Source organism: Aegilops tauschii, chromosome 2 (assembly GCF_002575655.3).
Source record: "Aegilops tauschii subsp. strangulata cultivar AL8/78 chromosome 2, Aet v6.0, whole genome shotgun sequence".
NCBI lineage: Eukaryota > Viridiplantae > Streptophyta > Magnoliopsida > Poales > Poaceae > Aegilops > Aegilops tauschii.
Genome location: NC_053036.3, coordinates 319,226,737 through 319,298,825, shown reverse-complemented (window position 1 = coordinate 319,298,825; position 72,089 = coordinate 319,226,737). Strand labels below are relative to the sequence as shown.

General features: G+C 48.0%; 1 non-coding gene and 1 pseudogene across 1 annotated transcript; one reads left to right on the top strand and one right to left on the bottom strand.

Moving 5' to 3' along the window:
- Window positions 1–28,147: 28,147 nt before the first annotated feature.
- On the bottom strand, window positions 28,148–28,286 carry LOC120975112 (small nucleolar RNA Z247). The gene has a single exon (XR_005770950.1). It is a non-coding gene; the product is annotated as a small nucleolar RNA Z247 (small nucleolar RNA).
- A 1,131-nt stretch (window positions 28,287–29,417) lies between these two features.
- LOC109759305 (uncharacterized) lies at window positions 29,418–61,809 on the top strand (annotated as a pseudogene).
- The last annotated feature ends 10,280 nt before the right edge of the window (window positions 61,810–72,089 follow it).

Sequence of the window (72,089 nt, the reverse complement as noted above, 5' to 3'; positions counted from 1 at the left end):
GTATCATCATTAACCCAACAAAATTAATTATAAGTATCACGGTGATGAGATTCAAATGATAATCCAGGTACTAGATACTCAAGTTGTCCATAACCGGGGACACGGCTAATCATGATCCCTTTGAGCCTGGGTGGTGGACCTTATACAAACAGACAACACTGGGTTCTCCAGGTGCCTCAATCCACCCAGATGTGAGTTTTAGTTGCCACCTTAAGTTGAACCATTAATAAACATCTCACATCTGTCATGGATACCACTCAAACCCAATCCACGTCTACGAGCATAGCATGGCAATAATAAAAGCAACGTAGAAGTAACTCCCAAGGGTTTGATAAAGTAAAACAGGTAATAGGTACTACCACAACTACTTCCCAGTACCCACAGTTTAATTAGATCCTAATCATGCAAGTGTTTGAGGCAAATAGATCTAATGCAATAAAACTGGGTATGAACGGGGTATGATCAAAGTGTTACTTGCCTTGCTGATGATCCGCAAAACCTAACGAGTCGAAGTAACAAGCGGCACACTCCGGGTACTCTATCGCAAACAAACAAGCATACAATCAGTACTCATCTAATGCACAGGAAAAACTCGAATGAAAGATCCAACCAGAAAGTTCAACTTAAGAACTCCGGTTTGCAAAAAGAATCAACTCGAAAGAAGCAACGAAAGTCAAACGGCGAAAGAAAGAAACTTCGTTTGCTAATCTGGATCTAGGTCAAATATTACTGTTGCAAAAACTTGTTTGAGTAGGTTAAATGGAAAGAGAATTTCGAGACGAAACTCTAGGCGCTTGAATCGCCTGATTCCGATAAACGAGCGAGAAGTTAAATAGAATCGAAGATTCGATCAGAAATCGAATCTGAGAAAATAACGAGAAAATCCGACGAAAAAGAAAAATGGACGAACGGTTAAATAATGGTCGTTCGTTTATAGAGAAAAACCGACGAACGCGTTCGTTAAAACGAACGGTTCGGTAAACGCTCGCAAAATAATAAAACCGAAAAAAACCGATCTAGGGTTTTATTTTTTTTTAAACGAAGGGTTTTTTTAAACGAAAACCGGCAACGACGAAACGGGGCAGCGGCAGTACCTCGTCGGGGCTCCGGCGAGGGCTCCGGCGGGGGCTCCGGCTCGGGCGCGGGGCTCGGGGCTCGGGGGGCGGGGTGCGGCGAGGCGAGGGGCGGCGGCTCCCGGCGCCGGCGGCGCGTTCTAAGGCGGCGGCGGCGCGGCGAGATGCGGGCGGCGGCGGCGGCTGTGAGAGGAAAGAGAGACGGGGGCCTATATATATAGGAGGGGGGTCCGAACTTGGGGAAGGGGGCGCCGGGCGGCGGCCTAGCCGGCCGGGACTCGGGCGGCGATCCCGTCTCCGAGACGGAGACGACGGGGCGGCGGGGCTGGGCCGTCGGATGGGCCTTTCGCCCAGTCGGCGCGCGAGCGCAGTTTTTTTTTAAATAAGTTCCGCGGAAAAATAATACGTAGAAAAATAAATAAAAATCAGAAAAATATGAAATAAATTTTCCCCGTCTAGTTGGAAAATCTAGAATAGGGTGAACTTTTTTTAAATCAAAATAAGTATTTTGAAAACATGCAATATTTTTAATGCAATAAAAATTGCAAATAAATTCCAAATAATGATTTTAACATTTTTCCTCCAGTATTTCAATTGTTTTGGAGAAGTCATGTTTTCTCCTCTCGTTTATTTAAAATGAAATATTTTTCCGGAGAGAAAATAATTAAAACCAAAATCCTCGTCTTATTATTTGATAAAAATCAAATATGAAAATTTAAGAAAAATCCCCAACTCTCTCCGAGGGTCCTTGAGTTGCTTAGGATTTATCGAGGATTTGTCAAAATGCAATAAAACATGATATGCAATGATGATCTACGTATAACATTCCAAATTGAAAATTTGGGATGTTACAAACCTACCCCCCTTAAGATGAATCTCGCCCTCGAGATTCGGGTTGGCTAGAAAACAGGTGGGAGTGGTCTTTCCGTAGATCTTCCTCTCGCTCCCAGGTGGCTTCATCCTCCGTGTGGTGACTCCACTGAACTTTGCAAAACTTGATAACCTTGCTGCGGGTAACTCGGCTGGCATACTCGAGAATCTTAACTGGCTTCTCCTCATAGGTCAAATCACTTTCCAACTGTATCGCTTCCAGTGGCACAGTATCTCTCAGTGGTATCTCAGCCATCTCTGCGTGGCACTTCTTCAACTGCGAAACGTGAAATACATCATGTACTCCAGACAATCCTTCGGGCAATTCCAACTTGTAGGCAACTTCTCCCATACGTTCCAACACTCTGTATGGTCCGATAAAACGGGGTGCTAACTTTCCCTTAACTCCAAAGCGCTTCACTCCTCGAAGGGGTGATACTCGAAGATACACTCTGTCTCCGACTTCGTGAACTGTCTCCTTTTGTTTAGAATCAGCATAACTCTTCTGTCTGGACTGGGCTACCTTGAGCCTATCGCGAATCATCCTCACTTTCTATTCAGACTCCTTAATCAAATCTGGTCCAAACAACTGACGGTCTCCAACTTCATCCCACAACAACGGTGTTCTACACCTCCTTCCGTACAAGGCTTCGAAAGGGGCCATCTTTAAACTGGTTTGATAACTGTTGTTATATGAAAACTCCGCATATGGCAAATTGTCGTCCCAACTAGATCCATAATCTAGTGCACATGCTCTCAACATGTCCTCCAAAATCTGGTTGACTCTCTCGGTCTGTCCATCTGTCTGCGGGTGAAATGCTGTACTAAATTCCAGCCTGGTTCCCAATGTTTCATGTAACTGCTTCCAAAACTTCGAGGTAAATTGGGTTCCTCTGTCTGATACAATGGTCCTCGGAACTCCATGCAAACATACTATCCTGGTCATGTATATCTTTGCCAACTTAGCACTAGTGTAAGTGGTCTTCACTGGAATGAAATGAGCCACTTTCGTCAAACGATCGACTACAACCCATATCGAGTCATAGCCTGAACGAGTCCTGGGTAATCCTGTGATAAAATCCATGCCTATTTTATCCCACTTCCATTCGGGTATAGGCAATGGCTGTAGCAATCCTGCTGGCTTCTGATGCTCTGCCTTCACTCTCTGACATACATCACAAACTACTACATACTCCGCAATATCCTTCTTCATTCCGGTCCACCAGAAAGTATTCTTCAAATCCAAATACATCTTGGTATTTCCTGGGTGAATCGAGTACGGTGAGTCATGGGCTTAGCAATCCTTGAGAAATTCTCGATGAATCTCCAGTAGTATCCTGCAAGTCCAAGAAAACTCCGGATTTCTCCAACTGTCGCGGGTGATTCCCAACTTGTCACTGTGTCAACCTTGGCAGGGTCTACTGCTATTCCTTCTCCAGAAATAACATGTCCAAGGAATCCAACTTCCTTCAGCCAAAACTCACATTTGCTGAACTTGGCATATAACCGATGTTCTCTGAGCTTCTCAAGTACCAATCGTAAATGCTCCTCATGCTCTTCTTCATCCTTGGAAAAGATTAAAATATCATCAATGAACACCACGACGAACTTATCCAAAAACTCCATAAACACTTTGTTCATCAGGTTCATGAAATAGGCAGGTGCGTTAGTCAGTCCAAATGACATAACGGTATACTCATACAATCCATATCTGGTGGTAAATGCCGTCTTGGGTATATCCTGCTCTCGAATCTTTAACTGATGGTATCCTGATCGTAGATCGATCTTGGAAAATACTTTAGCTCCTTGCAAGCGGTCAAACAAATCATTGATCATCGGCAGTGGGTACTTGTTTTTGATGGTCACTTCATTCAATCCTCGGTAATCAACAACCATCCTCAGCGATCCATCTTTCTTCTCCACTAGAAGTACTGGTGATCCCCAAGGTGACGAACTTGGGCGAATATAGCCTTTATCCAGTAACTCCTTGATCTGCTTCTTAATTTCCTCCAAATCCTTTGCGGGCATCCTGTACGGTCTCTTAGATATTGGCCCTGTGCCTGGCAAAAGTTCAGTCAAAAACTCAATGTCTCTATCTGGTGGCATGCCTGGCAACTCTTCTGGAAATACATCCGGATAATCCTTCACCACTGGTACTTCCTCCTGTACAACTCCTGATAAGGAATTCACTTGAGTCCTCTTCGGCATATGCCGGGATACATACTTGATCCTTTTTCCTTCTGGGGTGGTAAGCAAAATCGTCTTGCTGGCACAATCGATGTTTCCTCCATACAACGATAGCCAATCCATTCCCAAAATCACATCCAAACCTTGCGATTCCAAAATAATGAGGTCTGAGGGGAAAACATGCCTACCAATGGCCAACGGTATCTGAAAACATCCTTGGGTGGCCATATACTCTGCTCCTGGCGAGGTTACTAACATAGGGGTTTTGAGAACTTGGGTGGACATCTTAAACTTGTTTACGAATCCCCTTGATATGTATGAATGCGATGCACCAGTATCGAAAAGAATGGTTGCAGTAAATGACTTAACCAAAAACTTACCTATTACTGCATCAGGCTGAGCTTCAACCTCCTCCACGCTCACGTGGTTCACATGTCCTTTGTTGAACGGGTTCGGCTTCTTCCCAGAGCTTCCATTGCCATTTCCATTTTGGGCTTCGGGACAATCAGTGGCATAATGTCCCGTCTTTTGGCACTTGAAACAAGTAATGTGACTTAGATCTCTCTTGGTTGGGGTAGATGGGTTGGTGCGGTTCTGTCTGTTTCCTCCTCCATTCCCATTACCACTCTTGGAGCCATTATGGTTGTGCGAACTACCTCCTCCATGGGTATGTTGAAACTGTCCTCCCGGCTTCGGGGTAAAACGGGGCTTCTGCTGGGCTCCAGAATTGTACTTCCCTTGTCCATACTTCCTCTTACGGTTTTCAATCTGCTGTTGCTTCCCTTCAATCATGAGAGCTCTATCTACCAGCTCCTGGTAGTTGTTGAAGGTTGCTACCATCAACTGCATACTCAGTTCATCATTCAATCCTTCCAAAAACTTCTCCTGCTTGGCTGCATCTGTAGCAACGTCATCTGGTGCATAACGTGCTAACTTACTGAAATCCTCCACATACTGGCCTACGGTACGTCCTCCTTGGCGTAGGATGCGAAACTCACGCTTCTTCATAGCCATAGATCCTGCTGAAACATGAGCTGTACGGAAAGCTTGCTGAAACTGGTCCCATGTGACAGTGTCAATAGGGTGCGTGGCTGTATAATTCTCCCACCATGATGCTGCGGGTCCATCAAGCTGATGTGCGGCAAAACGCACTCTTTCCGCATCTGTGCATCCTGCAGTGGTCAACTCCCTTCCAACTTTGCGGAGCCAATCATCTGCAACAATCGGCTCGGTGCTACTGGAAAACACCGGCGGGTTTAGCCTTAAGAAACGGGCTAAGTGATCAACAGGTGGTGGTGGCGGTGGGTTGTTGTTGTTGTTGTTGCCTTGGTTATGAACTAACACTTGCATCAGGGCATTCTGTTGCTGAATCAACTGGGTGATCTCTGGCGGAAAAACAAATCCGGTGTCGCGTCTCGGAGGCATCTGATGGGTTTAGAAAAGATGAGAGTTAAGAGTAGAATGAGGTCTAGAGAGAAAACACTACCCATATGCTCATGAGACAAATTCAATCAATATCACTCAATCAATCCAAACAAGGCAAAACAATCGATCTAACTAGCGTTACAAAGTGCTTGAACTATACTATTAAATGGGGGAAAACTACTACTGATATGGTGGTCTACTAGAAATTCTGATCCGTTGAAGACTCCATGATGTCAGCTCTAGCTTCATCAATCCATTCGTCTTCACTTGGTTCCGAGTCGGTGTCGTCGATGATGATGTAGTTATCCGGACAAGTGCATTCGTCGACTTCTGCTTTTGGCACTGGATTTCCCACGAATGCTCCAATCTTATTCTCCAGGTCGTCAATCTTCCCTACTAGTGCGTTAATTTCCTCCAAGTAATCTTCGCGTGTAGCCTTGAGTTCTTCTTGGAGTTCCTTGATCTTCGTTAATGCCTTCTTCAGTTCTTCCTTGTCCGTGCACATCTGGTTCTCCTGGCGTCGGATATGTTGGTTCTGCTCCTGGATGAAAGCTGCAATTGATCCATCCTTCTTGGTCTTGATCATCTCCCATTGCGCGTCTCAACGTCCACAAATCTGATAAATTGTATCCTTAAGCTTCTGGTGGTAGACTTCTCCAATGCGTCCCATGGCGATGTGTGCAGCCATGCTCTTCCCTAAACTCCAAGTTGGTGCTTCGAAAACCAATCTCATGGGTTCCGTAATTGGCACAAACGTCCTTCCTGGAATGATAACTTGAATCTTCCAGCTCTCCTCTTCAGGTAATGTGGCGTTGTAGGTTCCGGTGATGCTTGGTATTCCTATGTTCAAGTACTTGGTGACTTCCTTCAAGTGTCGACCAAACGGCGTGTCTTCATCTGGTTGCATGAACTTGCTCCTTGCATTCGCCATTCCTAAAAGAGTAGAAAGTGGAGAGGGGTCAGAAATGAGAAGAGAGAAGTTTTCTAGGGCTTAAGCTTAGTGGTCGTGTCCTATAGTCAGCGTGTGCTCTGATACCAACTTTGTAGCGACCAGACCTCAAATGGCCTGTGCTGCTGTGCACTAGTGTCATCCCTGGATCAGTAATGCTGACACGCACAGTACAAATGGAGGATTTATAACAGAGTAGCAATCACACACTTATTACATCGAATAACTCCGAAGAGATTAAGTATGATAAGCATGGCTTAAGGCCATCTAATAACGATAACAGCGGAAGACTTGGAAGATAAGTGAGTCCATCACTCCAGCGGCATCACTGAGTATAAGACCACGACCTAAAGCACCTTACTCGTCGTCTGAAAAGTCTGCAACATGAAACGTTGCAGCCCGAAAACGGGTCAGCACATAGGATATGCTGGCAATGTAACACATAGAGAATAATGAACAATGATAATGCTATACTATATGCATATATGGTTGGTGGAAAGCTCTATGGTTACAGTTTTGCGAAAAGCCAATTTTATCCTACTTCAAAAGGAACAAATTTTATTTAACTATCATGGTGGTTGAAACATTGAGAAGGTACCTCCAACTCAATCCCAATTAAGTATCATCATTAACCCAACAAAATTAATTATAAGTATCACGGTGATGAGATTCAAATGATAATCCAGGTACTAGATACTCAAGTTGTCCATAACCGGGGACACGGCTAATCATGATCCCTTTGAGCCTGGGTGGCGGACCTTATACAAACAGACAACACTGGGTTCTCCAGGTGCCTCAATCCACCCAGATGTGAGTTTTAGTTGCCACCTTAAGTTGAACCATTAATAAACATCTCACATCTGTCATGGATATCACTCAAACCCAATCCACGTCTACGAGCATAGCATGGCAATAATAAAAGCAACGTAGAAGTAACTCCCAAGGGTTTGATAAAGTAAAACAGGTAATAGGTACTACCTCAACTACTTCCCAGTACCCACAGTTTAATTAGATCCTAATCATGCAAGTGTTTGAGGCAAACAGATCTAATGCAATAAAACTGGGTATGAACGGGGTATGATCAAAGTGTTACTTGCCTTGCTGATGATCCGCAAAACCTAACGAGTCGAAGTAACAAGAGGCACACTCCGGGTACTCTATCGCAAACAAACAAGCATACAATCAGTACTCATCTAATGCACAGGAAAAACTCGAATGAAAGATCCAACCAGAAAGTTCAACTTAAGAACTCCGGTTTGCAAAAAGAATCAACTCGAAAGAAGCAACGAAAGTCAAACGGCGAAAGAAAGAAACTTCGTTTGCTAATCTGGATCTAGGTCAAATATTACTGTTGCAAAAACTTGTTTGAGTAGGTTAAACGGAAAGAGAATTTCGAGACGAAACTCTAGGCGCTTGAATCGCCTGATTCCGATAAACGAGCGAGAAGTTAAATAGAATCGAAGATTCGATCAGAAATCGAATCTGAGAAAATAACGAGAAAATCCGACGAAAAAGAAAAACGGACGAACGGTTAAATAACGGTCGTTCGTTTATAGAGAAAAACCGACGAACGCGTTCGTTAAAACGAACAGTTCGGTAAACGCTCGCAAAATAATAAAACCGAAAAAAACCGATCTAGGGTTTGTTTTTTTTTTAAACGAAGGGTTTTTTTAAACGAAAACCGGCAACGACGAAACGGGGCAGCGGCAGTACCTCGTCGGGGCTCCGGCGAGGGCTCCGGCGGGGGCTCCGGCTCGGGCGCGGGGCTCGGGGCTCGGGGGGGTGCGGCGAGGCGAGGGGCGGCGGCTCCCGGCGGCGGCGGCGCGACGAGATGCGGGCGGCGGCGGCGCTCGGCGGTGAGGGCGGCGGCGGCGGCTGTGAGAGGAAAGAGAGAGGGGGCTATATATATAGGAGGGAGGTCCGAACTTGGGGAAGGGGGCGCCGGGCGGCGGCGTAGCCGGCCGGGACTCGGGCGGCGATCCCGTCTCCGGGACGGAGACGACGGGGCGGCGGGGCTGGGCCTTTGGCCCAGTCGGCGCGCGGGCGCAGTTTTTTTTTTAAATAAGTTCCGCGGAAAATAATACGTAGAAAAATAAATAGAAAACAGAAAAATATGAAATAAATTTTCCCCGTCTAGTTAGAAAATCTAGAATAGGGTGAACATTTTTTAAATCAAAATAAATATTTTGAAAACATGCAATATTTTTAATGCAATAAAAATTGCAAATAAATTCCAAATAAATTCCAAATAATGATTTTAACATTTTTCCTCCAGTATTTCAATTGTTTTGGAGAAGTCATGTTTTCTCCTCTCGTTTATTTAAAATGAAATATTTTTCCGGAGAGAAAATAATTAAAACCAAAATCCTCGTCTTATTATTTGATAAAAATCAAATATGAAAATTTAAGAAAAATCCCCAACTCTCTCCGAGGGTCCTTGAGTTGCTTAGGATTTATCGAGGATTTGTCAAAATGCAATAAAACATGATATGCAATGATGATCTATGTATAACATTCCAAATTGAAAATTTGGGATGTTACAATAACTTACTTTTTGTGTGCTCGTACCGCTCATGAAATGGTAGGGGGTGGCCGATATTTTTCCATGCTAGATGTGTTATTCTCAAGATGAGTGTTTATTCACTTGTCATTGCACGAGAGTACGACAAAGGTATTAGGGATGCCCAGTCCTGAAATAAAAAATGAATTTACTTTATGTTGTCAAATAATAAATTCCTTGGAAAGTGTTGGTATGGACTGTACCCGTGGATATGGCTAGCCGTGGAATGTGAAAGTATGGTGGAAAAAGGAATAAACTTTATTTTTGTTTGGGAACCGCCTATGATATATCTAGCATGGAAAGTATTGGGAACTACTCGATCATTTTCGTTGACAGGAAAAGCCTGCCACCCAAAATGTTTTATCTCTATTTATTTTTCTTTGAGCTCTCGCACCTCTACAAATCCCTACTTCCCTCTACGAAGGGCCTTTCTATTTACTTTATGCAATTTTTATTTTTATTTGAGTCTCCATCTTCTCTTACAAAGTACCAACTAAGGGTCACTATGATTGTACTTGAGCATTGGATGTAGCTAATATGCGTGTGTGTTTCAAGAATTGATCAATGATTGAGCATAACGGGCTAGGGATAACTTGCTTTAGTATTGATATTTTCAAAGACATGGTTGCTTATTGATATGCTTGAGTATTGAAATCTTCATGTCAAAACTAGAACCATATAAAAGTCCATATGTCCATGCTACAAAAGAAAAGAATATGTGATGAACATGTTAGGCAGCATTCCACATGAAAAATTCTGTTTTTATCATTTACCTACTCGAGGACGAGTAGGAATTAAGCTTGGGGATGCTAATATGTCTCCAACATATCTATAATTTTTGCTTGTTTCATGTTGTTATATTATCATTCTTGGATGTTTTACAATCATTTTATAGCAACTTTATATCATTTTTTGGGACTAACCTATTGACATAGTGCCCAGTGCTAGTTGCTGTTTTTTGCTTGTTTTTTACTTCGCAGAATATCAGTACCAAATGGAGTCCAAACGCAGCGGAACTTTTTGGAGAATTTTTCTGGACCAGAAGACACCTGTTGGGCCACAGAAGTACTAGAGGGGGGCTCCGAGGGGAGCAAAACCCACCTAGGCGCGCCCTAGTGGGTTGTGCCCACCTCAGCCGCCTCCCGCACCGCCTCTTTGCTCTATAAATACCCCCAAAATCCAAAAACCCTAGGGGAGTGACGAAACACAATTCCAACCGCCGCAAGTTCCAGAACCACCAGATCCAATCTAGACACCATCACGGAGGGGTTCACAATCCTCATTGGTGCCTCTCCGATGATGCGTGAGTAGTTCATTGTAGACCTACGGGTCCGTAGTTAGTAGCTAGATGTCTTCCTCTCTCTCTTTTGATTCTCAATACAATGGTCTCTTGGGGATCTATTTGATGTAACTCTTTTTGCGGTGTGTTTGTTGGGATCCAATGAACTTTGAGTTTATGACCAGATCTATTTGTCCATGAAAGTTATTTGAGTTTCTTGATCTCTTATATGCATGATTATTTATAGCCTCGTATTTCTTCTTCGAATCTTTGGTTTAGTTAGGCCAACTAGATCGATTTTTCTTGCCATGGGAAGAGGTGCTTTGTGATGGGTTCAATTGTGCGGTGTTCTTTCCGAGTGACAGAAGGGGCAACAAGACACGTATTGATCGTTGCTATTAAGGATAACAAGATGGGGTCTATTCCTACATGAATAGATCTTGTCTACATCATGTCATCATTCTTATTGCATTACTCCGTTTTTTCGTGCACTTAATACACTAGATGCATGCTGGATAGCGGTCGATGTGTGGAGTAATAGTAGTAGATGCAGGCAGGAGTGAGTGTACTAATCTTGGACGTGATGCCTATATTATGATCATTGCCTGGATATCATCATAATTATTTGAAATTCTATCAATTGCCCAACAGTAATTTGTTTACCCGTCGTATGCTATTTTTCCCGAGAGAAGCCACTAGTGAAATCTACGGCCCCCGGGTCTATTCTTTATCATATTTGCTTTGAGATATATTTTTATTTTCTTTTGTTTTCAGATCTATTGTTCTAAAAACCCAAAAATGCCTTGTTGCACTTTTTATTTATTTATTTTATTTTGTTTTATCGCGAGATATATTTATGCAAAATCATACAAACCAATCTATCTTTTACCCGAGAGGGATTGACAACCCCTCTTATGCGTCGGGTTGCAAGTATTTGTTCTTTGTGTGTAGGTACCGTTTACATAGTGTTGCTTGGTTCTCCTACTGGTTCGATAACCTTGGTTTCATAACTGAGGGAAATACCTACCATAGTTGTGCTGCATCATCCCTTCCTCTTCGGGGAAATACTGACGCGGACACGTGCCATCACCCTTCCGATGATGTGTGAGTAGTTTACCACAGACCTACGGGTCCATAGCTAGTAGGTAGATGTCTTTCTCTCTCTCTCTCTCTCTCTCTCTCTCTCTCTCTCTCTTTCTCTATCTCTCTCTCTCTTTGATTTTCAATACAATGTTCTCCTCGATGTTCTTGGAGATCTATTTGATGCAATCTTCTTTTGCGGTGTGTTTGTTAGGATCCGATGAATTGTGGGTTTATGATCAGATTATTCATGAATTTGTTTGAGTCTTTTCTGAATTCTTATATGCATGATTATTATTGCTTTGTATTTCTCTCCGATCTAGCCGTTTGGTTTGGCCAACTAGATTGATTTATTTTGCAATGGGAGAGGTGCTTTGTAATGGGTTCAGTCTTGTGGTGATCTATATCCCAGTGACAGAAGAGGACAAGACACTTATTTGTATTGTTGTCATTAAGGGGAAAACGACGGGGTTTATTCATATTGGTTGGATTTACTCTGTCTACATCATGTCATCTTGCTTAAGGCATTACTCCGTTCTTTATCAACTTAATACTCTAGATGCAAGCTGGATAGCAGTCGATGTGTGGAGTAATAGTAGTAGATGCAGGCAGGAGTTGGTCTACTTGTCTCGGACATGATGCCTATATACATGATCATTGCCTTGAATATCGTCATAACTATGCGCTTTTCTATCAATTGCCCAACAGTAATTTGTTTACCCATTGTATGATTTTTGTTCGAGAGAGAAGCCTCTAGTGAAAACTATGGCCCCCGTGTCTAACTTTATCATATATAAAATCAAAAATACCTTGCTGCAATTTATTTACATATCTTTTATTTTGTGTTTTTATCTATCTACCATTATCTGACTTGATCCTTGCAATTAACCGCCGAGGGGATTGACAACCCCCTTGATCGTGTTGGGTGCATGTATTTGTTCTTTTGTGTGGAGGTGCTGTTCACGAGGTCTTGCGTGGTTCTCCTACTGGATTGATAACCTTGGTTCTTAATTGAGGTAAATACTTATCTCTATTGTACTGCATTGTCCTCTCCTCTTTGAGTAAAACCCAACGCAGCTCACAAGTAGCATCCTACGTGTGTTTATTGCTTTGGGTTGGAGTACAAAGTATGGACGATCTACCTTGAGATTGTTGTTCGTTCTATGAGCCCTACCCCTCGGTTTATATAGATACTGGGGGAGGGGAGTCTAAGTTTACAACATCCTAGTCGAGTACATATAAGAAATAGTGTCTTAGATTAATCTGGCTTCTTGGAGTACACGACAAGTCTTCGGGAGCCTTCCTTTGATACGTCATCGGCCGTCTAGTGTGGCCCACTTCTCAACCACATGGGGGTCCTCGATGAGGGAGTCCTGGACTAAGGGGTCCTCGGGCGTCTGGCCTGTTATCCATGGGCCGGACTGATGGGCTATGAAGACACGAAGACCGAAGACTATACCCGTGTCCGGATTGGACTCTACTTGGCGTGGAAGGCAAGCTGGGCGATTGATTATGAAGATTCCCTCTTATGTAACCGACATCGTGTAACCCTAGATCTCTCCGGTGTCTATATAAACCGGAGAGCATAGTCTGGATAGGACAGATTCATTACCATATACTCATAGGCTAGACTTCTAGGGTTTAGCCATTACGATCTCGTGGTAGATCAACTCTTGTAACACTCATATTCATCAAGATCAATCAAGCAGGAAGTAGGGTATTACCTCCATAGAGAGGGCCCGAACCTGGGTAAACATCGTGTCCCCCGTCTCCTGTTACCATCGATTCTAGACGCACAGTTCGGGACCCCCTACCCGAGATCCGCCGGTTTTGACACCGACATTGGTGCTTTCATTGAGAGTTCCACTGTGCCGTCGACGAAAGGATTCGATGGCCCCTTCTATCGTCAGTAATGACACCGTCTAGGGAGAAACTTTTCCCCCCGGACAAATCTTTGTGTTCGCCGGCTTCGTACTGCGGGCCAACTCGCTAGGCCATCTGGAGCAGATCGATAGCTACACCCCTGGCCATCAGGTCAGATTCGGAAGCCTGAACTACGTCGCGGACATCCGTGGAGACTTGATCTTCGACGGATTCAAGACTGCGGCAACCGCTCCCCTTCGCCCCGATAAACATGGCTTAAACCTGTCATCGGGCCGCATCCAGGAGATAGCTCCTGTAACAACTCTGGCCTTAGAGCCAGAGCAGATCAAGTCGTCCGAAGATGGGAAACTTAACCCCATCGTGGGGGATACCAACTCGGCGGCGGTGGAGCCGCATGCAGATTCCACTTCATATGATACTTGCATCAACGGAACCACGGACTTGTCTTCGATATCGAGTTCCGAACCCAGCGAGCCCGCGGATATCAAACTCAATCGGCTATCGATCTTCAAGTTCAGCGTCGCGGATATCTTCCAACACTCGCCCATGGGCGACCTACTAAATTCACTAAAAAAACCTATCCCTGGCAGACGGCTCGTCACCGAACTATGTTCGGTTCGGCCTTATGACGGACGATGGAGAATTTTGCTTCCCACCCGCCACCCACTCCATAGCCACCATCGACGAACCAACCAATACGCCTGACCCCCGCTCCGAAGACATCGGTGGTTTGGACGACGATGAGGGGCAAAACTAGAGCCTACTATCCGCTACACATGGGGCGACCACTTCCTGGTATGACGTATGTATGGTGGACACACCCAACGACGATCTCAACGATGACAAAGAGGATCCAGTCGAGGATAAGCCTCCTCGTACACAGTCCGAACACCGGCGCCCCCGGCGCCACTCTCAGTCACGTCACTCAAGGGAAAACAATATTAGCATCGAAGGTGATAGTACTCCGGACAACGAAGACCCTGTTCAGACAGGATCCGAACAGGAAGACCAGGAAAATGGGCAGGATAGCCCCGACGAACAGGCCACATACGGAGACTAAGAGGATAGTAATTATCTCCCACTCTCCAAGGAAGAAGAGAGCCTCGGCAACGAGGAATTCATCGTGCCCGAGGAACCTCTAGAACAGGAGAGCTTCAAACGACGGCTCATAGCCACAGCAAGGAGCCTAAGGAGGAAGCAGCTGCAGCTTCAAGTGAGCCAAGATTTGCTCAACGATAGATGGACCGAGGTCCTGGCCACCGAAGAATACGGCCTTAGCGTCCCAGACAAAAGCCACCACAACAGTAGGTGGCTCCCTCAATACAATGACAAAAGCTTTGGAGCCCACACCACCATCGAATAAGCCGGTAGGCCGACCACAGTTCGGTCCGGGCAAGGCAGCAGCCCCAGCAGAGCACCATACAAACCCATCCGGCCGTCCAAGCAAGAATAAAGAGGCTCGGGGGAACACTCGCGACATCCAACAAGAACCGGAGGGTAGAACCGGACACACAAAATCGACACACAGATCGCAGAGACATGCCCCAACCAGAATAACGGTTATCTATTCGGACACAACAGACCCGAGCACGCTCGGTCCGAAAACCGTAAGCGGAGCCCGCCGGATGTGATTCACAGTGTGGCCCAACATAGAGGTGCCGCACACCCTCTTTGCTTCACCAACAAGGTAATGGAGCATGAATTCCCAGACAGGTTTAAACCCATCAACATCGAATCATACGATGGAACAACAGATCCCGCAGTATGGATTGAGGACTTCCTCCTCCATATCCACTTGGCTCGTGGAGACGTACTTCATGCCATTAAATACCTGCCCGTCAAGCTCAAGCGGCCAGCACGGTACTGGCTAAACAGCTTGCCAGAAAATTCTATTGGCAGCTGGGAAGATCTGGAAGACGCCTTTCGTGACAAAAACTTCCAAGAAACATATGTCCGGCCACCAGAGGCCGATGACTTAAGTCATATTGTCCAACAGCCCGGCGAGTCAGCCAGGGAACTCTGGACTAGGTTCTTAGTCAAAAAGAACCAAATTGTCGACTGTCCGGACATGGAAGCCCTAGCGGCCTTCAAACTTAGCGTCCGGGATGAATGGCTAGCACGTCACCTCGGCCAGGAAGGACCCAAATCCATGACAGCCCTTACCGCTCTAATGACTCGCTTTTGTGCGGGAGAAGACAACTGGCTCGCTCGCAAAAGCAACAACGCCAGCGACCCGGGCACTTCCGAAATCCGAGACGGCAACGGCAAGCCACGAATAAACGAGCATAGCAGTCGCAGCAATAACGAAAGATTGCGTAACATAGCGGTCAATGCCGGATTTCACAATCCGAAACCCGCTCAATGGAAGAAGCCATTTAAGGCCAAACAGGACGGACCATCCGCCCTTGACAGGATATTGGACCAACCTTGTTAGATTCACGGCCACCTTGATAAGCCAGCTAATCACACCAACAGAAATTGTTGGGTCTTCAAGCAGGCAGGCAAGCTTAATGCTGAATACAAGGGAAGCAGGCCACCAAGCGATAAAGACGACGGCAAGGCTCGCCAGCCGAACACCGGGAGCCAGAAGCTGTTTCCCTCCAACGTTCGACCACTACCGGAGCGGAAATAGCAGTTCGGCTTCCGCCATCCACCCACTATGATGGCAGGATTTACACCACGCGTACATCACTACGTGCTCAAGATACCATGGGCAGCGGCGGAAGCACAATACGGACAACCCTGCAAGCATTCCCGTAACGCTTTTTATCCATTCTTCTTTACTTTTCTTTATCATAAACAGGTGACCGACAGGACTGCATATACAACGGACTCTGTCGGAGTTCGGATCCGCACACTTCCCAAAGGGTTACTTCAGATAAGGACTCCCCTCCCAGAGGACGGACGGCGCAGACGTGCGACAGGAGGTCCAAATTAGTTTTTGTAGACCGCACTCTCTATTTCGAGCCTGTACTATGCCTTTTTTCCTCCGTCCCTGACCCCGAGCATGTCAAATGGCGGGGTTGTGGATTTTTCCTTTTTTATATATGAATTTATCATTGGCTTATTACTCAACTCCCAGTAAACTTCATCCGAACTAATCTTCTATACTCTTTTTACAATGAGTACGGCCGCAACGGCGGTGTTACAAGACGCACCTCGGCATAACCGGCCAGGGGCTCGGCTTGGGAACAAATGAGTCGCCAGTAAAAGCCCGAACAGCTCTATAGCATACTTCGGTGTCGCAAGTTTGGCCTTATATGCATCAGCTCTGAATCATTGTCTTTAGTCAATAGTTGGGTTGCCCGGCTCCTGTGTTTGCTACCCTACGTTCCGCTCTATCGGCTAGGGTAGTAAAGGGAGAACTACTGCGATTGTGCCCTGGCTTTGACCGGATGAGCACCTCAGTAGAGAAAGCCGAAAACTGACTGTCATGATGCGGCGAGAGCTGGTCAACCACTTGACGACTTATCCGAATCTTTAGCGATTCCCCATGTCACACGAAGGGTCTTTTTCAGATCAAAACATGTAAGGCACAATATTACGATACGCCGCATACATACTAGGGGCTATGTCGTAGCCCCACCATAAAACTCCTATGGCTAAGTGAAAGTGTTAACGCCCTATAGTCCGATTGCCTGGTTCGCCGCATTATCACCTCCTTTATGGACCAAGACGTTGGATAAAGAGTGATTCAATGCTTTTCCGAACACCCCCTTATTTCCTACGAGGGGGCTGAAGCCGACGACTGGAAAACTTTCAAATTACATTAAAAACGGCCGCACAGGAGGAATACAAGCTTTCGAGCAAAAAATAGATTAACTACAAAGTTGTCTGTTACAACCCTTGTACACATCACTCGAATATTATGTCTTTCGAGCACTGACCCTCTATCAAGCGGGCGGCCTCTAGGACGTCTCCAAAATAATGCTCCGGTTCCGGACGGTCCTTGCCTTCGGGTGGACTCTTCGTCGCAATATTGGTGGCCTTCATCTTCCCCCAGAACGTCTTGACTCGGGCGAAGGCCATCCGTGCACCTTCAATGCACGCCGACCGCTTCATAGCGTCGATACGCGGCACCGTGTCAGCAAGCCGCTGCACCAGGCCGAAGTAACTATTTGGAACAGTTTCAGTCGGCCACAAATGGACTACGACGTTCTTCATGGCAGCGCCGGATATCCTATGCAGCTCGGCCCACTGGGACATCTGTTCATTCAGCAACAGAGGGCGCTTCGACGCGCCGAATTGCGACCAGAAAAGCTTCTCCGTTGCACACCCCTCTCGCGTGTGATAAAACTGCGCCGCATCGGAAGAACTCTTCGGCAAGTCTAAAAAGTTGTCCGGAGAACTCCATACTTGGTTAAGCTGAGCATAGTTCGGATCGCCGAACTTATCCTGTAGCAAAAAGGGCTTGCCAGCCACAATATCCCCAGCTTGCCGGATTTCCTCACGGGCTGCTCTGGATTCAAACCGCGCCTCTCTCGCCTCTCGTAAGGCCTTGTCAAGTTCAGCCGTTTTGGCTTCATTTTCCTTCTCAAGAAGTTTACAACGGCCAACTGCATTTTCTAACTCACGCGCCATGATGGACATGGCCTCCTTGTCCTGGCGCCGCGCGGCTTGTTCGGCCCTCAACTCGGCCGATGCCTTTTCGGCGGCCACATTACTAAAACGGGCCTGTTCCTTGGCCCGGGCTAGCTCCGCCCGCAGGGCTTCCAGGGCGGCAGCACCATCTGCATTCATGCATATTCCATATAAAACTCTTTTCAGAGTCAAGCTTAAATTACAAAGCACACTGGTGTAAGGAATGCCCACAAAACATACCTTGTGAGTCGTCAAGACGCCTGTTGATCAATGCAATGTCATCCTCCGCAGTATCCAGCTTTCGCTGCAATTCGGCCACTTCCGTACCACGGGAAGCGAGACAGTTTGCATTCCAAGTTAAAGCAAGGTCAGTACCTGAGTGTGTCTTTTCGATCCTCCGATCGCTTCTTGTGGAAGGCAATCCGAGTCTCAGGGGCTACTGCATATACAACAGGTGCATTCGGTCAATAATATTCCATTGACAAAATTACATCACAAACCTCAAAACCCCTTAGAAGGCTCATGAAGGCCTCATTCAACCCGCTCTTCGCGGAGAGAACCTTTTCGACCACCGTAACCATTAAGGCACGGTGCTCCTCTGAAACGGACGCCTGTCGCAGCATGTCCGTCAGCGTCTTCGGCACTCCTGGGTCTTCGGACACCGTTGCCGGAGCACGATATTCCTTTAAAGGAATCTGCTTAACTGCCTCCAGAATCATCTCCGGTTGTGAGCCGGACAGTTTGGGGCCGCCATTCTTGACCCCCAAACCCAGAATGACAGAGGCACCACCTTCGGGTAACTCCTTCCTCGTTTCATGTGCTACTTGCCGGTCGGGAGGGGCCCTCCGGGACGACACCTCAAGATTATCCGCCCTGTTGGGCGAGGAGGCTGGAGAAGGCGTGTCACTCTCCATCGTCTCTGGAAGAAGGTCCCCCGAGGAGGAGGACAATTGAGAAACACCAGGCGTTAACCTGCGAGGACGTGCACATATCGGAGAACTACTTCAGCAATAAGAAAAGAATGAGGTATGGTTAAAGTACCTCACTTCACTTATGGTCTGGCCGGAGGTTCGTCCTCATCATCAGGCTCCACATTGACATCGCTCGCCTGGCTCAAGCCGACCGATGATGGCATTTTTTCTTTCTTGGAAAGTTTCCCCTCCTGGCCTCCAGAGGCAGCCCGCTTCTTGCCATGGCAGGCATCTCCTTTGGGCTCAACGCTCTCACCCCCCTCTGCAGACACCCAGTACGGTGTCAGAATTAACATCCGCGTCAGCAGGGTGGACGCAGGATCTTCGGGAAGGGGCGTCGGACTCCAGATTAATACCGCTTTCTTTATCCAGTCCTGCGTAGGGGCGTAGTGCTCAGTATGTTGTCAAAAGATGTTGAAATAAAAGGTGTTGAATACTTACCGAAGTGTCCGGATGATTGCAATCGAGGCCAACATCTTTGGTGGTGTCCGGCTATTGCTCTCGCTCCCCGAAATATAATTTCCACGTTCCTTCGTGCGTCGTGCCGAAGAAGTGTTGAAGGGTCCGCCGCCCTTCTGGATTGAACTCCTACATACGGATAGGCCGCCGCTGACATGGCAGGATCCGGCGGACTAGCATTACTTGAACAATGTTCACAAGCTTGATGCCTCTCTCGGTAAGGCTTCAGATGCGACTTTGTAGAGTCTGCACCTCATTAATGGATCCCCAGTTCAATCCCTTGTTGATCCATGAAGCGAGTTGAATTGGAGGGCCGGGTCAGAAAGCAGGAGGTGCCATCCACTTGGAGCCCCATGGCTCGTTGACATAAAACCATCCCTGCTGCCATAGTTGGGAAGACTCGGCGAAAGATCCTTCAAACCAAACCGCGCTGGCAAGCTTGCTTATAGCAACGCTGCCGCACTCTGCCTGCTCCTCCTCTGTCACCTGCGGTCTCACATGAAAAGTCTTGAGCCACAAACCAAAGTGCGGAGGAGTCCGGAGGAAGGCTTCACACGTGACGATGAATGTCGAGATGAGAAGAATGGCGTCCGGGGCCAGATCGTGAAAGTCTAGCCCATAGTAGAACATGAGCCCCCAGACAACGGGGCTAAGTGCGAACCCTAGCCCATGAAGGAAGTGGGATACAAATACTACCCTCTCACCAGATTTGGGGGTGGGAATAATCTGCCCCTCAGCAGGAAGCCGATGAAGGATTTCTGGGGTCAGGTACCTCGCTACGCGGAGCTTCGCAATATCCTCCTCCGTGACGGAAGAGGCCACCAACCGGCCTGAACGGCTGGGCCCGGACATGATTGGGGCGGCTGATGATTGGAACTCGAGGGCTAAAACTCGAGAAGGCTGGGGTTGAGGAAGAAGCAAGTGCAGAAGAGAAAGATAAGTCTGGGTCCCTATATAAAGGCCCAGAATATCGAGCGTCCCATCCTGGGTCTCGAGACTTACCTATCCTCAAGGAGTTGTACTCGGGGGACGGTTGGGTTACCCATACCAACATTATTGAAAATCCCGTGAATAAGGGGACACGATCTCTGCTTTGACAAGACGTGCCAATAAAACCGCTTCCCGAGACGTGGGGCGATAGGATAGCCAATGGTTGGAAATAATAACCGGGCGGGCATGATGCAATATCTCAACGGTTGTCGACCGATTGGACTCGTGGAGTACTGTATTTTCTGCAATTATGTACACAGGTCCGAATACAATCATCACATCCGAAGACTATATCGGAGTTTGGAGGAAGGAGAACCCGCCTTGCAATGCCAAAGACAATCTGCGCGCCGGACTCCTCGTCATTGAAGCCAGGTTCAGGGGCTACTGAGGGAGTCCTGGACTAAGGGGTCCTCGGGCGTCCGGCCTGTTATCCATGGGCCGGACTGATGGGCTATGAAGACACGAAGACCGAAGACTATACCCGTGTACGGATTGGACTCTAGTTGGCATGGAAGGCAAGCTGGGCGATTGATTATGAAGATTCCCTCTTATGTAACCGACCTCGTGTAACCCTAGATCTCTCCGGTGTCTATATAAACCGGAGAGCATAGTCCGGATAGGACAGGTTCATTACCATATACTCATAGGCTAGACTTCTAGGGTTTAGCCATTACGATCTCGTGGTAGATCAACTCTTGTAACACTCATATTCATCAAGATCAATCAAGCAGGAAGTAGGGTATTACCTCCATAGAGAGGGCCCGAACCTGGGTAAACATCGTGTCCCCCGTCTCCTGTTACCATCGATTCTAGACGCACAGTTCGGGACCCCCTACCCGAGATCCGCCGGTTTTGACACCGACACTCGACCCAGCCCACAACGCTGGAAGACGACGTGGTGAGAGACCCCCTAGCTGGGACACAGTCAGCTGGGGCGGTCCTGGGGGACGAGAAAGGAAAATTCATTGTAGGAGGTTTCTGGATAATAGATTGGTGTGCGGGCGTTCTCATGACGGAAGCTTTGGCGCTTATATTCAGTCTATCCCTTGCGCAACGGGTGTGATGGAATTGACTTGTCATTAATTCTGATAATTTGGAGGTCATTGATATCATGAATAATGGAGGGCGGTCGACATGAGCGGCGACGAGAATTTTTGAGGATTGCTATTTTGTTGCTTGTGATTTTCCTATTTCTAGGTCCAAATATTGTAATACTCCCTCCTTTTTGGTTTATAGGGCTTATCTCAAAATTTTAGATTTCTCATTTTATAAGTCCCAATTTGATGGTTCCCTACCACATGTTTAGATTTCAAGGTGCATTAAATAAGAGAAAATTAACCAATGCATGGGCTACATGCATGCATGCATTGCAATTAATGCATTGGTAAACATAATTTTTTGAGGAAAACGAGTGCATTAATTGAGTGTTTTTGCAAACTACAAAAATTATTCCACCACTCACCATCTACCTTGGTTGATGGGATTTTTGAATTGAGCCCTATAAACTGGAAAGGAGGTAGTAGTGAAGCAAATAAGGTTTTTCTCATGAGCTTGCTAGGTTGGCTAGATTTTCTTGTACTATTGATTGGTTTGCAGAGCCTTTAAAAGAGATTGTAGCCTTCCTTGCAAATGATGTATTTGTTGTTTCGATTGAATAAAGCTTTTGCACGCTGTCAACTCAGACTTACTGCTTCATCTCTCCTCCTAAGCGAACATGCGACTAGGATTCCTACCTCCTGTCGGCGGAGCCGCTAATCTGCCTCGTCTTTTGTGGCCTTACGAACATGAAGGTATGGTGTTGGCGTACGACAATCTATGGGGCCAAGACAGACCCCTTTCCATTCGGTGAAGGGGAACGCAGCACACAAAGAGCGGCAAGAACCACGATCAACACACAGTGGATTTACCTAGGTTCGGGCCACAAAGATGAGTAACACCCTACTCCTGATTTTGGTGGATTTATGTGTGTCTCAGTCCTGTTTTACAAGAGTGCAACCCTTGCCAGCAAAGAGCTCGGGGGGTGCTACTGGTTAAACATGGATCGAATCCATCTAAATGATGCCATGGGCCTCCTTTTATAGCTTAAGGGGTCACCAGCAATGGCAGAAAGGTAACTACATGCCGACGATAGCCACAGTGCTATCATACCTAACCCTGATAGTGTAGGACAAATGCATTTAATGCATTGTTAGGTGTCTTGCTCTGCTGAATGCTGGGAAGGGGTCCTGCTCCACCTATACCGTCAGCCCAGCTACCTTTTATTTCCATGACACGCATATGGACGGGTGTCAATAAAGGCAATATTGATGTGGTGATTAACCACGCGGCCTAACATCCTCTACCTATCCACCTGCGCGCCTGCCACCTATTGGCAGATCTCCGTGCACTCACCACCTGTCAGCAGATTGCTGATGGGTAGGTGTGGGTGAAGCGGCAGGGAGCTTGGGGGTTGTTGGCAATGTGGAGAGTACGTTCCCAGGAAGGCCTGCTACCCGGAAATCCTGGTCTTGCTCAAGCCTTGAGCCTGGGATGATCTTTAATACTTCTTGATGACCCGCCTGAAGGTCTTTTTCAAAGTATTTATTCAGTGTGTCTTGAGTGTCTTGGGGTGGATCCATTTTGTGTCATATCCTTCCTGGCACAAAGGCTGCAACTTGCTAGTCCGTGGTCAAGGGTATGAACACCCACTGTTCACTACACCGACACGTGGTGGATCTCGACCCTTGTCGACGGGAGTTCTTTGATTTAGATGTCTTTTGAGTTTTGTTACGATTTGTGTCCTGCTGATGAAGATGTGAGAATGAAGGTTCCCTGAAGATGGAAAGGTTCTCCCCGCCTGGACACCGTCCCGGTGGTGCGGCTAGCATCGTCGGAGGGCGCGTGGAAGGCATGTCTCTGGTGGATCTCGCAGGATTCGGTAGGTGATTGTCTTCGGTGGATCTGCTTGGATCCGGTCTTCGTTTGTCAACATTCGTGTGTCTTCAGGTTGGATCCTTTCGATGTACGCTTCTCTTCATCGGCGACATTTGTTGTTCAGGTGTGTTGGTCCGATGGGGCCTTAGCATGACGACTTCTGGACTGTCTATTATAACTCTTGCCAAGTTATTTTTTTAGAGTACGCCAATGGCGTACCTTAGCTTTATAAAAGAGAGAGGTTTAATTACAAGATTTCCATCCAAAGTGCGAACACGAAGGACGGGGTACAACGCACACGACACCGACACCTATCTACCCTAGGCTAACTTCGCACAAAACGTTGTAGTCCTCCAACTCCCACCCCCGCCTACCTCCACTATGCAATCTCTTCCAGAATCTTGAAAGGTAGATTGCTTGCGTTCTTCTGCTCACTGATCCTGTTAAAGACTCTAGCGTTCCTTTGCTTGCAGAGTGCCCAAGCCATCACCGTCACCAGAGTGTCAAAACCTCTACGGCCAGGTCCTTTGAATCTCGTGCGCACTGCCAGCCACCAGTCCTTGAACACGTCAGACTCCACCGGGCCCTGCACCTCAACCGCAATGAGATTAAACACCTTGTGCCACACTTCCTGCGCATAAGTGCACTTCGCAAGGATGTGATCCACGTTGTCTTCTGCCTGCAAGCACGTGTAACAGGCTGATGGTTGATCCTGTAAACCATGTTATGGCAAGGGAGGGCGATGACAGTGGCTTGTCTTTGAAAGAATTGGTGGAAGCGTATGCCTCTTAGGCAGGGACGCATACGTGTTATATAGCATAAGATTACAGGGTTTGGCCGGTGGTTATTAGTCTTGACCTCTACTCCAAGTCATACACAAGATAAGGAGATAAAGATCAATCTAGCCTAACCACCGGCCTGGTTACAACAAGATACACACACACAATAATGTTACAAGTTGTCACGACCTTTACAAGCCTATCGTCTAACATCCTCCCTCAATCTCAACATGTCAAGGTTTAGATTGTTCTTGAAGGCTTGAAGCTGTCGGACTTGAAGTGGTTTAGTGAAACCATCGGCAACCTGATCTCCGGTTGGAATAAACTTTATCTCTAGTAACCTGCGAGCAACTCTTTCTCGAACAAAATGAAAATCAATCTCTATGTGTTTAGTCCTTGCATGAAACACATGATTTGCAGAGAGATATGTTGCTCCAAGGTTATCACACCACAAATATGACACATGTGGTCTATAAATACCCAACTCATCAAGCAATGTTTCAACCCACATTACCTCAGCTATTGCATTTGCCAATGACTTATATTCTGCTTCTGTACTGGAACGTGAGACAGTAGCTTGTTTCTTGGCAGTCCATGATATAAGATTAGATCCAAGAAAGACAGCAAAACCCCCTATTGACCTCCTATCATCTGGACACCCTGCCCAGTCTGCATCAGAAAAGGCTCTCACTGTTGTTGAGGGAGACTTGCATATTGTTAGTCCAATTCCAGCACTACCCTGAATATATCTCAATATTCTTTTTACAGCTGTCCAATGAGAAGAGGTAGGTGCATGCAGAAACTGACAAACCTTGTTGACAGAAAACGATATATCAGGTCTTGTCAGTGTTAGATATTGAAGTGCCCCAACTATGCTTCGATATCTGGTTCCCTCTTCTGGACTTAACAATTTTCCTTCATATAGTGATAGTTTTTCAATGGTTGACATAGGTGTGCTTGGCAGTTTACAATCCTTCATTCCCACACGCTCTAGTATGTCTAAGGCATACTTTTCTTGTGTGAGCAAGATGCCATCTTTTATCTTCTTTACTTCAATACCTAGGAAGTAATGAAGCTCTCCCAAATCTTTGAGCGCAAAGTCACTTTTTAAGTTTTTTAACAGTGCTGAAGTGGCTTCTTGTGATGAACTAGCTACAATTATGTCATCAACATAAATCAACATAAAAATGATCACCTTTCCTTTCCTGAAGAAGAACAGAGAAGTATCTCCTTTTGATGGACGAAAGCCAAGCTATTGCAGTTTCAAGCTCAGCCTTGAGTACCATGCTCTGGGTGCTTGTTTCAGACCATATAAAGCCTTGTCCAATTTACACACATGATGTGGTTTGGAGACATCCTCAAAACCAGGTGGCTGTCGCATATAGACCTCTTCCTCGAGAACGCCATGTAAGAACGCATTCTGTACATCCAATTGGCAAAGACTCCATCCCCTAGAAACAGCAATAGATAGAACAAGTCTAATAGTAGCAGCTTTTACAACTGGACTAAAAGTGTCCTCATAATCAATGCTGTAGCGTTGTTAAAAACCTTTAGCTACTAACCTAGCCTTGTACCTATCTATTGTTTCATCAGCTTTCTTTTTAATTTTATACACCCACTTGCAATCTATAATATTCCTCCCTGGCTTATAAGGAACTAGATGCCAAGTCTGATTTTTCATTAGTGCATCAAATTCACTATTCATAGCATTGTTCCATTTTTCATTGTGTAAAGCTTCTAGCACATTTTCTGGCTCACCAGTAGCAGCAAAGCCTGTAAACTTAAAGTTCTTGTTATACCTGACCGTCCCATCTTTGGGCACCAATGGGTTTGTAATACCTCATTGTGACCGAGTCACCCGTGTGGTTGTAGTATTGGGTTGAGTTGTTGCCGCAGAAGATCCAGCAGCATGCACATGAGATCCACCTCGTACCGTTGCAGGTGAATCCCCTTCAGCAGATGCGCTGTCCCCCGTCCTCGGATCCAATGCGCGAGGGGCAGAGGGGGGCGCCCCATGAGGAGGCGACACTTGGCCGGGGACCCGCAGGACGCTGTCGGCTTCATCATTGTGTCGCGCCGGGTGTCCCGCAGCCAGCCGACTCGTGCTAGCTGTTGCGTGGCGACAACTGCAGGTCGGCCCCGCGCGAGGCCCCGCCCGACCGCTCCGCTGCATCTGGTTGCGTGTCGTGCGCGGGTGGGCTGGCACCTGATGGCGTCAGAGGATCAGCCCCGGGATCCGCACCAGCAGCAGGAGGCCCGCCTGCACTGAATCACTCGGGATCAGCGCCGTCAGCCGGATCGTCCTCGTGTCCAGCGCTAGTGCAAATCTGGTTCTGCATAAAATCACACGGCGGAACAGCAATTTTTTGACTGCTCCCATTAGTAGCATCAGGATAACTATTAGCCAATTGATCATCTACACATTTTTCTCCCCCATGATCAGTTGGATTTAAAAGCTCCGGAGACAAAAGAAGGATTTCGGCCCGAAGGCGAGCACCGGCGTTTGGGTGCAAAGTGGCGAAGGGAAACACTGCCTCATCAAAGACTACATCTCTGGAGATATAAACTCGTCCGATGGATATGTCAAGACACTTAAACCCCTTGTGAAGATTACTGTAACCTAAAAAGACACACTGTTTCGAACGGAATTGGAGTTTATGGGCGTTGTGGACGTAAGTTCGGCCAACAAGCACACCCAAAGACACGTAGAGATGAGTAGTTGGGTTTCTCGTGGCATAACTTTTCAAGAGGTGTTTGAAAGTTGATGACTTTACTTGGTAGTCTATTGATGAGATAGGTAGCCGCAATGAAGGCCTCATCCCAAAATTTGAGAGGCATGCATGCTTGGGCTAGAAGAGAGAGTCCAACCTCGACAATATGTCGATGTTTACGTTTTGCTGACCCGTTTTACTGGTGTGCGTGGGGACAAGAAACATGATGAGATATGCCAACCTTAGTGAAAAAGGAATTTAGTTTCACATATTCTCCACCCCAGTCGGTTTGGAGGGCAAGAATTTTACGATCAAATTGTCTTTCAACAAGGTTTTGGAAGTCATGAAATTTTTGAAAAACTTCTGACTTATGTTTGATTAGGTAGATCCATGTGAACTTACTGAAATCATCGATGAAGCTCACATAGTATTTCTTTCTACCTATGGATTCAACTGCTGGTCCCCACACATCAGAAAAAATAAGTTCCAAAGGAAATTTTGACTCACTTATTGATTTTGGATAAGGCAACTGATGGCTTTTGCCTCGTTGACAGGAATCACAAACAAATTCATTAACTAACTTAACACATGGAAGCTTATTGTGGCTAATTATTTTGCTAACAATAGAAGATGAAGGATGCCCTAGGCGCCGGTGCCACCTATCCGAGGAGGGGGTGGCACTGAGCACATGCTTCTTGGCGCCTCGTTCCATGTGTTTGACAGGGTATACTCCTCTCCTACCCCTACCTTGCAGTAGAACTCTCTTCGATCCCGATCCTTTACAAAAAAAAGAATGATGGTGAATTTCAACAAATGTATCGTTGTCAATGGCAAGGCGGCTAGCAGAGATAAGACTCTTGTCTGCCTCGGGCACATGTAGGACATCATTAAGGAGAAGATCACGTTCAGGGGTAGAAATATGAGATTGACCAATATGGGATATAGTCATACCTGAACCACTCGCCGTGTGTATCTGATCTTCTCCAGTGTACCGGTCTCAAACCGTGAGCTTCTCTAGGTCACCTGTGATGTGGTTTGTAGCACCACTATCCAGGTACCAGTTGGTGTCGACTCCGTACTGAGGATCCGCCATGTTTGCCGAGCGCTCCTCTCCCCCTTGGTATGAGGATAACGCTTCCAGCATTTCCATGCCGGGTGCCCTATCTTGCCGCAGACCCGACAGGTCGGCTTGGCAGAGGGATTGTTGGAGTAGTTCCCACCGCCGCCACCGTTGCCGTTGTTGCGCCCGTTCCCATGGTTTGGTGGGTTGGGTGACTTGGGGAAGTTGCCACGGGCGCGGTCACCACCGCCGCCAGCCTGTTTGTTGGGGAAGTTCCGGCCGCGGTCACCACCGCCGTCGTTGTTCTTGTTGAAGCGGCCGCGAGTCGCGGCGTTTGCAGATGACTGAGAGGATCCGCCGCGCAGACTCATGCGAGTCTCGAAGCTCAGCAGCTGTGAGTACAGCTCCGGGACGGTGACTGGTTCGACCCTGGAGCACATGGCCGAGACCACCGGGTCGAACTCCTCATCGAGTCCAGCGAGGATGTGAGAAACGACATCTTCTTCATCAACCTTCTTCCCTGAAGCCATTAGTTCATCACACAAAGCTCTAATCTTACCAACGTAGGCCCTGTTTGGTTCAGCTTTTATCGGCGGATTCCGCTGCCGCGCAGCAGAATCCGAACCAAAGGGCGAACCCAGAAGAATCCGATTCCAGAAATCCGCTGCCAAAATCTGAACCAAAAGCGGAAGCAGCCCATGACCTGCTTTCCAAAATCTGATTCCCCTGCGGGCCAAAATCTGAAAAACCTGTATCAGCTGGTTTGCCAAATGACCTACATCTTTTTCAAATCAGATTTTCCACAGCTGTTTTTCCACAGCAGATTTTTCACAGCTGCTTTTAGAAATCCACAGCCGAACCAAACAGGGCCGTAATCAGTGATGCTATTGTTGCCCTTCTGGAGGTTCGCCAGCGCGATCCGGACGTTGATCGTCCTTGCACGCGTGTGTGAGGCGAGCATGCCTTGCACCCTGTTCCACAGCTCGGCTGCGGTGTGGCACGTAGCCACCTGAATTGCCATCTCACGCGGGAGCGAGGTCAGCAGATAGGAGAACACCTGCTGATCCTTCGCGTACCACGTGGAGAACTCCGGGTTGGGAGCTTTGGACTTGGTCTTGCCGTCGTTGCTGGTGACCTCAATGGTCTGGGGCGGCACCGCCTGCTCGGCGTCGAGGAACTCCGCCATCCGAGCCCCCCTGATCGCCGACAGGACGGTGGCGCGCCATAGGGCTTCGTTCCCTCTGGTAAGCTTCTCTGTTGCGGCGTGCACAAATGAAGAGGAGGGGAAGGAAGTGGAAGAGCTTGCCATGGATGATGTCGAGGCCTGCTCTGATTACCATGAAAGAATTGGTGGAAGCGTATGCATCTCTGGCAGGGACGCGTATGTGTTATATAGTATAAGATTACAGGGTTTGGCCGGTGGTTATTAGTCTTGACCTCTACTCCAAGTCATACACAAGATAAGGAGATAAAGATCAATCTAGCCTAACCATCGGCCTGGTTACAACAAGATACACGCACACAATAATTTTACAAGTTGTCACGACCTTTACAAGCCTATCGTCTAACAGTCTTCGGCTCGCATCAATGCTTATAGTCATTGCTAGGTGGTATACAGCTTGGGTTTGTTGTACCTATGACCGATGATGAATAAATCAGAAGTTTTTCTGATTTTTTAATAAAGATCATTTTTTTCAAAAAAGAAAAGAAAGATGCACTCCAGAGTCCAGACTTTCCCATCAATAAATTGACCATCTCCGACTCTATACAGAAGAACAGCTCGAGGCAGTGAAAACGGACGAGAGCCGAAGCAATTGTCGCATTCCTCCTCTTGTTCCGTCCCCAGCAAAAACTCCTCCGATATGCCGCCGGCGACGGCGCTGATGGACGATGTGGTCGTGGAGATCCTGCTCCGCCTCCCGCCCGACGAGCCCGGGTGCCTCGTCCGTGCCTGCCTCGTCTCCAAGCCCTGGCGCCGCCTCCTCACGGGTAACGCCTTCCTCCGCAGCTACCGCAAGTTCCACGCGGCACCGCCCATGCTGGGATTCCTCCACCGCCTCTACGACGAGGATCCCTGCGTCGCCCGATTCGTCCCCACCGCGAAGTCCTTCCGCCCGCCACGCAACCGCCGCTGCTGGTACGCACTCGATGCCCGCCACGGCCGAGCCCTCTTCTACGATTCAGAATCAGAACAGAAGCCCGCTGAGTTCGTCGTCTGGGACCCCGTCACGGACGGGCACCGGAGGATTCCCCTTCCCGAGACCCCCAAATCCTGGAACGCGGCGGTGCTCTGCGCCGTGGATGGCTGCGACCACCTCGACTGCCATGGCGACGACCCCTTCCTCGTGGCATTCGTGGGCACCTGTTAGACTAAGTATATATTAGAGATACGTGTTGTAATATAACTGGTATTTGTACGGTTCCCTTTTATAAATATATGACAGCCATACTCACCAAGGACATCGAGCATTGTTCCAAACCCTAATCTGTTTAACATGGTATCAGACTACGCGTTCGGTCCGCGCCGTGCTTCCGCTTCCTCTGCCGCCGCCGCATCGGCCTTCGCCGCCGCGCCGCCTCCATCAACCCTGGCGACGGAATCGCTGTTCATGGCGTCTACCCCGCTCGCCTGGGCCCGTCCGTCCGCATCGGGGTCGCGTCCTCCAGCGCCCCGATCGCCCGCGCCTTCGATCGCCCATGATGCCGCTCTGGCGTCGCACGCGTTTGATCCCGCGCAGCCATCCAGAAATCCATCGCTTGCGTACGGTGCTCCCATGCAGGATCGATGCGATCCATCCCTGGCGGCCGTCAACCCTGGCTACGGTGCCCCCATGCAGGATCGGGATCGCGTCCCCGCGCAGCTACCTTACGGCGCCGCTGCGAACTCTGCTGCGCCGCCGGCCTCAGGCCCTCGTGGCACTCCCGTCCAGATGCCGTACGGTGGGCCGTATCTAGCGCCGTCGTCGCCGTATGTCGCGCCGGCACCGTATGCTTCGTCCTCCGCAGTGCCCTACGAGGCGCCGTATGGCGCGCCCTACGCTGTCTCTGTGCCGCACGTCGCGTCGCTGCAGCCCTACGGCGTACCTCCTACGGCGCCCTACGGTCATCACCAACACTACCGTACGTCTCCGTCGGCCGATGCGCTGATTCCGTACAGTGCTCCTCCGACGTACGACTCGCAGCTCTCCGCATCGGTGGCTGAACCAGGACCTTTCCACTTCGCTCACCTGGTGACGGTGAAGCTCTCTGCTGACAACTACCTCCTGTGGCGCGCTCAGGTGTTGCCGCTGATGCGTAGTCACTACCTTGAGGGGTATGTCGATGGTACGCTGCCGTGTCCCCCGGCCATGGTTCCGGTGCCCTCGGCCGCTGGTGGCTCCGTCACGGTGTCCAACCCTGCTCATCGTCGGTGGATCGCTCAGGATCAAGCTATCCTGGGTGCCATTCAGTCCTCGCTCACACCCTCCGTGGCCGGCATGGTGGTCTTTGCCGTGACGTCGAGGGATGCATGGGCCATGCTCGACTCCAGCTTTTCCTCGCAGTCGCTGGCCCGTTCCTCTGCCATTCGTAACCAGCTGGGTGAGGTCAAGAAAAATGACCTCTCCGTCACGGCCTTCTTCAACAAGGTCAAAAGTTTGGCTGATACACTGTCGTCTATTGGGAAGCCTCTTCGTGATGAGGAGTTTACTTCGTTTATTCTCAATGGGCTTGATGAGGACTATGATTCTCTCGTTGAAAACATTAATGGACGTGACACACCGATGCCGCCTCGCGATCTCTATGCACGCCTTCTCAACACCGAACAGAGGCTCGCTGCTCGCTGCTCGCCGCTCCGTTGGCGTCTACACGGAGGGCCCTTCTGCGAACGCTGCTCTCCGCGGGGGCGCCCGCGGTGCCAAGCAGAAGGCGCCGCCGACCTCAGGCAACCAGCCCCGTCCGCCCGCTCCACCTCCGACGGCTGGCCGCAAGCGGCTCCACTGCGAGGCATGTGGTGGTGGGGTTGAGTGTCAACTCTGCGGCATCGAGGGGCACTTGGCGTCTCGCTGCCATCGTCGCTTTAAACGAGATTTTCTTGGCATTGGGAACAATGGGAAGGGCAATGAGAAGCAAGATGCTCTCGCTACACCGGATCCCGGGTTCACTCCTTCATACTCGGTGGATCCTGCCTGGTACATGGATACGGGCGCTACGGACCATTTGACGAGTCAGCTTGACAAGCTAGCCACTCGCCAGCCCTACACCGGTCACGATCAGGTCCGCACGGCCAATGGATCAGGTATGCCCATCTCACATGTTGGTCAGGCATCTCTTCTTTCACGTACCACTAAAACCTTGCATCTGTTTGATGTCCTTCGTGTTTCCTCAGTCACACGTAGTTTACTCTCGGTTCCTAAATTAACTCGTGACAACAATGTGTTTGTTGAGTTTCACCCTTTCCATTTTTTTGTTAAGGACCGGGACACGAGGGACGTTCTTCTTAGTGGTCGAGCTCGCGACGGCTTATACGCACTTGATGTGCCACGAGTCTCTCAAGGTTTCAGTGGTGTTCGGGTGTCGTCGTCGCAGTGGCACTCTCGCCTTGGCCACCCCGCTACTCCCATTGTGCGCCATGTGCTTCATCACCATCATCTTCCTGTTGAGTCGAGTAATAAGGAGTTTCTAGTGTGTGATGCTTGTCAACAAGGCAAGAGTCATCAGTTGCCTTTTTCTGTATCAAGTCGTGTTGTCACGGCTCCTCTTGAACTTGTGTTTTCAGACGTGTGGGGCTATGCCCAAACTTCTGTTAGTGGTCACAACTATTATGTCAGTTTCATCGATGCTTTCAGTCGCTTTACTTGGATTTATCTTATTAAGCGCAAATCTGATGTGTTTCATGTCAATTTCAAGCACATGTTGAACGATTGCTTAAGCACAAAATTATCCATGTTCAGTCAGACTGGGGGGTGAGTATCGTAACCTTAACACCTTCTTTCAGAAGCTTGGCATCTCACACCATGTGTCTTGTCCTCATACACATCAGCAGAATGGTGCAGCTGAGCGCAAACACCGTCACATAGTTGAAACTGGCCTGACACTTCTTGCACATGCCTCTGTCCCGTTTCGGTTCTGGAGCGATGCTTTTGTTACTGCCTGTTTTTTGATAAACAGGATTCCCACACGACGCCTTCACATGAAGTCTCCACTCGAAGTGTTGCTTAATGAAACTCCAGATTACTCCCTCCTCAAAGTGTTTGGCTGTGCGTGTTGGCCGCATCTTCGTCCGTACAATAAGCATAAACTTGAGTATCGATCTAAACAATGTGTGTTTCTTGGGTATAGTCCTCTCCACAAAGGTTACAAGTGTCTTCACATCCCGTCAAATCGTGTTTACATTTCTCGTGATGTTGTGTTCAATGAGACTGTCTTCCCGTTTTCCACGCTCACATCACCCACCGATATTCCCGTCACTGAGTTGCACTCTTTTCCAGTTTTGCCTGATCAATTTGTGGATGCTGCATATTCTCCTCTGTTGTTGCCTAACCATGGTGCAGGGACTAGACGAGGCGCTCGACTTGAGCTTCTGGATGATGATATGGCCACAACTGCGCCAGTTGCTGCTACGCCGGATGAGGCGCTCGACGAGGCTGCCTCCGCCACTACCCCGCTTGACCCCGACGTCGATCACGCGTGCATGCCCCATGCACGAGGATCCGACGGGGTGACCAAGTCGCCGGGGCCAGCGGTCTCGTTGTCGCCTGGGCCGGCCGAACCTGCGGAGCTGTCGGCCGGGCCGGCTGGACTCGCGGCGCTCTCCCCTGAGCCGGAGGCCTCGCAGGTCACCGAGTCTTCGTCGCCTGGTCCGTCGACGCCGATCACGCCCGGTCTGTCTTTGCCGACCCTGACCGTGCCACCGGATGCGCCTGTTGACTCGCCCGCCGGTGCGTCCTCCTCGCCGCTGATGGATAGTGGCTCCTCTGGTATGGCAGCTCCAGCGCCACCTCCGCCTGTCGTCCTGCGTCCCCATACTCGCAGCAAAAGTGGCATCTTCCAACCGAAGAAGCGCACTGACGGCACTGTCGCGTGGCTTGCGGCCTGTGTGGCACATGCTGAGGCTGGCCCTATGACTGAACCACGACATTTTCGAGCGGCGCTTGGCATCCCGCATTGGCGTGCTGCGATGGAGCAGGAGATTCATGCCCTTCAAAGAAACAACACTTGGCGTCTTGTTCCACCTCCATCTGGTGTTAATATCATTGACTCTAAATGGGTATTCAAGGTGAAGAAACATGCTGATGGCTCCATTGAGAGGTACAAGGCACGCCTGGTTGCCAAGGGGTTCAAACAACGGTATGACATTGATTATGAAGACACATTCAGTCCTGTTATTAAACCAACTACTATTCGTGTTCTTCTCTCTTTGGCTGTTACTCGCGGATGGTCGCTTCGACAGCTTGATGTTCAGAATGCCTTTCTCCATAGAGTTCTGGAAGAAGAGGTTTATATGCGTCAGCCGCCAGGTTTTGTCACGACCGGTTTTTCAATAAAATAATTATTGAGAGACCAATCCCTTTTACGGACCAGTGAGGAAGAATTCCTTCTCACTGGTAGACAATATCTTGGTCACAGAAGAAAAATACCAGGAGTACTAAATATAATACAAGGTTGAGCAGAGATTGCCCAACAATTTATTACATGCGCGCCGTTAAAAACAAAACGGCGGATAGGGTGGCAACTACTAACTCACGATAATAATGATGGTGGAAATATCACCGCGAAGCGAGTGATATGATTCCAGAAGACTACAGCTCTTCGAGCGTCGGAGTGAGGCTCGAGAAGACTTATTGCGGGTGGCGGAAGCGTATACAATACAAGTGACCAATATCCGGGATCGCGCAGGACTGACTGGGACTCCTCTAGGCGTCGGACGCACTATCAAACTCTTCATCCAAGAGATCGCCTTCGTCAACATCTGGCCAAATCAACAAGCCAGGTGAGTACTATGAAAGTACTCGCAAGACAGTTCGGACATAAGATATAACAAATGTAAACATGAAGCATATGAACAAGTTAACCAGTGCGATCAGACATAGAGATAATAAATACTGGGTGCCAAGCGAGGGTCTGAATGACGCCTCGAGCGGAAACTGCAGAATAGTAATACTGGTGCCAAACGAGTGTCTGAAAGACTCCTCGAGAGGAAAATGCGGATAATAATACAGGTGCCAAACGAGTGTCTGAAAGACTCCTCGAGAGGAAAATGCGGAATAATAATACGAGTGCCAAACGAGTGTCTGAAAGACTCCTCGAGAGGAAAATGCGGAATAATAATACGAGTGCCAAACGAGTGTCTGAAAGACTCCTCGAGAGGAAAATGCGGAATATTAATGCCACAGTCGGGCGTCGGGGCGACACCACATAAAGGGCTTATAACAGAAAGTAAGGACAGTGCATGCCGCAGTCGGACGTCTGAGCGACATCACATAAAGGGCTTATATTGAAAGTGAGAAACGAATACACGCCACAGTCGGACGTCTGCGCGACGTCACATAAAGGGCTTATATCACATCTCATTAATACAACAGTTCGGGAACATAAATTATCACAAGCATGAGACACAAAATAAAGTTAGTCCATCCACAGGAATAACAATAAATCTGAATTTTACCACTTGAGCTTGTTCACCGGGGACAAGTTTTTCACACAGATAGATATGGATATAATGTTCTCATTACTTGATCATGGATACGATGATTTGGAAAGAATTGACTCTGCAGAGTTTGTACTTAACCACAGCCAACGGATTTCAGTAGTCACGGGGACTAGTTCCGTCTACGGTGTTTTGGAAGAAACACGTCTAACCAGTACACACCCAATTCAACCATCCGAAGCCAGGGATCACCCTCGGCAACGTTCAAGAAAAACCTTGAGACGGGGAGGCTACAACCTCGCGTAGCATGGGATCAAATTTCTATACGCGCGCTTTAAGGGGGTGCCCCCCCTCTCGGTCCCAACCGGAAACACCCATGCCCCCTGACCGGATGACTGGCTTTAATCCTGGGCCAAGGTACCATCATCCCGGCCTCTCTGTTTGGTGTGTACACGGAAAGAGGTTACCAACTTACTAAACCGCATCCTGGCAATGAGACATGTGGTAGCACGAAAGGGGAAAGAACGGTAACACGGCTCCAACCATGTTAATGTCGGAAGAGTCGGATGACACAAGGCTGGTATGCTACAACAGTACCACCTTGCTGCCCTTCATGTCACCACATGATTAGGCCACCTCTCATCAGAGGTCACCGCAACTTTGGAACATGCGGGAAAAGAACGATAACGTGGCTCCAACCACGTTAACGTTGGGGAAAGTCGGATGACGCAAGGCTGGTATGCTACGACAGTACCACCTTGCTGCCTTTCATGTCACCACATGATTAGGCCACCTCTCATCAGAGGTCATCGCAACTTTTGGAACAACCGGGTTGTTGCCTTACAAGCAACGAGGTATTTACCGACACTCATATGCCACGCACAAACTCTCACGTGAACATGCAAAACATCTGCCATATCAAATGTTCAAAACATGCTTGCCTGATTCGGAGAAGTCGGAGTCTAACTCGGCGAAGTTCGCGGCTCCGTCACCTCTCCCGGAACCTACGGCAATCACGAAACGGGTACTAACGTGAAAACCAACACATACACAGAAAATTTTCCAAATATTTTTCAAATAAATCCCATAAAAAACTAGACAAAATTTGGAGATTGTCAGAAAAAGAATCACTCAAAAATTCCTTTTTATTAAAATTTTATAAAGGTTTCTGTCCAGGGACTTATCTGTAATGAAACAGAAAAGTTCCAGGGTTTTAACTGAGAAAACAGAAAACGCTTCGGCTGGGAATGCGCAAGCGCAAAGGAGGAAACGTATTCTGCCCGAAGGCGCCAACAGAAAACGGTTCACGAATAAAAGAACAGAGGCTGACATGCGGGGTCCACATGTCAGGTTTGAAAAGCTCGCCGGCGCCCGAAGACTGCGGTGGACGCCGGCGTCGAACCACGGCGAGATAGGAGGAACGGAGGGTACCAAGAGCTTCAGCGTCCTCTTCCGCGTCGGTGGGTGGTGGACTCGTCCAACGGGGAGCACTACGTCGGTGGCGACACTTTCTCCGGCGGACGGCGGTTCGGGTGAGGATGGGGAACTCCGGTGTAGGGCTGCAAGCTTCAAATTGAAGTGCGGGTCAGAAAGAGGGGTGCATGGTGAAGCTACTGGTAAGAGAATGGAGGCGGAGGGGCACACACGGGGGCGAATCGGGCTGGATCCCGTGGCGGGTCGCGGCGGCCGGAGTCGAGGAAGGAGACCTCCTCGGGGCTCTTCCAGTGGCTCGGCGTGCTCTAGGGGGAGTGCAGTGCTGGTGGGTGCTCGAGTTGAAGCTCGGGGCCTCTATTTATAGGCAGATCGACGGGGTGGCCGTGAACGGAGAATCTCCGGCGAGCGATTACGGCGGAGCAGTGGATTGGCAGGGGGTTTGAGCGGCCGGGCAGCATCAGTGGAGGTTACTGGACTCGTTTTTGCAGCTAAACGGGGTCGGTCTTGGCGTAATGGCGTCGGTCCACGGTGAGGTGACCGCATGGGCTCAACGGCGGCAGAGAGCGCGCTCCGCGCCCTACGGTTCACGACGAGAGCGGCAGCGCGTTCGGGGGAGTGGAAGGCCACGCGGCGAGCTCCGGTGGTTTGGGCGGCGCTGGGTGGCGTCGTCGGCGCCGTGTCTCCTGCTAGCGTCCGCAAAGCCGCCGCCGGCGTCGGTCACGGGGCGGCGCACCTTCTGCTGCTCGTCGTCGACGCCCGCAAGGCGCCAGGCGTTCATGCGGTGCAGGAACAAGAGGGCGGGGACGAGGAGCAAGGCGACGCGGTGGTACTGGCGAGATCGACGTCCGCTTCTGAAGAAAACGACAGCAGCCACTTGACTGAATCTCTGAAACTCTGAACTTGACAATGACCATGCACTGCAGGTGTTCGACAGGAGGTTTTGGCCATGAGATAAATTTTTCTGGAGCTGTAACTTGGTGAGATGACCACTCAATGCACCCAGAGGCTGCCTGATTTTACTTGGAATTTTTGGAGAAGGTTTTAAATGAATTTGACCAAATTTGACAAATCTGGTCCAAACTTGTAGCAAGTGTAGTTTGAAAATTTTGAACTGAAGACCAGTGGATCTTCATAGTTCTAGGTTGGGGTTTCAAAGGACTAGGAGGGAGAGTTGGTTTGGTGGCAAAAATCAAAACAGAAAAAGGGGTTCCTTTGTAAATCTCCAAGTGGTAGAATAGAGGACAAAAATTTGTTTGAATATAATTTGAATGGAAATAGATACATGGGGAGGTTCAACTTGCTGGATTTGGTGTAACACATGATCCAAAGGGAAGGAAGGGTTAGGAGAGATCATTTGCACTAGGGCCATGGCAAGGAGGAATTGTTGAAAGTGGCAAAGGACTTTCCAAAAGCCATAGTGCAAAATTCAAAAAGGTTTTCAAAAGTTACTTTTCCCAAATAAAAAACATTTTGTCTTGAGTCCAAATGAAAAGCAAGGTCTTCCAAGACCAAAGGCAGATCTTGGGTGAATCCAAATAAAACTTTTGCCATAAGGAAAAATATATGAGAGGGAGAGTTCTCTTGAAGAAAAATTTAAATCACTCCCCTCAAGTCAAATAAAATCTTTTTGAAAAATCCAAATAAAAACTTGGGTGTCACAACACCTACCCCCTTAGGAAAAATCTCGTCCTCGAGATTTCTGCTGACCCTCAAATAGATATGGATACTCTGCTCGAAGGAAATCCTCCCTTTCCCATGTAGCTTCATCCTCAGTGTGGTTGCTCCACTGAACCCTGAAAAACTTTGTCGTTTTCTGACGGGTCCTCCGTTCAGACTCTTCTAAAATCCTTACTGGCCTTTCTCTATAGGTGAGATCTGGTTGCATATCAATGTCCTCGTGAGGTACATGCTTTTCTGGGTTGCTCACACATTTTCTTAACTGTGAGACGTGGAACACGTCATGGACGTCTGACAGCTCCTTGGGTAGGTCTAGCTGGTAGGCTACCGTGCCTCTTCGTGCCTTTACACAAAATGGTCCAATAAATCTTGGGGCTAGCTTCCCCTTATTTTGAAATGTTGCAGACCCCTCATAGGAGATACTCGGAGGTATACGGAGTCACCGGGTTCAAAGCTGACCTCACGATGCTTCCGATCATAGTAGCTCTTTTGTCGGCTCTGCGCCGTCCTGAGTCTGTCCCTGATTTGTTTAACTTTCTCCTCGGCCTCTTTAAGCATATCTGGGCCGAAGATACGGTTGTCACCTGTTTCTGACCAATTCAGTGGGGTACGACACCTCCGTCCGTACAATGCTTCAAAGGGTGCCATTTGCAAGCTGGCTTGGTAACTGTTGTTGTAAGCAAATTCGGCATACGGTAAAATTTCTTCCCACTGGATCCATAGGTGAGCACACAGGCTCTTAGCATATCCTCTAGGATTTGATTTACACGTTCTGTCTGTCCATCAGTCTGAGGGTGGTATGCTGTACTAAACGCTAGTTGCGTGCCCAGAGCTTGTTGTAGGTGATCCCAAAATTTGGAGACGAATTGGGTGCCTCGGTCTGATATTATAGTCTTCGGGACTCCGTGCAAGCAAACTATACGGGAGAGATAAAGTTTTGCCAGTCTTTGCGTGGAGTAGGTAGTCTTCACGGGAATGAAATGAGCAACCTTGGTTAGTCGGTCTGTGATGACCCATATGGCGTCATTTCCGCGTTGTGATCGGGGTAATCCGACAATGAAGTCCATTCCTATTTCATCCCATTTCCACTCCGGTATCCTGTTAGGCTGGAGTAGCCCTGCTGGCTTTTGATGCTCGGCCTTGATGCGTTGACATGAGTCGCAACAAGCAATGAAGGTGGCTATATCTCTTTTCATACCGTGCCACCAAAATCTTTCCTGAATGTCCTTGTACATTTTGGTTCCTCCAGGATGGATCGAGTATGGAGCGGTGTGGCTTTCCGTCAAGATCTGTTGCTTGAGTTCCTCAATGTTAGGTACGCAAAGTCTGTCTCGGTACCACAATGTTCCGTCACTGTCCGTGACGAACTCTGAAGTCTTATTAAGATTCATTTTCTTCTTTATGCCTTCGATGCTGGGATGTCCCTGTTGAGCCTTCTTGATCTGTTCCACTAGGGTGGGTTGTATCTCCAGGTTCGATACGGTTCCCTCAGAGACTAGCATCATGTTGAGCCTAGTGAACTCTCGCTGAAACTCAGGCCTCAAATTTTGCGGACCATCACTGTCCGGGCTGGGGTTTCGACTAAGGGCATCGGCCACTACATTTGCTTTCCCTGGGTGGTAGTGAATACCGACGTCATAGTCTTTGACTAGTTCCAACCAGCGTCGTTGGCGTAAATTCAGCTCTGGCTGTGTGAAAATATATTTGAGGCTCTTATGGTCCGTATATATTTCACAGCGATTTCCCAACAGAAAGTGTCTCCACTCCTTGAGTGCATGTATAACTGCTGCTAGCTCCAAGTCATGTGTTGGGTAATTTTCCTCATGTTTTCGCAGCTGCCTGGAGGCATATGCGACAACTTTGCCATCCTGCATTAGCACGCATCCGAGACCTTTTCGGGACGCGTCACAATACACTTCAAAGCTCTTGTGTATGTCTGGCACAGTTAATACCGGTGCGGTCGTCAGCTTCTTCTTTAGTTCTTGGAAGCTCTGCTCGCATGCTTCCGTCCATACAAATTTCTTATCCTTCTTGAGTAACTGTGTTATAGGTTTTGCCACAGTGGAGAACCCTTCAATAAATCTCCTGTAATATCCGGCCATTCCTAGGAAACTCCGCACATCTGTGACATTGGCGGGCGGCTTCCAGTCCAGTATGGCCTTGACTTTTTCTGGGTCTACGGCCACGCCTTCCTGGTTCAATATATGGCCCAAGAAACCAATTTGTCTTAGCCAAAATTCGCACTTGCTAAATTTGGCGTATAACTGATGTTTCCTCAATTCTCCCAAAACAATTCTGAGGTGCTCAGCATGCTCTTCTGGTGTCCTTGAGTAAACTAGAATATCGTCAATGAATACCACCACAAATTTGTCCATGAATTTCATGAACACTTTGTTCATGAGGTGGACGAAATATGCGGGGGCGTTCGTTAGTCCAAAAGGCATCACTGTAAACTCGTATAACCCATATCTGGAAGTGAAAGCTATCTTGGGAATGTCTTCTGTCCGTACCTTCAGTTGATGGTATCCTGATCTCAAATCAATCTTTGAAAATACCTTGGCTTGTGCGAGCTGGTCGAACAAATCATTGATCCATGGCATCGGATATTTGTTTTTGATGGTGACCATATTGAGGGCTCGATAGTCTATGCACAGCCTCAGTGTCCCATCTTTCTTCTTAGCGAACAACACAGGCGAACCCCATGGTGAGGAGCTGGCTCGAATAAATCCTTTGTCCAATAATTCTTTTATCTGCTTCTTCAACTCCACCAATTCTGAGGGTGCCATCCTATAAGGCTTCTTATAGATGGGAGCGGTGCCAGGTGCTAGTTCAATGCTGAATTCGATCTCTCGGTCTGGTGGCATGCCTGGTAGTTCTTCAGGAAACACATCAGGGAACTCGCATACCACTGGGACTTTTCTTAATTCTGCAATGTCCATTTTGTTCAGTTTTGGTTGCTGTGATCGTGGCCTTTCTTGGGCGGAAACTCTTATAGTCTTGCCGTGATGGTGAGTGAGAATCACTGTCCGATTGAAACAGTCGATGAATCCTTTGTTGGTGGTCAACCAGTCCATCCCTAAAATGACATCCAGTCCTTTACTTTCCAACACGATGAGATTCGCGTGGAATTGTAGTCCTTCGAACTCAATGACCACTCCTTGGCAGTAACCCTGAGCGATTTGCTTATTTCCGGGGGACTTGATGATCATAGATTTTTCCAAGGGAAGTATCGGAAAACCATGTTGCGAAACAAAACTCTTCGAAACGAACGAATGGGAAGCTCCAAATCAAACAAAACCGTGGCAGGTACTGTGTTGACAGGGAACGTACCGAGCACGATGTCTGGGGCATTCTGCGCCTCTTCCCTGGTCACATGGTTCAGGTGACCCTTCCTGTGGTTGTTGCTGGGGTTGAAGTTGTTGCGCTTGGGGGCTGGATTGTTCCCACCATTGTTCGGCTTGGGTGCCGAGTCTCGTGGCTTCGGGCACTGTTTAGCATAATGCCCTTGTTGACCACAAGCATAGCAGGTGACCCCTGGACGGTATGTGAACTCCTTGTCTCTGGCATGAAATTTTCCGACGGGTCTTGGCTCAGTAGTCGTGGATCTCCTTGTGTCTGTCCTTGGGACCTCAGTCTTGCCTCGGTTGCTGCGGGCAAGAGTTGTCTTGTCCCTCTTTCGCTTGCGGATATCTTCCAGACTACGGCGCTCATTCTCCAAGGTGATGGCCTTGTCCACCAGCGTCTTAAAATCCGGAAAGGTGTGCACGATCAGTTGGCATCTTAACGCTGGTGCCAGGCCGTCCAGGAATTTTTCCATCTTCTTGCTTTCTGTCATGTGCTCGTCGTAGGCATAACGAGACAGCTGGGTGAACTGACCATTGTACTCGGTCACTGACATGCCTCTTTGCTTCAGGTCATCAAACTCTCTCTTCTTGATCTTTAGGATGCTCCTGGGGATGTGTGCCCCACGGAAGCCTTCCTTGAACTCTTCCCAGGTGATGTTGTGTTCCCTGGGATGCATGTGTAGGAAGTTTTCCCACCATGCTGCGGCTGCTCCAGTAAGGTAGTGCGGTGCATAAAGCACCTTCTCATGATCTGAGCACTGAGCAATAATCAGTTTCCTTTCAATCTCACGAAGCCAATCATCGGCTTCCAGCGGTCTGTCGGTGTGAGCAAAAGTTGAGGGGCGAGTCTTCTGTAATTCAGATAACTTGGAATGGGGTTGATAGGGTTCACGGTGGTTTCCCATGTTGATGACATGGTTCATCATCTCTTGGTGCTGTTGCTGGCTTTGCTCGAAGAGACGGCATACTTGTGACAGTGCCGCTTTGCTGTCTTGTTGGCTGGACTGACCCTGAGTGAAATTGTTGCTGGTCTGTGTCCCGTAAACCTCTTCTGGCTGATTGGGCATGGAGCGAGTCCACGGGCGAGACATTTTTCCAGTCTGGGGTATTATTTGCAAAACCCATGAGAAAAATTGTGTAGCACAAAAATCTCGCAAAGGCAAAAATAAAAAGGCTTCAAGGTTTTCAAAGAAACACGAATGATTTTTCATGGAGAAGAAGTGCTTAACATAAATCTTACATGCGAAAAGCAAACACAAGATACAACACTCAGGATGCGCGTACACAATCCTGACATGTTATTAAAAACTAGCGTACTACTCCGGAAGGCAGCAAACACACCAATACAAACTAGCACACAGATAAAACAACACATCATACAAGCAGGCATAACACGCGGCTACTCGGTGCTCTCAGTCGGAGATGGTGAAGATCTCCTTCCCCTTGCCGATGGCAAGGCTCAGCGGTCCAGGAGAATCAACCTCCTCCTCTCTAGCTGGCTCCTGGCGCGTGACGCTGCGCTGCGGTGATGGTGCGGGGGCGACTGGTGGTAGAGCGCGTGCGGCAGGCGGTGCGGCTCTGACTGGATTAGGAGCGATGACTCGGTCGAACTCCTCAGTGGTAGGCAGACGGCGAGCAGTGGCCAAAACGGCCGGTGCATATGAGGCTAAAGACGAGACGAATGTCAGAGGCGGCGCCGTGTGGAGAAGCTCCTTCCTGCTGGCAGGACCGCCCCGGACTAAGTCCATGCGGGCAGCCACAAGATCATCTACGAGGTTGTCGAAAGACTCCTCCAGAGCCTTGAGATACTCCACAACCTTCTCAATGGCTTCATCTCGTTCTCCCCGATGGCAGGCGAACGCATAGTGGCTGGTGTAAGGCACATGGCATGGGAGGTAGCGGTAGCGACGAGTCTTCATCGTAGGAAGGATGTCCCGAAGGCGAGCTATCGCCTCGCGGGAAGCCATCTGCATGGCATGCCTCTCTGTAGGCATGGCCCTTCCCGTAAAACGGAAGTGACGAGCAGCAGAACGTCCTCCCCTGAACTGCACCACGGCTTGGTGCATAGACACGTCGTCACTGAGCTTGTGCTGATAGAGCGTGAACTCCGGGCGAGCTGCTGGCCCGATCGCGAGCTTGGTGATGGAGACGAGGAGCTTGACAAACCCCTCGGGCACGTTGGTGAACACTCGATTCTCACAGCTGCTGCCAGCCATCTACAAAAGTAGGCAAAAATTCTGAGTAGTCATGTCATAAATTTATGATGACCAACAGAAAATAGCTACAATTGCAAAAAGCTGAAAAAGCACAAAAACGCTAATAACCGATTAGCGCTCGCACCTAGTGGCTTCCTACAGTCAGCCTGGCTCTGGTACCAAGCTTGTCACGACCGGTTTTTCAATAAAATAATTATTGAGAGACCAATCCCTTTTACGGACCAGTGAGGAAGAATTCCTTCTCACTGGTAGACAATATCTTGGTCACAGAAAAAAATACCAGGAGTACTAAATATAATACAAGGTTGAGCAGAGATTGCCCAACAATTTATTACATGCGCGCCGTTAAAAACAAAACGGCGGATAGGGTGGCAACTACTAACTCACGATAATAACGGTGGTGGAAATATCACCGCGAAGCGAGTGATATGATTCCAGAAGACTACAGCTCTTCGAGCGTCGGAGTGAGGCTCGAGAAGACTTATTGCGGGTGGCGGAAGCGTATACAATACAAGTGACCAATATCCGGGATCGCACAGGACTGACTGGGACTCCTCTAGGCGTCGGACGCGCTATCAAACTCTTCATCCAAGAGATCGCCTTCGTCAACATCTGGCCAAATCAACAAGCCAGGTGAGTACTATGAAAGTACTCGCAAGACAGTTCGGAAATAAGATATAACAAATGTAAACATGAAGCATATGAACAAGTTAACCAGTGCGATCAGACATAGAGATAATAAATACTGGGTGCCAAGCGAGGGTCCGAATGACGCCTCGAGCGGAAACTGCAGAATAGTAATACTGTTGTCAAACGAGTGTCTGAAAGACTCCTCGAGAGGAAAATGCGGAATAATAATACAGGTGCCAAACGAGTGTCTGAAAGACTCCTCGAGAGGAAAATGCGGAATAATAATACGAGTGCCAAACGAGTGTCTGAAAGACTCCTCGAGAGGAAAATGCGGAATAATAATACGAGTGCCAAACGAGTGTCTGAAAGACTCCTCGAGAGGAAAATGCGGAATATTAATGCCACAGTCGGGCGTCGGGGCGACACCACATAAAGGGCTTATAACAGAAAGTAAGGACACTGCATGCCGCAGTCGGACGTCTGAGCGACATCACATAAAGGGCTTATATTGAAAGTGAGAAACGAGTACACGCCACAGTCGGACGTCTGCGCGACGTCACATAAAGGGCTTATATCACATCTCATTAATACAACAGTTCGGGAACATAAATTATCACAAGCATGAGACACAAAATAAAGTTAGTCCATCCACAGGAATAACAATAAATCTGAATTTTACCACTTGAGCTTGTTCACCGGGGACAAGTTTTTCACACGGATAGATATGGATATAATGTTCTCATTACTTGATCATGGATACGATGATTTGGAAAGAATTGACTCTACAGAGTTTGTACTTAACCACAGCCAACGGATTTCAGTAGTCACGGGGACTAGTTCCGTCTACGGTGTTTTGGAAGAAACACGTCTAACCAGTACACACCCAATTCAACCATCCGAAGCCAGGGATCACCCTCAGCAACGTTCAAGAAAAACCTTGAGACGGGGAGGCTACAACCTCGCGTAGCATGGGATCAAATTTCTATACGCGCGCTTTAAGGGGGTGCCCCCCCTCTGAGTCCCAACCGGAAACACCCATGCCCCCTGACCGGATGACTGGCTTTAATCCTGGGCCAAGGTACCATCATCCCGGCCTCTCTGTTTGGTGTGTACACGGAAAGAGGTTACCAACTTACTAAACCGCATCCTGGCAATGAGACATGTGGTAGCACGGAAGGGGAAAGAACGGTAACACGGCTCCAACCATGTTAACGTCGGAAGAGTCGGATGACACAAGGCTGGTATGCTACAACAGTACCACCTTGCTGCCCTTCATGTCACCACATGATTAGGCCACCTCTCATCAGAGGTCACCGCAACTTTGGAACATGCGGGAAAAGAACGATAACGTGGCTCCAACCACGTTAACGTTGGGGAAAGTCGGATGACGCAAGGCTGGTATGCTACGACAGTACCACCTTGCTGCCTTTCATGTCACCACATGATTAGGCCACCTCTCATCAGAGGTCATCGCAACTTTTGGAACAACCGGGTTGTTGCCTTACAAGCAACGAGGTATTTACCGACACTCATATGCCACGCACAAACTCTCACGTGAACATGCAAAACATCTGCCATATCAAATGTTCAAAACATGCTTGCCTGGTTCGGAGAAGTCGCAGTCTAGCTCGGCGAAGTTCGCGGCCCCGTCACCTCTCCCGGAACCTACGGCAATCACGAAACGGGTACTAACGTGAAAACCAACACATACACAGAAACTTTTCCAAATATTTTTCAAATAAATCCCATAAAAAACTAGACAAAATTTGGAGATTGTCAGAAAAAGAATCACTCAAAAATTCCTTTTTATTAAAAAGTTATAAAGGTTTCTGTCCAGGGACTTATCTGTAATGAAACAGAAAAGTTCCAGGGTTTTAACTGAGAAAACAGAAAACGCTTCGGCTGGGAATGCGCAAGCGCAAAGGAGGAAACGTATTCTGCCCGAAGGCGCCAACAGAAAACGGTTCACGAATAAAAGAACAGAGGCTGACATGCGGGGTCCACATGTCAGGTTTGAAAAGCTCGCCGGCGCCCGAAGACTGCGGTGGACGCCGGCGTCGAACCACGGCGAGATAGGAGGAACGGAGGGTACCAAGAGCTTCAGCGTCCTCTTCCGCGTCGGTGGGTGGTGGACTCGTCCAACGGGGAGCACTACGTCGGCGGCGACACTTTCTCCGGCGGACGGCGGTTCGGGTGAGGATGGGGAACTCCGGTGTAGGGCTGCAAGCTTCAAATTGAAGTGCGGGTCAGAAAGAGGGGTGCATGGTGAAGCTACTGGTAAGAGAATGGAGGTGGAGGGGCACACACGGGGGCGAATCGGGCTGGATCCCGTGGCGGGTCGCGGCGGCCGGAGTCGAGGAAGGAGACCTCCTCGGGGCTCTTCCAGTGGCTCGGCGTGCTCTAGGGGGAGTGCAGTGCTGGTGGGTGCTCGAGTTGAAGCTCGGGGCCTCTATTTATAGGCAGATCGACGGGGTGGCCGTGAACGGAGAATCTCCGGGGAGCGATTACGGCGGAGCAGTGGATTGGCAGGGGGTTTGAGCGGCCGGGCAGCATCAGTAGAGGTTACTGGACTTGTTTTTGCAGCTAAACGGGGTCGGTCTTGGCGTAATGGCGTCGGTCCACGGTGAGGTGACCGCACGGGCTCAACGGCGGCAGAGAGCGCGCTCCGCGCCCTACGGTTCACGACGAGAGCGGCAGCGCGTTCGGGGGAGTGGAAGGCCACGCGGCGAGCTCCGGTGATTTGGGCGGCGTTGGGTGGCGTCGTCGGCGCCGTGTCTCCTGCTGGCGTCCGCAAAGCCGCCGCCGGCGTCGGTCACGGGGCGGCGCACCTTCTGCTGCTCGTCGCCGACGCCCGCAAGGCGCCAGGCGTTCGTGCGGTGCAGGAACAAGAGGGCGGGGACGAGGAGCAAGGCGACGCGGTGGCACTGGCGAGATCGACGTCCGCTTCTGAAGAAAACGACAGCAGCCACTTGACTGAATCTCTGAAACTCTGAACTTGACAATGACCATGCACTGCAGGTGTTCGACAGGAGGTTTTGGCCATGAGATAAATTTTTCTGGAGCTGTAACTTGGTGAGATGACCACTCAATGCACCCAGAGGCTGCCTGATTTTACTTGGAATTTTTGGAGAAGGTTTTAAATGAATTTGACCAAATTTGACAAATCTGGTCCAAACTTGTAGCAAGTGTAGTTTGGAAATTTTGAACTGAAGACCAGTGGATCTTCATAGTTCTAGGTTGGGGTTTCAAAGGACTAGGAGGGAGAGTTGGTTTGGTGGCAAAAATCAAAACAGAAAAAGGGGTTCCTTTATAAATCTCCAAGTGGTAGAATAGAGGACAGAAATTTGTTTGAATATAATTTGAATGGAAATAGATACATGGGGAGGTTCAACTTGCTGGATTTGGTGTAACACATGATCCAAAGGTGAGGGAAGGGTTAGGAGAGATCATTTGCACTAGGGCCATGGCAAGGAGGAATTGTTGAAAGTGGCAAAGGACTTTCCAAAAGCTATAGTGCAAAATTCGAAAAGGTTTTCAAAAGTTACTTTTCCCAAATGAAAAACATTTTGTCTTGAGTCCAAATGAAAAGCAAGGACTTCCAAGACCAAAGGCAGATCTTGGGTGAATCCAAATAAAACTTTTGCCATAAGGAAAAATATATGAGAGGGAGAGTTCTCTTGAAGAAAAATTTAAATCACTCCCCTCAAGTCAAATAAAATCTTTTTGAAAAATCCAAATAAAAACTTGGGTGTCACAGGTTTTGTTGACCCTGCTCAGCCACATTATTTATGTCGCCTTGTCAAAGCTCTCTACGGTTTGAAGCAGGCCCCGCGTGCATGGCATGCCCGTCTTGGCGCTGCTCTTCGTGCGCATGGGTTTGTTCCTTCTACAGCAGACACGTCTCTGTTTATTCTACAGCGACCTGAGGTGACTATGTACATTCTGGTATATGTTGATGACATCATCCTTGTCAGTTCGTCTGCTTCTGCTACAGATCGGCTTGTGTCCTCTCTTGGTGCTGAGTTTGCTGTTAAGGATCTTGGGAGACTGCATTATTTTCTGGGCCTAGAGGTTCTTCATTCTGATGGTGGCTTGACTCTTACTCAGAAGAAGTACTCTCAGGACTCCTGCGTCGTGCCGGTATGTTGCAGTGCAAGTCTGCTACGACTCCCATGTCTGCTACAAACAAACTGACAGCTCTTGCTGGTGACTTGCTTGCTCCTGAGGATGCCACGGAGTACCGCAACATTGTGGGTGGACTGCAGTACTTGCTCATTACTCGACCAGACATATCATTTGCAGTTAACCGTGTGTGCCAGTATCTTCATACACCACGTGATTCTCACTGGTCAGCTGTTAAGCGCATCTTGCGCTATGTTCGTCACACTGGTTCATATGGTCTCCATCTTCAGCCTGCGCGTTCTGGACTGATCTCAGCATTTTCTGATGCCGACTGGGCTGGTTGTCCTGATGATCGGCGATCCACGGGGGGACATGCTGTGTTCTTTGGGCCTAACTTGATCGCCTGGCAAGCTCGCAAGCAAGCTACGGTGTCTCGGAGTAGTACCGAAGCTGAGTACAAAGCTGTTGCTAATGCCATAGCTGAGATCATGTGGGTGCAGTCATTGCTTCGAGAGTTGAAGGTCTCCCCAACTCAGCCGCCTGTTCTTTGGTGTGATAACATCGGTGCAACATACCTTTCATCCAATCCAGTATTTCATGCCCGAACGAAGCACATCGAAGTTGACTATCATTTTGTGAGGGAACGTGTTGCTCAGAAGCTCCTTCAGATTAAGTTTGCTTCTTCGAAGGATCAGCTTGCTGATATTTTCACTAAACCCTTGCCCTTGCCTTCTTTTGAAGGATGTCGTCGCAATCTTAACCTTCTGAGTGTTTCAGGACATAGTTAAGATTGAGGGAGGGTGTTAGACTAAGTATATATTAGATATACGTGTTGTAATATAACTGGTATTTGTACGGTTCCCTCTTATAAATATATGACAGCCTTCTTAAGGAGGATCCCAGGCAGGAGGCCTGCGCCTCGTTCGATCTGTATCCCAGTTTGTGCTAGCCTTCTTAAGGCAAACTTGTTTAACTTATGTCTGTACTTAGATATTGTTGCTTCCGTTGACTCGTCTGTGATCGAGCACTTGTATTCGAGCCCTCGAGGCCCCTGGCTTGTATTATGATGCTTGTATGACTTAATTATGTTGTAGAGTTGTGTTGTGATATCTTCCCGTGAGTCCCTGATCTTGATCGTACACATTTGCTTGCATGATTAGTGTACGGTCAAATCGGGGGCGTCACAAGTTGGTATCAGAGCCGACTGCCTGTAGGAATCCCCCTTTCCACACTCCTTGGCCGAAGTCGAGTCTAGACATTACAAAACTTTTACTAACATGGCTGTGTGTCTTTCGGGCCCACGTCGCCATTGGGTGGTACTAGGATCTTTTACTCCTCGACCTTTACTCTGGGACTCTGAACTCTCTACTACTCGGGTTAAACGAATTTACTAACTCTAACACTAGGATCCCGTGACCGCATTCACCCCAAAGTTGGATAAGCCATAGTTATTTCTTAGAATAGTATTTTGAACAATTCTCACACTGTCATTTGACTCCGTTGAAACGTCTTTGCTTTCAGATGGAACCCACGAGGCAGGTCGTGTGTCACACGACGGCCATTGGTGCCTCGGGATCACCGGCTGTGCTAGCTGAGATGATGACCTATCTGGGTTATCGCTGGCACCCTGAGTACACCATCTACGAGGAGTACCAGGACTTTAACCAGGAGCAGTACCGTGCCATCGTCCACCTCTACTCGCGGGAGTATGACTCCACTACTGTGCTGCACACCGCACATGGTGTTGGTGTGACCATCGATATGGCTGTCCATGATGCTGCCTATGCTGCTCTGACACGTCTTCGTGGAGAGTATCGGGAGTTGGACACCTCCCCTTTCAAGCACATTGCTATCGCATCTGATGTTGGTGCGGAGGGATACTATACTGCTGCCTACTCCACTGTCACCCGAGAGCCCTTCTACCATCAGAACCTGGTTCTGCATGCTGATGGGCTGGATCGAGCTAACCGAGCTCTTCGCCACGAGATGTACACCACCCGTCAGCACCTTTACCGTGCTCTGACACTGCTGCACCCCTTTGTCCGATCTGGACAGCTACCGCGTACTGCGATCTACCCAGCCAGGACCGTGATGCCCCACGGTGTCGGTTGGCCAGAGGTGGGAGGCTACTCTCCCGCACTTGGTCCTCTTCTGCCACCTGAGCGTCGGGCTCTACACCTGAGTATCCGCGGCCCCCAGTCTGCTGACGTGGAGGGCTATCCGTTGCCTCACTACCAGCTGTCGGGCTACGATTACCTCCACAGTACCTCTTGGGACTGATGTAGGCTTGCTTGTAGTGTTAGATGCATTCGCCGCGAGCCTGTGTGCCGCCTATGTTGCTTTAGTCTATGTACTGAACTCTGTGTACTGAACTCTGTGTACTAAACCCTATGCATGACCCCTTTTGTAAGTTATGCCGACTACTATGTAGTAGCTATCGTGCTCCTTTCATTATGCATGTTTCATCATGAATGATTCTTGTCTTTGCAAATTTCTCAATGCTGAACTACCCCTGTTATATATTAGCAGGATGGTTAGACCAGGTGGTCGTGGTCGTGGTGGCAATGCCCCACCACCACCTGAGTACATGGCTGGTATGATCCAACAGTTTGAACTGAACCGCCAATTCATGGAAAATATGATGGCTCAGTTTCCTCGCCCCAATATGGACCAGCAACCAACCCCAGTAACTCTGCAGGATTTCATGCGCCTGAACCCAACTGTGTACCGCAGCTCAACTCAGCCTCTGGATGCTGATGACTGGCTCCGTGACATCACCTATGAGATGGAGTCTGCCAATGTAGCCCCTGCCAGCTATGTCAACTTTGCTTCCTTCTTTCTGAAGGGACCCGCAACTCAATGGTGGGACAGCCACAGGCGTACACTGCCATCTGGAACAATCATCACCTGGCCAGACTTCCAAGCTGCTTTCCGTGCCCACTTCATTCCTCAGGGAGTCATGGACCGGAAGAAGCGTGAGTTCCGCAACCTCACCCAAGGCAACAAAACTGTTGAAGCTTATCAGCGGGAGTTTCTGGACTTGTCTCGCTATGCTGAAGAGGACATTGCAACTGATGCACGCAGACAGGAGAAGTTCCGTGATGGCCTTCAAGCTGACATCAAGCTCACACTTCTAGTGCATGACTTTGCTGATTTCGCCACCTTGGTGAACAAGGCCAATAATGTCGAAACTGGTCTGCAGGAATACCAGAGCTCTCACAGGCGCAACCGTGACACGGGCTCATCTTCGGCCTCGCCCTCACAGAAGCATAAGATATGGATCCCGAACAGCATGTACCGTCCAAATGCATCTGCCCCAAGGCAGACCTATGCTGCACCTCGTCTGCCTCCACCACCATCTAGGCAGTCAAGACTTCCAGCTCCACCATCCCAAGCCCCTGTTCCCACTCCCAATAATGGCTTGTGCTTCAGGTGTGGTCAACCAGGGCACCGTGATAGAGAATGCAACCAGAACCAGAATCAACTGGCCCTTCCAGCAACTGGCTGTGGTAACAACCAGCCCCGCAACAACAATGCTAAGTCTTATGGTCGTGCTCATGCCAACCACGTTGATCTCAACGAAGCTCAAGACCAGCCTGCTACTGTGATGGGTACACTCCTCGTAAATTCAGTACCATCATCCGTTTTATTTGATACAGGTGCATCACATTCATTCATGTCAGAAGATTTTGCATTCATGCATGGCATTAGAAGCGAAGACATGAATGCTTCACTATTAGTACACACCCCTGCGGGCCAATGTCGAACCTCCATGATTTGCAACGACGTCCCCGTTGAAATCGAAGGACTGGAATTTCTTGTCTCTCCCATCGTACTGAAGTCCTGTAGCATTGATCTCATTCTGGGAATGAATTGGTTAAAAGCGCATACTGCTTCAATCGTTTGCACCACTAAGACCGTCCATCTGCTACACCCTTCAGATGAGATAGTTACTTACCAAGCCCATCTGGTGCAAAATGCCGAGGCAAGGCTCTATGCATTGAATGCATTGAATGCTGCACCACTCGAGGGTATTGAAAACATTCCCGTCGTGCGTGAATTCCTCGACGTCTTTCCTGAAGAACTTCCAGGGATTCCCCCTGCTAGAGCTGTCGAATTCATCATCGACTTGAAACCAGGCACCACTCCTATAGCCAAGCGACCCTACAAGATGCCACCGCATGAACTCCTTGAGCTTAAGGAGGAAATCGACAATTCTCTTCGCAAAGGATTCATTCGCCCAAGTTGCTCTCCTTGGGGAGCACCTTCTCTCTTTGTCAAGAAGAAGGATGGGACTAACCGATTGGTTCAAGACTACCGTCCTATAAACCAAGCTACCATTCAGAATAAATACCCTCTTCCTCGGATCAATGATCTGTATGATCAACTCGCGGGTTCGTCAGTGTTCTCTAAGCTCGACTTGAGGTTGGGTTACCACCAGATCCGTGTTCGCGAAGAGGATATCCCAAAGACCGCCTTCGTGACTCGATATGGTTCATACGAGTACACCGTCATGTCTCGGTTTAACCAATGCTCCAGCCACCTTCTCTCGTCTGATGAACTATATATTCATGGATTACCTCGACAAGTTCGTCGTGGTTTATCTGGATGATATCCTGGTATTTTCCAAGAACGAAGAAGAACATGCTGAACATCTTCGACTTGTGCTGGAAAAGCTACGAGAGCATCAACTATATGCCAAGTTCTCCAAATGTGAATTCTGGCTACCGGAAGTAACCTATCTTGGGCATGTCATATCTAAGGATGGTATTGCCGTCAACCCTGAACGAGTCCAGGCTATCCTTGATTGGACTCCTCCCAAGAACGTTAAGCAAGTCAGAAGTTTTCTCGGTCTCGCCAGCTATTGCCGTCGATTTGTCGAGAACTTCTCTAAGATCGCCAGGCCTCTGACTAACCTGTTACATAAGGGCGTCAAGTTCCAATGGACAGACAAATGTCAGGAAAGTTTCCAGGCACTCAAAGACAAGTTGGCTTCTGCCCCAGTTCTAGCTCCTCCTGATACTAAGAAGGACTTCGTCCTTTACTGCGACGCTTCCTGTCAAGGATTAGGCTGTGTCCTAATGCAAGACCGCAAAGTGATTGCTTATGCCTCTCGGCAATTGCGCCCTCACGAAGAGAACTACCCAGTTCACGACCTCGAACTTGCTGCTGTCATTCATGCGCTGAAGCAGTAGCGACATTACCTTCTCGGTAATCGTTGCGAGATCTTCACTGACCACCAAAGTCTGAAGTATCTGTTTACTCAGCCAGACCTGAACCTCCGTCAGCAGAGATGGATGGAGCTTGTTGCAGACTTTGACTTGGGTATTTCCTATACGCCAGGCAAGGCTAATGTAATGGCTGATGCCTTGAGCCGCAAGTCTTACTGCAACCACCTCCAGGTTCACAAAGTTCAGCCCTCGCTTGTTGAAGAATTCAGGAAGCTGAACCTCCATATTGTTCCTCCGGGTGCACTCGCTCCCCCTCCTAAGGAGTTTGGCAAGGTGAACCTCCACGTTGTTACCCAGGGTTCCCTCAATACCCTAGTTGCTAAACCAGACCTCGTGGATAGCATCAAAAGGCTACAGAAGTATGACTCTGAAGCCCACAAGATTAAGCGCTACCTCGCAGAAGGAAAGCCCTCATTCTTCACTATTGCTGAAGATGGCACCTTATACTTCAAGGGCCGCCTAGTGGTGCCATGTGCAGAGAAAAACCTGGATATGACACAGGAAGTTATGAAAGAAGCTCATGATACGCCTCTATGTATCCATCCTGGTAGTACAAAGATGTACCAAGACATCCGTCAGAGATTCTGGTGGTCTAATATGAAGCAAGACATTGCTCGTTATGTTGCTGAGTGTGACGTTTGCCGTCGTATCAAAGCAGAACATCAAAGGCCTGTTGGAACTCTGCAACCTATCTCTATTCCTGAATGGAAATGGGACCATGTTGAGATGGACTTCGTCACTGGATTTCCCAAATCACATAAAGGTAATGATGCTATTCTTGTCGTCATTGACCGGCTTTCCAAAGTTGCACATTTTCTGGCGGTCAAGGAAACGATCACTGCTAGTCAACTGGCAACGCTCTATATGTCCAGGATTGTTTCACTCCACGGTATTCCATTGGTTATCAGCTCAGATCGTGGCAGCTTATTCACTTCAAGATTCTGGGCAAGTTTCCAAGAAGCTATGGGAACTCATCTGTCATTTAGTACTGCATTTCATCCTCAGTCGCAGGGGCAGGTTGAACGCGTCAACCAAGTTCTCGAAGACATGCTTCGAGCTTGTGTTATTTCCTTCGGCAAGAAATGGGAGGAATCTCTCCCGTATACTGAGTTCTCTTATAATAATAGCTATCAAGCTAGTCTGAAGATGGCCCCCTTCGAAGTGTTATATGGACGAAAGTGCTGAACCCCTCTGAACTGGTCAGAAACTGGGGAACGTCCACTCTTCGGTCCGGATATTATCCAAGATGCCGAAGAACAAGTCTGCGTTATTCATGAGAATCTCAAGACTGCTCAGTCACGTCAGAAGAGTCAGTATGACCGTCATCATAAAGACATGGTCTATCAGCCTGGCGAAAAGGCTTATCTTCGAGTCACACCAATGAAGGGTGCTCACCGCTTCGGAATCAAGGGCAAACTAGCTCCTCGATATATTGGCCCATTCACTATTCTCGAAAGGCGTGGAAAAGTGGCATACCAACTGGAGCTTCCGCCGAACCTTTCTCAGGTTCACGATGTGTTCCATGTGTCACAGCTCCGCCGTTGCTTCAAGGACCCAATCCGAGCAGTGGATCATGAAGTGCTCGAATTGCAGCAAGACCTCTCCTATAAGGAGCATCCGGTCCGCATTCTCAACCAAGCTGAACGCCGCACACGTCAGAAGGCGATCAAGTTCCTCAAAGTCCAGTGGTCGCACCATTCTGAAGATGAAGCCACTTGGGAACGAGAGGATCGTCTGCGCGAAGAATACCCCGCATTTTTTCCTTCTACCTCCTAAATCTCGGGACGAGATTTCTTGTAGTGGAGGAGATTTGTAACGCCCGGATAATTAAGCTACAGTAATCCCACGCTAATGATGCCACGTCACCACGGTTACTGTTGTTAACCTCGCGATGATTTGAAACCTTTTCAAAATTTAAATTCAAATTAATGTCAATAATAAAAGTTTTCAAAAATTTAAACAAAAATGTTCGGTGGGTGCTAGATATTGCACTGATAATTATTGTGGAGAAAACATATTTTTATAAAATGCCTAAATAAATTAAATTGAAATAAAACAGAAAAGCAAATAAATAAAAGAAAAGAAATTACAAAAAAAAGAAAACAGAACAAACAAAAAAAAACAAAAAGGGGAGCCCCCCCACTGGACCCTGGCCCAACTGGGCCAACCCCCAGGCCCACCCGGCCGGCCCACCGACGCCCCTCTCACCTTATCCACTCCCCCCACCCACCATCGACACCTCCTCCCACTCCCACCGAAATATCCCCTCCTCCTCCGCCTCCCCCGATCTGGATCGGGAGGAGACCACCATCGCCGACCGCGCCAGTACGTCGCCGCCGCACGGAGCGCTGCCTCGCCGACCTGCCTTCGCCTCCTCGCCGGCCTGCACCTCGTCACCGCGTCGCCGTCGTCCTCGCCTCCTCCCCGCGCCCCGCTGCCAATCCCCCTACGGCCCCAGTGAGCCCCGCCTCGCTCCCTCCCTCTCCCTCGTGCGCTCGCGCCCGTCGCCGCGCTCCCCGCGTTCGGCCCGCGCCCGGGCCGCGCGTCGCCCTGCCCGGCGTGCCTACACACGCGCCGTGGCCGCGCCCTCTCCCCCGTGCGCCGCGCCCCTCCTCTCTCTCCCTCGCCCCCGCGCTCACCGCGCCCCGCGACCACCGCGGCCGCCCTGGCCACCGGCCTCGCCTCGCCGCACCCTCTGCGGGCGAGCGCCCGCCCCACGGCCCCCCTCCGTCGCCGTGCACACTCGCCGACCCGGGGCCCGAACGCGCTCACCGCACCCCCGCCCTCCTCCTCTCTACGCCATCTCGCCCGCCATCCACCATGGACACGAGCTCGACCCGCGGCCGCGTCGACCTCCCCTCGCGCCCTGGCGCCCGTGCCTCGTCCCGGCCGTCTGGTTCGGCCACGGCCAGTCCCCCCTCTGGTCCGCGGCCCCGCTCCGGCCAGCCCCGCCACTACCTCCACCCCCGCGCCGCCCGCGACCCTCCGCCGCCCTCCTGGCCGGCGTCGTGCGCGCCGGCGGCCTCATCCATGGCCACGGCCCCGCCCTGCCCTGGGCAGGCTACGGGCGCCCGTCGCCCACGCCCACCGCCATCGCCGCGCCGCACACGCGCGCCGCGCCCGCGCCCGCCTGTGGCCCCTGGGCCACTGCCAGGAGGGGCCTCGCCCCCCTGAGCCACTGCCCCCTGGGCCCGAACCCCGTGGCCCTATGACACATGGGGCCCAGCCCACAGAACGAAAAGAAAAGAAAAAATATAATAATAATAATAAATGATTTAAAAAAATAATAAATAAAATAATAATATAATAAAAATAAAAATAATAAATTAAATAATAAATATTTAAATAAAACAAATAATAAAAATAAATTTAATTAATTAATTAATTAACTAAATTAATTAAGTTAATTAATCCTGTTTAAATTAATCTAATTAAATAATTAATTAACTAAACAGTAGTTAATTAGGTAACAGCCCCTGACAGGTGGGACCCACCTGTCAGGTTGACCAGGTCAATGGTCAACGTTGACTGCTGACGTCAGCATGACATCATGCTGATGTCATAAATCCATTTTCGAATTAAATTAAATAATTAATTAAATTCCAGAAATTAATAAAATCTTTAGAAAATCATATCTTTTAATCCGTAACTCGGATTAAAATATTTTCAACATGAAAGTTGCTCAGAACGACGAGACGAATCCGGATACGCAGTCCGTTCATCCACCACACCTCCCTAACCTATCGAACTCGCAACTTTCCCCCTCCGGTCCATCTGTCCGAAAACGCAAAACATCGGGAATACTTTCCCGGATGTTCCCCCCCTTCGCCGGTACCACCTACTGTCGCGTTAGGACACACCTAGCACTGCTCATTGTCATGTCACGCATCGTCATGTTTATGTTTGCATTGTATTTACTGTTTCTTCCCCCTCTTCTAACCGGTAGACTACGAGACCGACACTGCTGCTGCCGAGTTCGACTACGGAGTTGACGACCCCTCCTACTTGCCAGAGCAACCAGGCAAGCCCCCCCCCTGATCACCAGATATCGCCTATTCTCCTCTATACTGCTTGCATTAGAGTAGTGTAGCATGTTACTGCTTTCCGTTAATCCTATATTGATGCATAGCCTATCCTTGCTACTACTGTTGTTACCTTTACCTGCAATCCTACATGCTTAGTATAGGATGTTAGTTTTCCATCAGTGGCCCTACATTCTTGTCTGTCTGCTGTGCTATACTATCGGGCCGTGATCACCTGGGCGGTGATCACGGATATATACTTATATACTATATACATGACACATGTGATGACTAAAGTCGGGTTGGCTCGTAGGAGTACCCGCAAGTGGATCTTTATGGCGGAGCGACAGGGCAGGTTGAGACCGCCTAGGTGAGAGGTGGGCCTGGCCCTGGTCGACGTTCGCGGTTACTTAACACGCTTAACGAGATCTTGGTATTTGATCTGAGTCTGACCATTTGGTCTATACGCACTAGCCATCTACGCGGGAGTAGTTATGGGTATCCCGGCGTCGTGGTATCAGCCGAAGCTCTTTTTGACGTCAGCGACGGAGCGGCGCGCGCCGGATTGGACTGGAACGCCACTAGGCTAGGTCTGCTTCCGGCCGCCCTCGCAACGTGCAGGTGTGCATAGGGCGATGGGCCCAGACCCCTGCGCGCATAGGGTTAGACCGGCGTGTTGACCTCTCGGTTGAGCCTAGGTGGGGCTGCGACGCGTTGATCTTACGAGGCCGGGCATGACCCATAAAAGTGTGTCTGGCCAAATGGGATCGAGCGTGTTGGGTTATGTGGTGCACCCCTGCAGGGAAGTTTATCTATTCGAATAGCCGTGTCCCTCGGTAAAAGGACGACCCGGAGTTGTACCTTGACCTTATGACAACTAGAACTGGATACTGAATAAAATACACCCTTCCAAGTGCCAGATACAACCCGGTGATCGCTCTCTAACAGGGCGACGAGGAGGGGATCGCCGGGTAGGATTATGCTATGCGATGCTACTTGGAGGACTTCAATCTACTCTCTTCTACATGCTGCAAGATGGAGATGACCAGAAGCTTAGTCTTCGACAGGACTAGCTATCCCCCTTTTATTCTGGCATTCTGCAGTTCAGTCCACTGATATGCCCCTTTACACATATACCCATGCATATGTAGTGTAGCTCCTTGCTTGCGAGTACTTTGGATAAGTACTCACGGTTGCTTCTCTCCCTCTTTTCCCCTTTTCCTTTCTATCTGGTTGTCGCAACCAGATGCTAGAGTCCAGGAGCCAGACGCCACCGTCGACGACGACTCCTACGACACTGGAGGTGCCTACTACTACGTGCAGGCCGCTGACGACGACCAGGAGTAGTTAGGAGGATCCCAGGCAGGAGGCCTGCGCCTCGTTCGATCTGTATCCCAGTTTGTGCTAGCCTTCTTAAGGCAAACTTGTTTAACTTATGTCTGTACTCAGATATTGTTGCTTCCGCTGACTCGTCTGTGATCGAGCACTTGTATTCGAGCCCTCGAGGCCCCTGGCTTGTATTATGATGCTTGTATAACTTAATTATGTTGTAGAGTTGTGTTGTGATATCTTCCCGCGAGTCCCTGATCTTGATCGTACACATTTGCGTGCATGATTAGTGTACGATCAAATCGGGGGCGTCACAATCTCCTGCGTCGTGCCGGTATGTTGCAGTGCAAGTCTGCTACGACTCCCATGTCTGCTACAGACAAACTGACAGCTCTTGCTGGTGACTTGCTTGCTCCTGAGGATGCCACAGAGTACCGCAGCATTGTGGGTGGACTGCAGTACTTGCTCATTACTCGACCAGACATATCATTTGCAGTTAACCGTGTGTGCCAGTATCTTCATACACCACGTGATTCTCACTGGTCAGCTGTTAAGCGCATCTTGCGCTATGTTCGTCACACTGGTTCATATGGTCTCCATCTTCAGCCTGCGCGTTCTGGACTGATCTCAGCATTTTCTGATGCCGACTGGGCTGGTTGTCCTGATGATCGGCGATCCACGGGGGGACATGCTGTGTTCTTTGGGCCTAACTTGATCGCCTGGCAAGCTCGCAAGCAAGCTACGGTGTCTCGGAGTAGTACCGAAGCTGAGTACAAAGCTGTTCCTAATGCCATAGCTGAGATCATGTGGGTGCAGTCATTGCTTCGAGAGTTGAAGGTCTCCCCAACTCAGCCGCCTGTTCTTTGGTGTGATAACATCGGTGCAACATACCTTTCATCCAATCCAGTATTTCATGCCCGAACGAAGCACATCGAAGTTGACTATCATTTTGTGAGGGAACGTGTTGCTCAGAAGCTCCTTCGGATTAAGTTTGTTTCTTCGAAGGATCAGCTTGCTGATATTTTCACTAAACCCTTGCCCTTGCCTTCTTTTGAAGGATGTCGTCGCAATCTTAACCTTCTGAGTGTTTCAGGACATAGTTAAGATTGAGGAAGGGTGTTAAACTAAGTATATATTAGATATACGTGTTGTAATATAACTGGTATTTGTACGGTTCCCTCTTATAAATATATGACAGCCGTACCCACCAAGAGCATCCAGCATTGTTTCAAACCCTGATCTGTTTAACAGCACCGATAAGGAGGAGGGGATCTGGATCACGTCCGCGTGCTTCTACTCGTCGGAGGCGAGTTCATGGAGCAGCACGAGCTTTGTTGAGCATCCGGATGCTTCCATCGAGATGCAGCCAAGCGCCCTCTCTGGAAATGCAGTCTACTTCCTCTGCGATCCAAGCACGCGAATTCTGCAATGCGACTTTGTTGGCGAGAGGAAGCTATCGGTGATTGACCGGCCGGACGTGCATGAGAATAACGTCGTCCTCATAACAGCGGAGGACGGCACACTGGGATTTGCTGGCGTGCAGGAATCCAGCATCTACCTCTGATCCATGGAAGTCGATCCCGATGGAGCTGCAGCATGGGTGCAACATCGAGTCGTCGACCTCGGGAAGCTGCTCCCTGTTAGCAAATAAGCCACGGCGGGGCACTCGTCTGACAATAGTCTGGATAGTGTCCGACTATTGTATGGTCTGGGCATAGTCTGACTTGTGTCTGACTAGTGTATAGGCCGGGTCTGGGTTGTGTGCGTGCGTGTGTGGCGCGGTGTGTGCGTGCGTGCGTGCACACCAGTGCGTAGATGTAGGCCTAGGTGGTTAGGATCCGCAGGGAGCGCGTGTGATCGCTGCGGGCTCGCGCGACCCGAGCGCGTACGTGCGCGGCGAGGGCGCGGTCTGAGCGAGCCGATCAGGGCATGCGGCTGGGTGGAGGATGTGGGGATCATGCCCCAGCGCCGGCCCAGGTTTAAAAGCCTTGTGATGATCATTGTAATCACCTGTGGTGTGACAGAGTTCGAGCTCTGGGAGAAAATACGCTGTTCGTGCAGCGGGCGTTCGAGCGCCGGGAAAACCACCACTGTGTCTACTTCTGCTTCTTCTTCCTTCTTCCTCTCCTTGGTTCAGGACAGAGAGAGGTGATAGAGAGAGCGAGGGAGAGCTCGGGCTAGGGGTAGACACCAACACTCCCCTCTCACGCCCTCATGATCACTCCCGATGTGAGTGGATTCGCCGAAGGCCTCGGTGTCATTTTCGTGAGGACTATTGTTGGCCTGTTCACCATCGAGCTCAAGTCCGGCCGAGTAAGAAAGGTGTCCAGCAGGGGAAGCGTCTGCACTGCCATTCCCTACACCAGCTTCTACACTCCAGGTAGTACTTAGCATCGTGCTTGGATATTTTCTTTAGTTGTGAATTGGGAATTTTTGGTCAGAGTCTCCGAGACCATAGTACTAATAAATACGAAGTACTTTTGTTGGCAACATAAAAATATGGATGATGGTATCTGTGCTGGAAAATGAGCTAGATAAAGGAACTTGTATATGTTGTCTCCTTTGTAGTTTGTACTCAACCTGAAGCACACCATCCAAACTCAATCATTTGTATGTCCCACTTTTCATTCTTCATAGGCGTGAAGTTTTAGCTTCATTTTTTTTTTACGAAATGCAGCAGCGCTGCTTCCATTCAATTAGCTGACATGCTTATGATTTTTGTGACTCATATCTTTTCAGATCGTGCTATTCGTTAATTGAACGCCAGTGGTGTTGCATTGATACATCTGTCGACGTGAACCTGCTGGTGCTGGCTTCTTGCATAGCTCGTGCTTAAATAAGTGTGGTTTATCTTCAGCTGTGTAGTTTAAATAAGAGAAGAGCAAGTCCGCTTGATCAATCTAGAAAAGTGGAAGTCACTGTAATCAACCAACTAGATTTGTTTCTAGTTGGGAGGTTGAAGTAAGAAAAGGGAAACCCGTGGTCAATTAGTACGTCTTCTCATTCAGCTGTTTGTAATCGTGGGTGAGTTCAACATGTCAGGTTTATGTTTATGCCTGCTCGAGTAAATGCCATTTTATGGTTTGCAAGCCCATGTGGAACTCAAGTTTTCAACTTTATCCTGCTGAAAAGTAAATTTGGTTGTTCAATTTCAGTATGATTTCTTGAATGAGGCTGGCCCACGTAGTGGTATCGACTTCTCTGAATCTGCACTTGTAACTGAAATTTTGAAATTTACAGTTAGGCTGAGTGCACTGAGTTATTCTTACTGTGGTTTAACTTTTGAGCCTTGAAACTGGCTAGATATTACCGGAAGTATGTTGTGTATACATAAATCCAAGTATCTGTGTGAAGGTCCCTTTGCTGTTAACTGAATTATTTGTGCTAGCACGCTGTGGGTGGACCATACCTTTCTTCCTGTTGTGATGGCTGGTTCGTTGCAGAGTAGCTCTGCTCTTAGCAGTAGAAATGGAACTGCTGCACCAGATCAAGAACTATAAATGAATCGACTTGTTAAATCAACAGAGACTATCTGTTCTAGCCCTGAACTGCGTCCTAGCAAATTGCCTTGTTCAAGATTATGACAGATTTCCAGTCTTGATTATGGCGACAGATTTAGCGGAGCAGGTGTGAGGCTCAACGGTGATCTTAAAACTGGATTTCTTCAGTAGAGGAAGTGGGGAGTAAAATAAAATGAAGACAGTTTATCATTGTCATGCCACCCATCCGCCCCTCTCTGGGTTGGGTTTTACTAACATGAACACAACCCAGAGCCATGACAAATTACACTACTAAAAGCGCATCTAATAAGCGCTGAAATTTGGCTACAAAGCAATATTGCACGACGACGACGACGACTGTAGTAAGGGACCAATCCCATGTGTTTTTGCTACTTGCTAGTCCACTAGCGGGCCTTCTTCATGAAGTAGCAAGGGATCGGGAGCTCGCTGGGATCCGGGGGCACCACGCTCATGAACGTCGGACCAGCGAACAGTTGCTCTGCCTCCGGAGCAGCTTCCTTGTCGACCGGAGCCTTGGGCTTCTTGTCACACCGATCAGTGGAAGGGGCGCGGCTCGCAGGCCTCTTGACAGCGCTCCAGCTGGTTCGGGACTCCTCGCGACCGGCGCGGTCACCGCCGCCCATGCCCAATGCCACGCGTCCGGCACGGTCGCCGCCGCCCATGTCCGATGCCACGCGTTTGACTCGCTCGCCTCCGCTCATCTCCGACAGCACGCGTCCGACGCGCTCACCGCCGGTCAAGTCCGACGCGGCGGCCAGAATCATAAATCTGTTATCTATCCATCTCCGGCTCGCCGACGCACGGCCAGGCTTCCCGTCCGTCCGCGGTGTCTTGAGCAACGTAGCGATTGGGGCCGACGGTGGGGTTGGCAGCAGCGCAGGAAGAACCGCGGCCATCTTGATCTTGCCCTGTCAAGAACAGAGACCAAAGACCAAGGAAGCAGAAAAGGAGACGAAAAGCACGAACCCTAATTCGATCGGATCGACGGAGGAAGAAGAAGGCGACTTACTCGATTTGATCTTCGTGTTCCGCCGATCACCTCGCTGCCCAACGCGAGAGCTTCGAAACGAAAGGGAAAGCCGGGGTACGTATGTGGTACCCGTATCTACGTATTTCTAGATCCTTATCTAGGTATTTGTAATTGTCTAGGTCGGTCGTATCTGTACGTCGTATTTCTAGATCGGACCTGCGTACATATCCTAGTACAATGATAGGTAGCCGGCTCGGACCGGGACTCCTATTTCCCAACCCGTGCGATGGAAAGCGAGGCCGCGCCCCTCGCGCGAACTTGGGCCGGCCCAGGTGCGGGGCGCGCCTTCCCTAAACTTTTCTCGTTTCTTTTTGTTTGTTATTTTTCTTTTCTGTTTTTTTAGATTCCTTAAAAATACTCGAGCTTTCAAATAAATTATGTATTTGAAAAATATTCGCGAATTTAAAAAAACGAAATTTAAAAAGGGTTCTCGAATTCAGAAAATGTTGGTGACTTCAAAATTTTGTTCTCGATAATTTTCACGAAATTTAAAAATGTCCATGCATTCAATAAATGTTTGTAAATTTTTAAAAAATTCATGAATTTTAAAAAATATTCGTGATTTTTGAAAAATCTCCATGAATTATAAAATACTTTTACAAATTAAAAAATGTTCACAAATTTTGAAATTGTTCACATATTTGGAAAATATGTCCGTGAATTCAACAATTGTTCATGAATTGGAAATTTTGTTCCCGAATACAAAAAATGTTCCATGGGTTTGAAAACTTTTCATGAATTTCAAAAAAAAAATGCACGCTTAAGAAGAAGAAGAAGAAGGTAAAATTACGAAAAAAAGATAAAACAGAGAAAATACCATGCGACAAAAACAAAAGGAAAAGAAAAATTGGCTCAGGGAAGCTTCCCAAAACCGGTGGGGGAAAACCTAGAATGGGCCGCCCTTACAGAAGATGCGGCACATAGGAGGGTATGCGGTAGGTACGCGCGTAATAGAAACTGGTAGTCGGACATGTTCTTTTATTTTTGAGAGGAGATATGTCGTGTTGGACGTTTCGTGGGCCGCAAGCCCATCGAACTTTTATTCCAGTCGTTTCGGCTTTCTACACGATCCCACTCTCCCTCTGTGTGTGTGTTTTCTTTTTGTGAAAATTTGCTTTTTGGCACTCTAGCTTTTGCCAATTTTTCTTATGCCACTCTAAAATTTGACATTTCACTTTTGCCATTCTCAGCTTTTGGTAATGTATCACAATTGTCATTCCGTGGTAAAAGGAAAATAATTTTATTTAACTTTTGCCACTTGTAGCTTTTGACTATGTATCACACTTTCAACTCTGAAAATTTTGCTTTTGCCACGGAATGACAATTGTGATGATTGTCAAAAGATAAGAGTTGTAAAAGTGAAATGTCAAAAGGTAGAGTGGCATAACAAAAATTGGCAAAAGCAAAAATGTTCCTTTCTTTTTCTCCTGTCTCCTAAGAAAAATAGTAGCAACCATCTAAAGAACTGTGGCGCCGTGCCACCGCCGGACTCCTTCTCTGTTGCCAGTGCCGGAGACCTCTCTTTTTACGCCCTCCCACGACATGGCCTCGACCCCTTGGGTGCTGACCTTCCCCGCACCGTCACCGATATGCTAACCTACCAGCGACCCCAACATACTGTTGGGGAATGCAGCATGCAATTTAAAAAAAATTCCTACGCTCACGCAAGATCTATCTAGGAGATGCATAGCAACGAGAGGGGGAGAGTGTGTCCACGTACCCTCATAGACCGAAAGCGGAAGCGTTAGCTTAACGCGGTTGATGTAGTCGAACGCCTTCTCGATTCAACCGATCAAGCATCGAACGTACGACACCTCCGAGTTCTGCACACGTTCAGCTCGATGACGTCCCTCAAACTCTTGATCCAGCAAAGTGTCGAGGAAGAGTTTTGTCAGCACGACGGCGTGGTGACGGTGATGGTGAAGTGATCCGCGCAGGGCTTCGCCTAAGCACTACGACAATATGACCGGATGAGTAAACTGTGGAGGGGGGGCGCCGCACACGGCTAGGAACAATTGACGTGTGTTAGAGGCGCCCCCTGCCCCCGTATATAAAGGAGGGAGAGGGGAGGAGGCCGGCCTAGGTGCGCTCCAAGTGAGGAGTCCCACTTGGGCTCCTAGTCAAATTCGCCCCCCCTTCCTTTTACCGGAAGGGGAAAGGGGGAAGGAGAGGGAGGAGGAGAAGGGAAGGGGGGCGTCGCCCCCTTCCCTAGTCCAATTCGACTACTTCCCTGGGGGGGCGCGCCACCCCTTGTGGGCCACCTTGCCTCCCTCCTATGGCCCAAATGGCCCATATCTTCCCCCGGGGGGTTCCGGTACCCCCGGTACTCCGATACGTACCCGATACATTATGAAACACTTCCGGTGTCCGAATACTATCATCCAATATATCAATATTTACCTCTCGATCATTTTGAGACTCCTCGTCATGTCCGTGATCTTATCCGGGACTCCGAACAATCTTCGGTCACCAAAACACATAACTCATAATACAAATCGTCATCGAACGTTAAGCGTGTGGACCCTACGGGTTCGAGAACTATGTAGACATGACCGAGACATCTCTCCGGTCAATAACCAATAGCGGAACCTGGATGCTCATATTGGTTCCTACATATTCTACGCAGATCTTTATCGGTCAAACCGTAGTGACAACATACGTTATTCCATTTGTCATCGGTATGTTACTTGCCTGAGATTCGATCGTTGGTATCTTCATACCTAGTTCAATCTCATTACCGGCAAGTCTCTTTACTCGTTCCGTAATGCATCATCCGGCAACTAACTCATTACTCACATTGCTTGCAAGGCTTATCATGATGTGCATTACCGAGAGGGCCCAGAGATACCCCTCCGATACTCGGAGTGACAAATCCTAATCTCTATCTATGCCAACACAACAAACACCTTCGGAGATACCTGTAGAGCATCTTTATAATCACCCAGTTACGTTGTGACGTTTGATAGCGCACAAGGTATTCCTCTGGTATTCGGGAGTTGCATAATCTCATAGTCAAAGGAATGTGTATAAGTCATGAAGAAAGCAATAGCAATAAAACTTAGGGACAATTGCATTTTTACCCCTAGTTGGTTCCTACCCACGGGTTTTGCCTTTACTTTTCGGGCTTGCTCAGTTTTGCCCTTACTTTTTCCGTCGAGATCCCTCGAATGCCCTTTGACCGTTTGACCAAAACTTTGAAAATTCATAACTAATTCATATGAACTCAGAAAAATGCAAATAAGATATCAAAATGTTCAGATAAACATTAACTTTATGTGCATATCATTTGCATTCAGGACAAAAGCATCGTTTAAACTACCTAAGGTAATTAATGTTATTAACATTATTAAAAATAAAAAGGTATAAACAATATTTTTTTCATGAATAAAAATTACATGCAAATGTAGGTGATGTTTTCTGAACATCCTGATATCTTATTTGCATTTTTCTGAGTTCGTATCAACTTGTTATGAAGTTTCCAAATAATGGTCAAAATCGTTAGAACATTCATAACAAGATGATACAAACTCAGAAAAATGCAAATAAGATATCTGGATGTTCAGAAAACATCACCTACATTTGCATGTAATTTTTATTCATGAAAAAATATTGTTTATACCTTTTTATTTTTAATAATGTTAATAACATTAATTACCTCAGGTAGTTTAAAGGGTGCTTGTGTCCTGAATGCAAATGATATGCACATAAAGGTAATGTTTATCTGAACATTTTGATATCTTATTTGCTTTTTTATGAGTTCATATGAATTAGTTAAGAATTTTCAAAGTTTTGGTCAAATGGTCAAAGGGCATTCGAGGGACCACGATGGAAAAAGTAAGGGCAAAACTGAGCAAGCTCGAAAAGTAAGGGCAAAACCCGTGGGTAGGAACCAACTAGGGGTAAAAATGCAATTGTCCCTAAAACTTAATGATCATTATGCTAAGCTAACGGATGGGTCTTGTCCAGCACATAATTCTCCTAATGATGTGATCCCGTTCATCAAATGACAACACATGTCCATGTTAAGGAAGAGCTAGTCTAGTAGAGGCTTACTAGGGACACGGTGTTTTGGCTATGTATTCACACATGTATCAAGTTTCCGGTTAATACAATTCGAGCATGAATAATAAACATTTATCATGATATAAGGAAATACGAAATAACAACTTTATTATTGCCTCTAGGGCATATTTCCTTCAGTCTCCCACTTGCACTAGAGTCAATAATCTAGTTCACATCGCCATGTGATTTAACACCAATAGTTCACACATTTATGTGATTAACACCCATAGTTCGCATCACCATGTGACCAATACCCAAAGGGTTTACTAGAGTCAATAATCTAGTTCACATCGCCATGTGATCAATACCCAAAGAGTACTAAGGTGTGATCATGTTTTGCTTGTTTAGTTAACAGGTCTGCCACATTCAGATCCATTTGTATTTTGCAAATTTCTATGTCTACAATGCTCTGCACGGAGCTACTCTAGCTAATTGCTCCCATGTTCAATATGTATCTAGATTGAGACTTAGAGTCATCTAGATCAGTGTCAAAGCTTGCATCGGCGTAACTCTTTACGACGAACTCTTTATCACCTCCATAATCGAGAAACATTTCCTTAGTCCTCTAAGGATAATTTCTGACCGCTGTCCAGTGATCTACTCTTGGATCACTGTTGTATCACCTTGCCAAACTCATGGCAAGGTACACAATTGGTCTGGTACACAGCATGGCATACTTTATAGAACCTATTGCTGAGGCATAGGGAATGACTTTCATTCTCTGTCTATCTTATGCCGTGGTCAGGCTTTGAGTCTTACTCAACTTCACACCTTACAATACAGACAAGAACTCCTTCTTTGACTGATCCATTTTGAACTCCTTCAAAATCATGTCAAGGTATGTACTCATTGAAAGTCTTATCAAGCGTATTGATCTATCTCTATAGATCTTGATGCCCAATATATAAGTAGCTTCACCCGAGGTCTTTCATTGAAAAAATCTTATTCAAGTATCCTTTTATGTTATCCAGAAATTCTATATCATTTCCGATCAACAATATGTCATCCACATATACTATCAGAAATGCTACAGAGCTCCCACTCACTCTCTTGTAAATACAGGCTTCACCAAAAGTCTGTATAAAACCATATGCTTTGATCACCTTATCAAAGCGTATATTCCAACTCCGAGATGCTTGCACCAGTCCATAGATGGATCGCTAGAGCTTGCACACTTTGTTAGCACCTTTAGGATCGACAAAAACCTTCTGGTTGCATCATATACAACTCTTCTTTTAAGAAATCCATTAAGGAATGCAGTTTTTGACATCCATTTGCCATATTTCATAAAATGCGACAATTGCTAACATGATTCGGACAGACTTAAGCATCGCTACGGGTGAGAAGGTCTCATCGTAGTCAACTCCTTGAACTTGTCGAAAACCTTTCGCAACAAGTCAAGCTTTGTAGACAGCAACATTACCATCAACATCCGTCTTCTTCTTGAAGATCCATTTATTCTCTATGGCTTGCCGATCATTGGGCAAGTCAATCAAAGTCCATACTTTGTTCTCATGCATGGATCCCGACTTAGATTTCATGGCCTCAAGCCATTTCACGGAATCTGGGCTCATCATTACTTCCTCATAGTTCGTAGGTTCGTCATGGTCTACTAACATGACTTCTAGAACAGGATTACCGTACCACTCTGGTGCGGAACGTGCTCTGGTTGACCTACGAGGTTCGGTAGTAACTTGATCTAAAGTTTCATGATCATTATCATTAGCTTCCTCTCTTGTTGGTGTAGGCATCACGGAAATGGTTTTCTGTGATGAGCAACTTTCCAATTCGAGAGAAGGTACAATTACCTCATCAAGTTCTACTTTCCTCCCACTCACTTCTTTCGAGAGAAACTCCTTCTCTAGAAAGGATCCATTCTTAGCAACAAAGATCTTTCCTTCGGGTTTGTGATAGAAGGTGTACCCAACAGTTTCTTTTGGGTATCCTATGAAGACACACTTCTCCGATTTGGGTTCGAGCTTATCAGGCTAAAGCTTTTTCACATAAGCATCGCAACCCCAAACTTTAAGAAACGACAGCTTAGGTTTCTTGCCAAACCACAGTTCATACGGTGTCGTCTCAACAGATTTAGATGGTGCCCTACTTAACGTGAATGCAGCTGTCTCTAATGCATAACCCCAAAACGATAGTAGTAAATCAGTAAGAGACATCATAGATCGCACCATATCTAATAAAGTACGGTTACGACTTTCGGACACACCATTACGCTGTGGTGTTCCATGTGGCGTGAGTTGTGAAACTATTCCACATTGTTTTATATGAAGGCCAAACTCATAAGTCAAATATTCGCCTCCGCAATCAGTTCGTAGAAACTTTATTTTCTTGTTACGATGATTCTCAACTTCACTCTGAAATTCTTTGAACTTTTCAAATGTTTCAGACTTGTGTTTCATTAAGTAGATATACCCATATTTGCTCAAATCATCTGTGAAGGTCAAAAAATAACGATACCCGCCGCGAGCTTCAACACTCATCGGACCGCATACATCGGTATGTATTATTTCCAATAAGTCATTAGCTCGCTCCATTGTTCCGGAGATCGGAGTTTTAGTCATCTTGCCCATGAGGCATGGTTCACAAGTATCAAATGATTCATAATCAAGTGATTCCAAAAGTCCATCCGCATGGAGTTTCTTCATGCGCTTTACACCAATATGACCTAAACGGCAGTGCCACAAATATGTTGCACTATCATTATCAACTTTGTATCTTTTGGCATCAATATTATGAATATGTGTATCACTATGATCAAGATTCAATAAACCATTTATATTGAGTGTATGACCATAGAAGGTTTTATTCATGTAAACAGAATAACAATTATTCTTTGACTTAAATGAATAACCGTATTGCAATAAACATGATCCAATCATATTCATGCTCAACACAAACACCAAATAACATTTATTTTAGGTTCAACACTAATGCTGAAGGTAAAGGGAGTGTGCGATGGTGATCTTATCAACCTTGGAATCACTTTCAACACACATCGTCACCTCGCCCTTAACTAGTATCTGTTCATTTTGCAACTCCTATTTCGAATTACAAACCTTAGCAACTGAATCGGTATTAAATACCTAGGGGCTACTATGAACACTAGTAAAGTACACATTAATAACATGTATATCAAATATACCTTTGTTCACTTTGCCATCTTTCTTATCCGCCAAGTATTTGGGATAGTTCCGCTTCCAGTGACCATTCCCTTTGAAGTAGAAGCACTCAGTTTCAGGCTTAGGTCAAGCTTTGGGCTTCTTCACGGGAGTGGCAACTTGCTTGCCATTCTTCTTGAAGTTCCCTTTATTTCCCTTGCCCTTTTTCTTGAAACTAGTGGTCTTGTTAACCATCAACGCTTGATGCTATTTCTTGAATTCTACCTTCGCCGATTTCAGCATCGCGAAGAGCTTGGGAATCGTTTTCGTTGTCCCTTGCATATTATAGTTCATCACGAAGTTCTAGTAACTTGGTGATAGTGACTAGAGAACTCTGTCAATCACTATCTTATCTGGAAGATTAACTCCCACTTGATTCAAGCGATTCTAGTACCTAGACATTCTGAGCACTGATGTCTACTACGCAACCTTCTCCTTGTAGACGTTGTTGGGCCTCCAAGTGCAGAGGTTTGTAGTGAAGTAGCAAATTTCCCTCAAGTCGATGACCTAAGGTTTATCAATCCGTGGGAGGCATAGGATGAAGATGGTCTCTCTCAAACAACCTTGCAACCAAATAACAAAGAGTCTCTTGTGTCCCCAACACACCCAATACAATGGTAAATTGTATAGGTGCACTAGTTCGGCGAAGAGATGGTGATACAAGTGCAATATGGATGATAGATATGAGTATTTGTAATCTGAAAATATAAAAACAGCAAGGTAACAAGTGGTAAAAGCGAGCAAAAATGGTATTGCAATGCTAGGAAACAAGGCATAGGGTTCATACTTTCACTAGTGCAAGTTCTCTCAACAATAATAACATAATTGGATCATATAACTATCCCTCAACATGCAACAAAGAGTCACTCGAAAGTCACTAATAGCGGAGAACAAACGAAG